The following is a 72,089-nucleotide window of genomic DNA, read 5'->3' on the forward strand; positions in this document are numbered from 1 at the left end:
ATCCTTCGGGCAACTCCTTGAAGCTAGAAAGTTTTCTGCAGACTCAGCGGCAGCCACACGTAGCCCATTTGGCAATTCGACAACTGCTGAAAAAGAAACTGGTTTCCCTTTTAAAGATCCACACGCAGTCACTGAATCTGAAGTTAAGTGACAACAAAAGGTTAGTGGTGATATTCTCTTACACACGATGGTATGCAGGAAGCTGCCCCTACAAGGTAAATCATCATGAATCATCAAACCACAATAGGCAAATATAAGTAAAAAAAAAAGCTACAGGCAAACGTATCTCTCTCTCTCTCTCTCTCTCTCTCTCTCTCTCTCTCTCTCTTTCTCTCTCTCTCTCTCTCCATTATTCGAGTTTCATCCTTTTCCATAGTGAGTATCTGCTAGCTCCAGAAATTTCCCATATGACATGTTTAGAACTTTTCCAACCGAATCATGATAAAATCCTTCGATCAAATGGCAAACTAATGGTAATTTAAACAACATTCATACTAGCTTCGGCGTGATGGATCTGGTGCCCATAGACATGATTGTCCGAGTTATATTTTGCCGGATCTTACGGCTCCAGACAAAATTGTAACAAAGGTGGTAGAGATGAAGCAAATTACAGAAATAATGAAGAAGAAAGGAGGAAAAAAATAGGGAAAAATAATGCTGAAAAGAATCATTGATGCTCAGCTATTTGGATTTGAATCCCAATGCTAATGCCATGTTCTGTTGGATTGATATCAACAGGATCAACTGTCCTAAAAAAAAAGAAAGAGAAACGAAAGTATTTATGAAACAAACATGAAACCGACGATGAATGAGGGAAAAATTGCTGAAAGTTTGGCTACATATTCATCCAAAATAATGACTACTGTAAATCACGAAAATACAATGGTGTATCTGTAGCCAAAGAACGAGAACGATCATCAAGCCTTATCAAAACAGGAAACTTAGATATAGACAGGTTGTCATAATAAACAGGAAACTAAAACTAAAAAAAGAAAAAAAAATCAAAATACAGCAACACTAAAGGTTTAAACAAACTGAAGAAAATGAAACTCGTAGCAAAGAAAAGAGAAAAAAAAAGTGTTGGAATCGAAGATTCCATTTATTATAGCAATGAGGGGTCGATCCTGCTACAGGCAGGTCGATCCCACCGTTTATGCTATCGGATAAAAAAAAGAGAGGAGTAATAAAATCGGAATCAATAAATGATCTCGTAAAAAAAAATGGAAAGATTAAAGAAAATTTTGCAGAAAAATTAAAAAGGGGACGAAAGATGGCTACCTACCTGATTGCTGCAGGGGGGTCAGCCTCTTCCAACGGATGGAGAGGAGGACCAAGGAGGAGGAAGCCGGTTTGGCAGGAGAGGATTCGATGTTCAACTGCTTGGTTGATGCTTCATGATCGAAGATCTTTGACTGCTGCCGTTAAGGTTGAAGCTCCTTCGGCCTTGATTCTGTTATCTGGAGGATTTCTGGGCTTTAACTTGAGAATGAAGGGTTACTTCCTTTGAAATGCTGATTATTGCAGAGATCGGTTGGCTTCCTTTGATTGAAATGGGGAACATCAAGGAAATAGGAGGAAGAAGAAGGAGGATCGGAGGGAGGAGAAAAGGGAGAAAGTGTGAAGAAGAAGATGGTGGGGTGAAGGCGATGGATTGAAGGAGAAGAAGATGGAGAGGCAGAAGCTGGATGCCGGTTGGGAGCCCTGCATGCTCTTTTTAAAGGGGAAAAGCGGAAGATTCGAGAGGGTGGTCGGTTAGAGATCGACGGGAGAGGTAAGAGAAGGCGGGTGGTTCCGCGATGGGTGGTTCGGAGGGGTACAATGGAGAAGAGGCACGCGATATAGGGGATGAGAGAGCTTGGTGGGGAAGCTTCTGGAGGGTTTTTGAGAATGGAGGCCGAGAGTGCGTGAGAAAGGTAGAGGGGTTTGGCAAAAAAAAAAAAAAGGGGCTTAGGGTTTTCTCTCCTTTTTTTCCTTTTTTTCCTTTTTTCCTTTTTCAGGGATACCCTTCAATTTTATCGAGTATTTCCAAAATGAGGCTTTTTCAAAATGGATTTTACCAAAATAAGAAAAGGTGGTTTTTAAGAACTTTTGTATTTTCTTTTTTTTTTATTATTTTCCTATCTTCTTGAGATTTTGATTCTTTTTCTTTGAAATTTTTTTTATTTATTTTTTTTGTATTTTTTTAGAATAAAGTCCTAAGATTTACGATAAATAAAGATTTAAAACTAATTTCTTGTATTTTTGCAAAAAATATTTACAAAAGAGAGTTTTCTGAGAATTTGGGTTTTTATTTTTGAAATTTTTCTCAAAGAGGGGATCGGATTCGATTTGGATCAAAATTGGGTCAGAGCTAAGACATTGGGTCCGAATTCTAACGAATCCAAGGGATGAATGAATTTTTTGGTTAAAAATTTACCCGATTATTCAGAGGACGGAGGTCAGGGGCAAAAAGGTCATTTTTGGATTTTTTGGAAAATTTGGGGTGTTCACATTAATATAAAAGAAAAATAGAAGGAAATTGCATATATCGCATGGATATCTAAAAAAAAATGTTCATGTATCAAGATGTAAATGATGGAAAGATAGAAAACATGGTATATATGATTATGTATATATATATATATATATGTACATGCATATATCATATATATGGGTGTATATATATGTATATATAGACATATATGTCATAAAGGGGAGGTGAGCCAAAGTGGCTGTAGTGATGACATAACAGAAGGTGGTAAAATATGAGAAGAAGATAGTATAATATGGGAAGTGAAATACAAATTTTAAGGTAAATATCAACATGTGGGCGCAATGAACAGGCATACTGAAGCCAATGAGCATATGGTAGAAGCATCATATGCTGCTGGAGGACTAATCAACAGTTACTGGACCCATAGTTTTTGTGGGCTACCTTCAGCAGCCACAGGCTGGTTTACATGGGTCTCAATGGCATTTAACAAATAGACTCCCAGCAGCATCCATTTACTAATTTTAACACGTCAACCAATAGGGCTGGATGACAACCTAATCAGATGGGCATAGGTGGGAATGTAGTTGGAGATTATATGCTGGCAGTTGGAATGTGTGAAAACAGAGGCTAGGTAGCAGTGAGTATTTCAGCAGTAAGATGGAATGATAGTGAACCAATATATTATAAAAGATTAGGTGTCATAGTGAGAAGGGTGTCATAAGTGTACATGCAGTGTGGACACCAAGAACATGTTAACACGATATGTAATGAAATACAACAGCCATTCAATTCAACTAAAATTTGTGGATGATGAATATGCAGGGCTTATCAATCTTGATGCAAATTCTGTATGATGCCCTGCACTGCTATGATGAGGTGGAAGGCTGTGGAAGTGAAAGTGATGTTGAACAATGGATAACCAGTAGTGTGAAGTGCCTATGGTGTAGTGAATATACACAGATATGGTGGGAAATAAAGGTGACTATCACATGGATGTTATGGTGCACACAACAAGTGACACCCAAGTTGCAGTTGAGGGCTGCCATAGTGAAGGTAAATGTTGAAATGGGTGTCAACAGATAAGTATGGATATGTCAATAGGTCTTGGTACAAGCAGCAACACACAAGGAATGGATGGAGTGTTTACTACATGGATGATTATTAACATACAGGTGACACTTATATCCGGTAAAAAAAAAAAGAACGCTATGAACATGGTGCTGATATTACTGTATGTTACTTAATTTCTGTGGCTCCCTTTCCAATATCTTCTGCTCTAGGTATCGCACAAATGGAACCGTGTATTCCAATTATCGCCCCAATGGCCTGCTCTCGAGGCTTCACATGAGACACCATTTACTCAGAAATTATATCTTGCTATGTATTGGGCTCTTCTCAGCTGATGATGGATGCAATGGGTGCTAGCGAGATGAATGGATAACATGCCCCTCCGAGGGATTGTTTAGCGACAAAATAATTGTTCTGCTAACCACCTATGATAGCAGTTTACTCTCCTTAAATCGCACAGATGACTCTTACTGTGAGTTGATCACACAGGAAATTGATATTCCAGATTCATATTCAAACCATAAATAGAGATTAGCAGGTTCATTCATTATTGAGGTTTCAACAGGATGAAACTGGTGTATTGATAACGTGTAGAAAACCCAAAAGAAGAAGAAACACATCCCTGGGTAAACTTTGCATAGAGCATCTAAAACTGATGAGTAAAACCTGCACAGTCATCCTGCCAACATAAACACATAACCTAGCAAAAAAGAAAAAGAAATGGAGATCAAGATATCTCGATCATTAATTTAGCAGAGAAGATTCATTTAACACCACTTTGGCAAGAAGCAATAAGTTAGATATGATATGGCCTTCAGAATCATAGATTGAAGAAACTAAGTAGAGATTCTACCATCAATATATGCTACCAGACATATTAACGCACTCGTATTTAACCAACTAATATCATTAATAAGATTCAGAACTTACAATGATACAGATGTGGCAAAAAAAAAGTGATGAGAATGTAAGTAGCTCAGAATATGATCTTCAAGGCTTGATCAAACCTATATATATATATATATATATATATATATATATATATATATATATATATATATATATATATATATATATATATATTTACTAGTTTACTGAAGACCTCATCATTTCAAAAGCATCAAACAACAATAATCTTTTAACTTCAGAAAGTTTTTTTTTTTAGATAAACAGCAATGAGCATTGGCAAACCAAATCAATCGACGATGCCATTACAAGGCATCGTCGATCCTTAGCACATAGGGGAAAAAAATGATCAAAACAGATTATCAGAGGGATGCTTCTGAAACCAGCAAAAGAAATTGCAAACGAAATGACAAGGAGAAAATGTAAACCGAAATCCAATAAAGAAAAGAAAAAAAATTTACAGTAAGAATGGGAAAATCAGGATGTCAAAACATGATGGTTCCGTTAATTTTGCAATGAGTGGGTCAAATCTGCCATATACAGATCAGTCCCTACTCTAATGCCGAAAATTTTAAAGCAGAAAATACGATGATATTAAGTTTCTACGAGAACCAAAGTAAAGAACGGAGAGGAAACTTACAAAAGGAATGAGAGAGAAAAGGAATGGGTTGCTCACCTTCCTTCAGACGACTGTAGAGGAGATGCCCTGAGGGAATCTCTCTCTGCTCTTGCAAAAGGGAAGAATAAAAAAAAAATTGATCGAAAAGGGGAAAGGGGGTCTTTCCTTCAAGTGAACCCAGGGGAAAGTCTGTTGCCGGCTTCTATAGGGATTCCAACCGACGAAGGAGGAGAGGCAATGGCCCTTTAATGGAACTGGCAGAGATCCTCTTGCTTACAGGAACTGTAGTGATCACTGAAGTTTTGATCTCCTTCGTCCAGTCGATGATCGAAGAGATGAAATACTGGCTGCCGAAGGGAAAAATTGGAGGCTCGATATGAAGAAATGCCGATTGAAAACCTGATGCGTGAAAGTAGGTGATCGACACCAGAGGAGAAAAGTAGATCCTCCTCCACAGAGGATCGATGTCTCTTCTTAAAGAGATCACCGAAGCTTCGGGAGAGGAAATGGTTGGAGATTAAGGGTGGAGAGAAGGAAGGTTCGTTCAGGATCAACGATGGAGAGAGGAGGAGAGGGAAGCGCGGGAGGAGTTCGTTAGGAATTCTCTCTTTTTCCAAAAAGAGGTTTTCTTTTTAGGGAATTTTTGAAAAATGGTTGAGAGTGAGGTTTTTTGGAAAAAGGGCTTCAAAAAGCTTAAACATCCTTCGTTTTTCTTGTAGCTTTTCCCAATCTCTTTTTTTTTTATGCTATTTTTCTATTTTTTTGCAGTTTTTAGAATAAAATCCTAAAGTTTTACGAGAAATCAAAGGTTAAAACTAATTTTTTGGTGTTTTTGTAAAAATATTTACAAAAAGCTATTTTGAGAAAATTTCTTCAGAAAATGCATTAGGATCCGAGTTTTGAGAGAATACGGATTTAAAACACTGGATTCGGATCCAGAATTGAATTTGAATACATCAATATGGAATTTAATTCAGAAAATATGAAGAATGACTGAAATTTATCTTTGAAATCGCTTTGATTTTCTCAGAAGATGGAGTTAGGGGCAAAAGAGTCATTTTTACAAAACTTTGGAAAATTTGGGATGTTCACACAGCTCCTCTGAGAAGATGTCTGGAAAATCTTAAACCACCTCCAAGTCTTCGATCAGGACCCATGTCGGCTCAGACTGAATGACACTGACCAAGAAGGAAGTGCATCCCTGCCTTAGGCAGTTTTGCTCCTTTAGAGACGATATCAACTTGCTCGCTCGAATGGGTTTCACGATCTTGAATTCCACCTTAGGCATTCCTGGTGGAGATAAGACAATCCTGCTATCTTGGCATGATACTTGTGCAGCTAATCCATGCCTAGGATGATGTTAAATTTTGTCATATCTAGCAGGATAGAAGTTATGGTTGTCGCCTTTGCTCTCTTTTTTCTCTTAGCGGTAAGCTGCTGCAAGTTTTCGATGAGATCTTTGGGCCTACCTGCCCACACAAGCTGGTAAATGTTGATCTACCAAGACTACGTCCAACTCTGGTACGTAGGCTGCACAAATTATGTTTTTCCCAATCGGGTTATACACTTTAAGGGTATTATGCAAGGGTTTTACAGGTATGTGCAAAAACTCAGCAAAATTTACCGAAATAAAAAAGTGTGTGGCACCACAATAAAAAAACACAAAGGTCACTTGGTTAGCGACCAAAAGGGTACCTTGCACTAGGTCGCCCTTGGTCAACTGCTCGACCAAGGTGGTGTAGACGCATCCCAGTGCCTTTTCTGACCGCTTGACTTCGGCTGCGGTGATAGATGCTGCTGCTGTGGTCACCGAGGGAGCAGAGGTGCTCTGCTATTCTGCCTGAGGTTATCAATCGCCTTTTTGCGACATTTGTAGAGGTAGTAGCCCATTTTGCTATAATATAGGCATCCGCCTGTCTCGAGTAGGCACACTTGCCCAAAGTGAGATCATTGGCATTTGGGGCATATATTGCCAGCCTGCTGCCTGGCTGGAGGGTTGCCCTGAGGTCGCTGACGCTTCGAAGGAGGAACATGTTTTTTTACTCCTTTGATCTTTATGGGAAAGGACGATCGTTTGCCCGGGCCGCCAAATGGAGTCTTCGGCTCACCACCCGCAGCGGGTGGCTGAAATTCCACTAGAGGAGAGGTGAATAGTGAAATTCGTTGCAGATCGATAATATAAAAAATATGACAATTAGGCACAACACAATAAACACAGAATTTATACTGGTTCAGCCGAGTTACTGACCTACATCCAGTCCCCAAGTAAAACACTTGAGCCTTTCAGTATAAAATCTGTGTTACGGGATAAATAGTATAACACCCTCTTCCTCAGAGGTCTACTTCTCTCAACAGAGAAGGGAAACACCCTCTTCCTCCGAGGTCTACTTCTCTCAACACAGAAGGGAAACATCCTCTTTCTCAGAGGTCTACTTCTCTCAACAGAGAAGGGAAACACCCTCTTTCACAGAGGTCTACTTCTCTCAACAGAGAAGGGATACAGTAGATAACAGAAAGTTACAACACTTTCTTAAAGAACCTTCAGAATGATATGCAGAGTATGAATGCACGTATAAAGATTTTCAGAATGTTCTCTCTTTTGAAAATAGGCAGAATAATCTTTTTTCTTTTTCTTCACACACACTTGATTCTTTTGTCAAAGAGCTTTTCTTGTCTTTTTCTCTTTTCCTTTTTTTTTCTAAGCTCTTTTTCAGTGTGTCGAGTAGGAATTTTTTTCTTTGAAAGCTCACTTGTGTTTTGATATTATTTTGTTTGTATATATATAGGTCTTCAAAAATAGTCGTTGTTTTTTGAAATAATTGTCCTTTTGTGATGTGAGGTGTCAGGTCATCTCAAAACAACTTTCTATGAGAAAATGTGTGAAATGATATGTGTACTATATTGCTTTTTCAAAAACTCATCATTTCATAATTTAAAGAATTGTTAAATAAATGTTTGGTGTATTTAAATAGTGATAGTTTCTTCAAGTCGTCATTTATACATTAAATATTTGAGGTACACTATACGTTGTTGTAATTAAAAATGAGATTTGATTTGTAATGGGTCTTTTCTCAAAATAAATGTTTTGTAGTACATTGAACGTTGAAGTATTTAGAAATGTAATTTATAATGTAATTTATAATGTAATTTGTCTTTACTCAATTAAATGATTTGTAGTACATTAATTGTTTTCTTACAAATTGTCACTTCTTTGTTTTAAATGTATGTAAGTACAATAAATGCTTGTTAAGTACTTTATTTTATAAATGGTCATTTCTTGAGTAAATGCTTTTGAAGTGTCATTTATTGTTTACAAAAAGAATGATGACTTTAAATATAAGTCGACATTTTGAGTGTGGATTTTAGTATTAAATAAATAAATGGTCATTTCCTAAATTAATTGTTTTGTTTAAACAATAAGTAGTTGTGTATAAAATAATATTTATTTTCTCAAATCGTTAATTCAAAATGAACGATTATGTATTATGAATCAATGTATTTTGTCTTTTTCTTTCATAAATGCTTTTGAAATCATGAGCTTTTATATCTTTTCAAGTTGTCTTTTTCATAAATGCTTGTAGGAAGTACAATGATTTGTTTCAAAAAGGTGTTTTTGAAATGCTACAATATACATAACGTATTCTTCTATGAAAGCTTAACTTTTTGTAAATAAATGGCTTGTATGATTTCAAAGCATATAGTCTAATATGAAATATGTATGCTTCTGAAGGTTCTGTTACATATGACTCTAAAGAATAAAAAATCTTCATCTTGAAGTAGCCGATCTTCTTAGATAATCTTTATGAATGTATGGCCCATCAAGCTTTTTCTTCAGAGTAGTATGATTGCATCAAATAGTTGCACTTGATCAGGTTGTCTCCATTCTTCTTAGGTGAAATAACCTTGCATCAAATACTCGTTAAATATATGACACATCATATCCAGTCATAATATAACATATTCAGTTTCATATGTGAAAGCATATCATATTTATCATATCGCATGAAAGCATATCATGTATCATATATATGCATCATGACAACATATCATATTTATCATGTATCATCAAAACATAGTTTCTCAACAGTGGCTTCCTGCTCTGAGTACTCTTAGAGTGCTCCCAGGCTTCACTCAGGAGGGTGGTGGCAGCAACTTCCACATAGAAGTCAAGGGCATACTAGTTAGGACCTGATACATGAGCCCCTCCTTTAGCCCCTGAATAAATTTTCATGCCCGCTCGCGATCATCTTCGAACAGGTTGGGGCAGTAGAGATCTAATCTCTGGAATTTGGCAATATAATCCGTCAAACTCGAATTGCCTTAGCTGAGCTCTAAGAACTCTACCTTCTTCTTCTCTCTCACATGAGGAGAGAAGTAGTTCTCTAAGAAAGCTTTTCTGAATGCTTCTCAAGGAATTGTTGAAATTCCTAGAAACTGCACACCCCGGGCCATGTCCCACCAGTTGAAGGCATCATCCTTTAGACTGAAGGTCCCGTATAACGTCTTCTTGTCATCAGGGACTGACAAGACCTCAAACACTCTTTCCACCTCCTTCACTTAGTTCTCGGCCATGTCTAGGCTTGCCGGTGAATGTAGGTGGGTCAAGCTTCAAAAAATTCTCATACATCATTGCGGTATGTTGGCTCAGCTCAGGAAAGGGCGCTTGATCCATTTGGGAATGAACTTGGTCTCGTATAGCCTCTGGTAGGGTGCTTAGAGAATCCATCACAAAACCCCGTTGTTCTGACCATTCATCAGCAGAATCTTTGTTCGAGTTTCTTACCATCCTTGAAGTAAACAAGGGATACCAAAGATCAAAAATTTCAGAAAAACATTTATACTATTCATTTATAACATGAGTAGTTTACAAAAACCTAGCAATGTTGGTACATCAGCAGAACGTGTCAAGCCACTTAGCTTAACAATGCAAAATAGAGCTATAAAGCAAGAGATATTGTATACTCACAGCGTGATGCGGATGCTCAATGGTCATGAATCCTTGCTTCCCTTAGCTTTAATACCAATCTGTAACGTCCCAAAATTTCAAACTTGAAAACCTTTCAGAAAACAGGCAAGAGACTAGAAGAAAATCTCTTTCCTTTCAGAGTGTGTTTATGTAATCAACAAAAGATAATTCTTTTGTTGAATTTAGAAAGGTAAGCTGACAACTTTGAGCATGTTAGCTAAAAGAACCAAAATTCACTACACATGTTACTTGCAAAACCCTTGAAAAAGCCACTTTCATTTACAGAAGTTTTCAAATAGTATAAAATTCAGATATCAAAAGGAAAATCTGTAATAAAACCCAAAAACGTCCAGGACACAAGCTAAGAGCAGTAAAAAGAAATCTTGAAGACATCTTGTAATCACGCCATCGCCCGTGGTGTACCCAATCATCACTTGTACCCATAGAATGAGTTAGTTTCACGAAGAACTAGTAGGTGCATAAGAGAGACGACAGAAAACTGAATTAAGAGCATTTAATTCAGCATGCTAAGCAGTTTATAGCATATCAACAGTTAAATCGGTAAGCAGGTAAGCAGTTCAAAGCAAGTAAGCAGTGCAACTGTCAAACGCAACATGATGATTCATTTGATCGTAAGTTGTGAACTACCATGCAACTAGCAAGTCTTATGACCCATCAACTAGTGTGAACAAACTTATGTTTCGATGTTACTAGTCTGCAGGTACATGCAGACGAATCGTAGAAACAACTGAGACTAGTTTGGGCGTCTGTTATTCTATGTATCTTCAATAACCAGAATAGCTAGTTGACTCCACTCCTAAGGGGACGACTTTCAACCGAGAGAGGATTCTTCAAAGGTAGTTACTTGGCAACAGATGCATCCAACTTCTGTAGAAGTCCATGAGATCTACAACCTAGGATAATGTCTGGTAGTCTCTTCTCCTAACTTCAATGATTAGGGAGGTCAGATCTTTGCCCGTGGGGTGGTTGTTAACAACCTGTCTATTGAAGTTTTTATACCGATCCATCCTCTCCCTTGATAGAAACCAAAGGGCAAATGGGTGTGTTAGGTGTTGCTTAACTAACAACCCATTCTACATGTTGTGGTCTTTCAGCCACTCAAGCATCTTTCCTGTGAAGGCGATCACATTTTTATGTGTTTACAGTATTGTGCATTTAGCATTGTTCGAGGTCGCACGACCGTCTCATTCGATCATCACAGTACTAGTGTGCAGTGCATGACTACAAGTACTCTAGGATGAAAGGGATATAGTTCTTCAATAGGAGCCTCAACATAAGTGTTTCACAAAGATGTAATGCTTATTAAACTTTACTTTTGACATTATTTATCTTTTGAAACAGCCAACAACTTGTGCCAACATTTGGCATGTGATTTTCTAGAATCTCATTCGCTATCATAGTATCTACATGCCTCGCATGACTTGATATTGGCCTCAATAAATGAGATACAGGTTTCTCAATAGAACCCCCGCTAAGAAGTTCGCTTAAGCCCCAATTCGGAGTTACCCGAGATATGTCAGATAGACAAACAGAACCAGTCAATGGCATCTTTCTAAATACTTTGATTTAGGCACTCTTTGATGCTTTTGTGTAGCTCCCTAAATTCTCAAGTCTACTTTGCATGGCTGCTCACTCGAAAAGCCAGGATCCTTGCTAGGGATCCCTCTCCTTAGACAAGGATGTATCATTAAGCCCCCAACTCAACTCTAATTGCAAGAGGGTGAGCGGTAAATGCTCCTTGCATCTTCTATGAGGATGCGTTTATAGAACATACAATGAGTGAAAACTAGAGCGTCATCTGTAATGGCAAGGCAGTAACAAAACATTTGCAAAAGCAGAAGCCTGGAAGCAAAGTGTGATGGCAAAGGAAAGACATGTTAGAAAGTAAAGGACAATGATCGTGAAATTGCATCCTTAAGTTAAATGTGTACTCGTATAAATAAATAATTAATTAAATATATATATATATATATATATATATATTTATCTTTTCTAGTTAATTAAACTCAATTCAATTGTCCAAGAACTTCGTGCAATCTTCTCCTACCTTGGGAAGTTGCGAGATTGTTGGCATCTTTCGGTGTCAGCGATTGACGGCTCGGGTCGCAAGTAGCATCTATCGTACGAGCTGCAAAAATGAGACGTCAACATGTTATCTCAATCAGAAAGGTAGAGTGGACAGGGGCGTTGCAGCTGTCCTGACGTGAAAAAAGCAAAGGCAGAGGCATTGTGCCCCTACGAACCTGCTGAACCCGAAAAATAAGGAGGCATGGTGGTTGCACCCTTGCCTAACGATGGTTCATACAGAGGCAGGGGTTGCACCCCTGCCTTCCAAAAAATTGAACAGAGGTAGGAGTTGTGCCTCTGCCTTCCGAAAGCAAGAGTAGGCAGGAGTTGTGCCGCTGCCTGACAAGGTGGAAGAGTGGCAAGGGTAACACCCCTACCTAACAAAAATAAGGGAGGCAGAAGGCTTCACCCCTGCCTGCCAAAGGAGCAAAAAGGCAGGGGCGAGGCCCCTGCCCGTCAATTACAAAGGGGGAGGCATGGAGCTTCACCTATGCTTGCCGAAGTTAATGGAGGTAGGGGCGATGCCCCTGCCTACTAGAAGAAGAAGGTGCAGGCAGGGGGCTCGGCCCCTTCCCTACAAAATGAGTGCACAAAGAGGGGCTTGGCCCCATCCCTGCCAATGGGTATGCAGGGAAGGAGCTCAGCCCCTCCCTTGCATACAGGGGGTACAGGGAGGGGGGATCTGCCCCCTCCTTGTCGCTGGAGGGTGCAGAGAGCAAGGAGGGGGCTCAACCCCTCCCCCGCCATCAAAGGGAGCAGGGAGGAGGCTCGACTCCTCCCCTGCTAAAGGTGGTACAAGGAGCACAGGGAGGGCTCGACCCCTCCCCTGCCGAAAGGAGATATAGGGAGGGGGCTCGGCCCCTCCCTTGCCTACAAGGGTGTAGGGAGGGGCTCAACCCCTCCTTTGCAAACAGAGGCCACCGTGAGGGGGCTCGACCCCTCCCTCACTTTTAAAATACGGCACAGGGAGGGGCTCGACCCCTCCCTCGCTAAAAGGAGTCACAGGGAGGGGGCTATGCCCCTCCCCTGCGATTTAGGGTAGCAGGGAGGCGGCTCCGCCCCCCTCCCTGTGCAACAGAGAAGTGAGGAAGCAAAAATGAATGAAGGAGAGGAGGAGGCGATGACACATACCTGGAGGGTTGCTGAAGGGAAGGTCGCTGCTCGGCAAATGCATGGAGAGTAGGAGAGGGGGTTGGGTACCAAGAGATACAAGAGAGAGAGAGAGAGAGAGAGAGAGAGAGAGAGAGAGAGAGAGAGAGAGAATGGGAGAACAGAGGGGAAGGAGGTTTCAAGAAACCTCCCCCATTTACCTCGCTGCCTTTAATAGGCAGAGAGAGGCAGTGGCCTCGGGTCGGGTCTGGATCTGAACCGAATAAAAGTTTTTTTTTTCTTAAGGTCTTATAGAGCTTCTCAAAGATTATTATTTTTCTATCTCTTACCACCCAGGGAAAGCTAATGTCATCACAGATGTCTTGATAAAAAAGGCAGAAAGTTTATCTTATGCCATAAGTAATGAGTGAAAGCTTTTTGTAGATCTTATTGTATGGAAACCTTTCAATTCCAATTACAGCAGAATAAGAATAGCCAGCATGGCTATTCAGACATATATCATGGATCAGATCACAACTCAACAGAAGGATGATCCAAACTTCTGTAAGATACTAGCAACTTGCCAATAAGTTAAAACGACTTTGCACTTAGAAGATGGCAGTATATGGTTTGGCCAATGATTATGGGTACCTAAGGATCCACAATTGAGGAAGGATTTGCTTGATGATGCTCATAGATCCAAGGTAGCCCTCCACCCTGGTAGTACTAAGATGTACAAGGACTTGCAACACAACTTATGGTGGAATGGGATGAAACATGAGATTGTTGAATATGATTTGAAGTGTTTGATTTATCAACAGTTCAAGATTGAACATCAGAGACTAGGTAGTACGATACAAGCTATAGAGATATCCCAATGGAAATGAGAAGGCATTACCATGGACTTTGTGGTAGGTCCGCCCAAGACTAGGTGTAAGTATTATGCTATTTGGGTCATTGTAGACCGCCTGATGAAGTAGACATACTTTTGGCCGATTCGTACAAATCAAACTCTGGAGAGTTACTTATTTGTATATAGATGGGATTGTTAGACTTTACAGAGTCCTATTATCGATCATCTCATACAGAGATATGAGGTTTACTTACAAGTTTTGGGGATAACTAGAGAAGGCTTTGGGAACAAAGCTCAAGTTTAGTTAATCTTTTTACCCTCAGACAGACAGACAATTCAAAAGGACAATTCATTCTTTAGAGGACATGTTACGTGCATGTATACTGAAATAAAAGGGTGATTGGAGCAAGCATCTGAAGTTGGTAGAGTTTGCTTATAATAATAGCTATCATTTGAGTATTAGTATGGCTCCATATGAGGCCTTGTATGGGTGACCTTGCATATCTCTTATTTGTTGGAGTCAAGTTTGGTGATCGAATGATGAAATCATCGATGGTGCTCCAGCACTACACCGATTAGGTACAACTAATTTAAAAGAGACTCTTGACAACTTAGAGTCGTCAGAAGAATTATGCTAATCAGAGACGTCGAGAACTCACCTTTACTATGGGTGATTATGTGTTTGTTAAGGTCTTATCGATGAAAAATGTATTTCATTTTGGCAAGAAGGGCAAGCTCAGCCCGAGATATGTTGGACCCTTCAAAGTCCTCAAGAAAAATCAGAGAAGTAGCATATCAGATAACACTTCCTCCCAAGTTTTCAAGCATTTATAATGTATTTCATGTTTCTCTGCTGAAGAAATATGTGTCAAACACGACTCATGTCATACAATATGAGGATCTTGAGATTTAGAAATACCTTATATTTACAGAACGTCCTGAAGTGATTCTTGATTGACGAGAGCATTCATAATGTATCTCTTTGGTAAAAGTACGGTGGCAACACCACGAAATTGGGAGATGCACTTGGGAATCATAGGAAGAAAATAAATGAATTATTTAGTGTGTAAATGTAATTGAATTTTACAGACAATTTTTTTTTAGTGAGGGTAGGATGTAAAGTCTGCAAATTTCTTAGAATTTTTAAATAAATAAAAGTGAAATTTTGTGAACGGTCCCGATATGTATCTTTGATTGAATACCTTTTTTCTGGCAAATTATCGGTTAATTAATCAATAAATTCATTATTGATAATATTTTGGCATTTATTCAAGATTATTAGATGTTTAATCAAGAAAATTTATGAAGTTTTTACAAGGTATTTTATCCTTCAGATCAACCCAAATGGATTTGAAAAGAGTTTAGACCCATATTGGGGTTTGGACCAGACCTAGAAGGGATTTAGATTCATTTGAGACCAAAATGGATCTCCTCTAATGTAAAAAGTGTTTTGGATTCATTTGGAGATCAAAATGGATCCCACTAAGCAAAGTGCTTTTCTGATCCATTTAGAGACACAAATGGATCCCTCTAAGTAAAAAGTATTTTTTGATCCATTTGAAGACCCAAATGAATCTCACTATGAAAATAAGATATTGGGTCTACTTGAATACTCAATAAGATCCTACTAAAAAAATTATTTTAGATCTATTTGGAGACCCAATTGCATCCTAATATATAAATAAGGCTTTCAGATCTATTTGAGACCCAAATGGATCTCATGAAAGTAAAATAAATTTATTTGGATCTGGATCCAATTGAGAACCCAAATAGATCCTACTTAAAAAAGTAAGATTTGGATTCACTTAAGATCCAAATGGATCTTTCTAGTATACTATGAAATTTGTTTGGATATATTTAAGGCCCAAACCGATCTTGCTTGAATGGATATGATTTGGGTCCACACGATTTTCAAATGAATCTAATTAAAATAATATATATACATATACATAATATTAGTAGGGTTGATTTGGATTTTATGAGACTCAAATGGGTATCACCAAAATCCAAATCTAAGTTCATTGGATTTCTCCCTAAAACCAAAATGAATTCAAGCCTTGGATGTGTAGAACACACCTATATTTTTATTTGAATTTATTGGCTTTGTTTTCATTGAGATATCGATTTTTTCTCAAAATAGGTTAGGATAAAAAATGAGGACATGAAAAGCAAGATTTAAATTCATGCAAAATTCATCAAGAAAGAACAAGATTCAAGGTACAAACTCATACTATCACGAATTTGGATGCTTTAAACATGATAACATCATCCTATAATGCATACTTGAACAAATTCATGATAAACTTTGCTAAAATGAGCGAATACTATTCAAAAATAAAAAATCCATCAAAAATATATCATACATGCTTACATCTATGCAAGAATCATACAAAACACTAAATAATTATGAAGCACAAAATATTTATGCAATGACAAACTATTCAATCATGTTAAACCTAAAATAATCTTCTCTAGATGCTTAGATCACATTTCTTTAGTAAGAACATCTAAAACCCTACATTCGGGGATTGGTTCTTAAACCAATATCGAATTTGTAAAAATCCTAACTATGTTTGACTGTTACAAAAGCTATAAAAAAATTTGTATAGTGGACAGATCTGAATTTTTTTTAGTTTATAGAAAAATTTGACAACTTTTGGATGCCACAAACTGTTCGTAAAAACTCATCTGTATGAGGGAGTTATGAACGTTTTGGTGCATACCTGCACTTTTTTATTCTAACTATCATAGATCCATTCTCATTCCATGAACAGAGCTCAAAATTTTACAGTAGATGCAAAATTTTGTTAGCTTTTCGACGCAATAAACCACTAATTAAAACTCCTCTAGATGAAGGAGATACGAGCAATTTATCAATTGGGTGTCAGGCTAGAAATACGATACTGAAAATTGTTCTGAGAAACCTGCATTGCAAAACATGTATTTTCTTATGAAAATGACCATATAAATCATTCAATTTTTTACAGAACATCAATATGAGTATAATCTACTAACCCAAATCAAAATATCCAGAAAAATAACCAAGTAACATGTGTATTTTGCAGTTTTTATGATTTTATTTTATAAGAAAATCGATTTTGAGAGGGGTTTTCTTTTGAAAACCCCTTGCAATCAAATGAATAGACAACCCAAACCCAAGCCCAAACCCACGTGTGGGAGGCATGGTTTAGAGTTTGTACTTATGAAAAATTGAAAGAATTCATACCCACGAATTTTGGATTACATGTAGATTAGTGAACTTCCTACCTTAATTAGGTTCTCAAATGTAGATCGACCTTCGTCTCCTGTCTTCAAACCTTAGAGGAGCTTTAATGATTGTTGGCAAAGCTCCAAGAAAGAAGAAAGAAAGACTAGGAAGAAGAAGAAAATAAAGAATTCTAATAAGAAGGAGAGAGAACTAATATTGTTAATCCTCCTTATGAGGGTCTTTATTTATAGATGAGCTTAGACAAGAGTCTCATCTCTAATATAAGAGGTTAATATCTATTAATATATTTTATTAATAAAATAACTAAATAAATTATAGTTCTTAACTTATTAGATTTCGAAATTAACTGAGCTAGAGAATAAAAGTAGGGACTTCTTATCCTGGTTGGGGTGTAGTGACATGGTAGCCTTTCAGGAGGCCTACAGACCCAAAGACTTATCAGAATTTGATGTTTAAATAATTGATTCGATAGCCCTCGAAACATAGATCATCGTGGCGGTCTTAGATTTAATCATACGCACACATATCGGTAAAAAAATTTAGTCGACATTAAATAATATTAATTTTCAACCTACAATTAGGCAAGAACTTCAGTCGATGATAAAATGCTCAAATCAACACCAATTTAGGTGTGTAAATAGTTACTTTTGATGCCCTCAAAATGAGAAACGTCAAGGTCAACTCCAATTTAATAGATAAGCCACTTATCAGCCAAAATTTCTGTTGAAACAATAATAACATTTTTTAGAGCGTTTGACCCTATAGGTCCAATCCAATGATATATGATTTAAAATATCCTGAGTTATATCCAATCAAATATGTCTCTAAATTGATCTAAATGTTATGAATTATATCCAACTTAACTGAGTTTGATCCAAATATCATTAGTTAAATCCATTATCAAATTTAAGGTCCAAATCTATATAAAATTGTTTATTTATGATTACATTCTAATTTCATGCATAATTAAATTAAAATTCAATTCTTTACAAATTCAAATATAAAATTAGTTGAAATGACATTGAATGACTCTGAATTAGGCTTAAATGTAAATAGATTTCAGCTGTAAAATTTTAAATTTTCATGTATTTAAATTATTTATTTTAAATATTCCTTAAGAGTTTAATTTAAAATTTTCAAAAATAATTTCTGAAAAATTGAAACTCAATAAGGTCAATGAGACCTTTGGGAGTGTGGGGGTGTTTCTTACACTTAGAAAATTTTATCTAAATCCTACGTACTCTATACTCAATATAAATTATCATTATCTAGACTATTTAATTTATTTTTTTAAAATGATGTTTTCTTATAAACAAACTTCAAAAGCGATCTCTACCAGGGTTGGCAAGACCCATTGTCGTTTTGAGTGTTTTATTTTTTAATTTTTTGTAGATTAGATTTCAAACTCATGAAACTAAATTCAAATTTATTGAATTTACATTATATACATATCGAGTTATCCTAAATTCGTCTGAAATCATATTCAACTTTATTTCAGTGAAATTTACTAGTTATTTTATTAAATTATGATCTTTTTCATAAATTTGATTTTGAATGTGAATTTTATAAAAATCAACTCGAATCAACTTTAAGTTTTCATATGATATCTCTTATAATTTCTCTTAGGCTAATTTATATTTTTATACTTCTTTATCATAAAATTTATTATTTATTTATTAGAAATACCCTAAAGAATCACATACATTACTTCTTATTTAAATTTAAAATCATAGATTTAATTTCAACAAAAATATAATTTATTATATTTTTAAAACTTAAATTAATATTTGAATAAGTCTTAATTTAGATTTAAATCACTCAAATTTAATTATAATATTTGAGTCATATTTATTAAATCCAAATTCAAATTCAAACCCAATTAAAAATCGAAACCCTGATTCAGAATAAATTTTTCACTGAAAATTTATTCTGAATCCTAATAAATGTTTGAATTATAATTTAATTCTCGTCTTAATCTCAAATAATATTTTAGCCTTAATTAAATATTACTTATCATAAAATATAAAAAATTTGAAGGTTTTACGCCTAATGGTTTCTATAATATGTCTATGTTTTCTTTCGGCGAATCTATTTTTTGAAAAGTTACATGGCATGACTTTTTGTGACAAATCTCATTTTGTTTTAGATAATTTTGAAACTCATTTGATAAGTATTCACCACCTGAATCATAATAAAAATGTTGCTTTGAAATTAATTTTTGACAAATGTGCTTCAAAGTATTCTAAAACCCATTCTCATTTATCTCATTTCCTGCATGCAAACAAATGTGAAAAATTAAGGCCATGAGATTCAAATTCCTTCGTCAATTTACTCACTTTTCATGTGATTCCAAATCAGGTTGTGCACCTTTTGTTTTGGAATCACACGATTTCATATCACATCGGTTGAAATCATATGTGATTGAGATGCAAGCAAATATAACCTGATTTACATTTGAAAAACACTAGGCTAATTGGATCTGAATTCTATAATAACATTGTTCATTCGGATCTGAACCTGACTTTGAGACTCCGGAATTAGCAAGATCTATATCCGAACCGAATGTGATCTTAGGTTTGAAACTCACCAACATGGGCCGGACCGGTTGGATTTCTGATCTTGGTCTAGTGGATGATCTAGCTCTTCAAATTCGGATACAATCATGGAGTACGGGGTCCAACCCATATCCAAACTTTTGTTGCACCCTTGCCCTGCTGATGCTCTTCGGTTTTCTTCGGAAGAATGTTCTGGTGCTTCTTCAGAGTGTTGTTCACGTGATCATCTTCAGTGGTGAAGATTCCTAGTGTCTCTTCTTCTTTTCTCCTGAGTTCCTGCTTGGTGTCTCTTAAATTCAGAGATTCATTGCTTTCTTCTACATACATGCTAGGGCAAATTTCAGAGTCCAGAAGATGTATTTCCTAAGTTCCAAGATACCCACCAAGTGGTTATCGATGCTTCCTGGTAAAACTTCATTTTTTCATGCAAATGTTCACTTTGGTAACACTTATTCTCATAGAAGGTCATCATCATATGAAAAGATTTGTAGAAAAGCAAAGAGAAAACCCAACTCAGGTAAGCTCCATTTTCCCATAAATTTCCCTTTCTTTTACTTTATTGTGAATCTAATTCATTCGGTTTGATATGTGTTTTTCTTTGTTTTGGGTTTTTCTACTTTGTTGGTATGTGTAAAACTACTGATAAAAAGACCAAGAGGTTGAAAGCAGCATCTATACTATACTCACTATTCATAGATGGGAGTCCCTCAGCCAAATGAAGTATATTTTGAAACCACTCAGGGTTGTTCATGGTATGCTTGCACTTAGATTCCTGAATTGGGTCTGCAAACAAGATGGTTTTGGTGGCATGAGCTCCTTTTGCTTCTGCACTACCGTCCATGTCTTGGTGAAGGCCAGATTGTATGACTCTGCTAAGGGGGCCTTGAAGCAGTTGGTAAAGATGGACGCCGAGTCTCGATCGGTTTTTGTTGGTTTAATGCACACTTATCGGCTATGTAATTCGAACCCTTCTGTTTTTGATCTCCTTATCAGGGTGTATGTGCGGGAAGGATTGGTTAGAGATGCTGTAGAGGTATTTAGGATGATGAGAAAAAGAAAGTTTAAGGCATCTGTTTACTCTTGTAATGACATTCTCTCAGGGATTATGAAGAAAGGGAAAATGGTATCCGTGTGGTTGTTTTTCAAGGAAATTTTGGCATCTGGGGTCTGTCCCAATGTCGGGACCTTGAATATCGTTCTTAATGCACTTTGTGCCAAGGGAAAACTTGGAAAGGCGGGGTATTTTATTAGGAAAATGGAAGAATTTGGTTATGTTCCAACAGTTGTTACATACAATACATTGATTGGCTGGCACTGCAAGAAGGAGAAATTTAAAAAGGCAATGAAGCTCTTGGATGAAATGATAAGCCGAGGTGTTAAGCCAGATTCTTGTATGTATAATATATTTATCAACAGTTTGTGTAGAAGTAATCGAAGTGTAGAAGCTTATTTAGTGTTGAAGAGAATGAGGAGGAAGCGCATCGCTCCTAATCATGTAAGTTATAACACTATGATTAATGGGTTCTGCAAAGAAGGTAAAATCAATTATGCAATTCGAGTTTTAAATGAAATGTTGAGTTTTGGTCTAATCCCAAATCACGTCACCTACAACACATTGATTGATGGGTTTTGTCGCAGTGGGGACCTAAGAAAAGCCCAGAATCTTTTGGATAAAATGGAACAGGTTGGTCTTGGTGCTAATGAGATAAGTTATGGTGCTGTCATCAATGGGTTTTGCAAAGCTGGCAGCTTGGAAGCTGCCACCTTTGTGCTTGATAAACTGGAAAGAAAAGGTCCATCTGCTCAGCGTGTAATATACACGATTCTGATTGATGGTTTTTGCAAGAGAGGCCAGTTGCATGAAGCTTTGCAGTTCCTTTATAGGATGCTGAATCGTGGTGCCAAGCCTGATGTAGTCACCTATTCTGCTATGATAAATGGATGTCGTGGGTTAGGCAGGGCTCGCTCTGCAGAGGAAATTCTTTGCAAGATGCAAAAAGATGGAATTGCCCCAAATGGAATTGTGTATGCAACCTTAATTTCCACATACTGTAAACTGGAAAAAGTAAATGAAGCATTGAATGTTTATGTTGAAATGAATCGAATGGGTCATGTTGCTGATTTGATCACATGTAATATGTTGATAGGTGCACTTTATAGAAGTGGAAGGTTGCAAGAAGCTGAAGAATTTGTGCAACACATGATCAGAATTGGCTCGAGTCCTAATGCTGTTACATTTGACTGTATGATAAATGGTTATTGCAGCAAAGGTGATGGACTGAGTGCATTTGCTGTTTATGATGAAATGGTGAAGCAGGGGAATTTTCCGAGCATTTTCACATATGGGATTCTACTGAAGGGCCTCTGCAGAGGTGGAAATCTAAAGGAGGCTAATGTTTTCTTTCATAAATTTAATGGCACTCCTATTGCAGTCGATAACATTATCTACAACACATTACTGCACTCTACATGTAAGGCAGGAAAATTGAAGGAAGCTGTAAGTTTATACAAACAGATGATTGAGCATGGTATTTTTCCTGATATATATACATACAACATTCTTATTAGTGCTTTTTGCAGTTGTGGCAAGATACTTCCAGCTATTATGCTGTTTCAACATTTGCAGGAAAGAGGACTATCTCCAAACAGCATCACCTACACTTGTTTGATTCATTGTTTCTTCAAGGAAGGGCAACAAAAAGGAGCTTTATATTTGTATGAGGAGATGTTGGAGAAAGGAATGTGCCCCGATACAGTTTTGTTCAATGTGCTGATTGATGGATTCTCTAGGGTTGGAAAAATACGGAAGATAGATAAATTATTAATGTGGATGCTAAATATGGATTTGCATCCCACTATGGTTACCAACAACATTCTTATGCATGGGTATGCCAAGCAGAATCTAATAAGTGGATCCTTCAATCTTTACAGTAGAATTATCCGTTCTGGTTTTCTTCCTGACCTTTTAACATACAATGCACTCATTCTTGGTCTTTGTGAATGTAGCATGATTGACATTGGTCTAAAGTTCTTTTACAAGATGATTCATGTAGGCATTACCCCTGATCGACCGATATTTCACATGCTCATTAGTAAGTTCTGTGAGAAGTGTGACATGAAGAATGCCATAATCCTGGTGAACTGTATGACTTTATTAGGGGTGTTGCCTGACACTGAGATCTACAGCTCTCTAATCGATGGATTTAATAGGAAGGGAAATTTGAAGGAATCTTGTAAGATTTTGCATGCTATGTTGGAGAGAGGAATTGTTCCAAAGCATACTCATTATATTACGCTGATTAATGGGAAGTGCAGGACAGGCGACATACAGGGTGCTTTCAGACTGAGAGATGAGATGGTGGCAGTAGGAATAGTCCCTCAGGAGGTAGCGGAAAGTGCTATGGTTAGAGGCCTTTGCAAGAGTGGAAAACTCGAAGAAGCAATGATTGTTTTCTGTAATATGCTTCAAAATGGACTAGTTCCCACAATTGCCACTTTTACTACTCTTGCTGATCGACTCTGTAAAGAAGCTAAACTTCTTGACGCTCTGAGGTTATATGAGATGATAGCACAATATGGCATGAAACTCGATGTTGTGACATATAATGTTCTTATCTCTGGATTCTGTAAGAACGGGCAAGTTTCTGTGGCTTTTGATCTGTATGATGAGATGAAGCAGAAGAACCTTTGGCCTAATATCACAACATATACTTCACTTATTGATGCTATTTCAAAGGAAGATGGTCATGATAAGGGAGAACTGCTTTTGATGGATATGGAAAACAGAGGCCTGATTTCTCGTGAAGAAAGAACTAACGATTTACATAAGGATTTGGTGTATGCATGGACAATATTAAATGATTTGAGAAAATGCAAGAAAGAGAATCTAGTCAAGAGTTGCGTTGATTGATTTAGCTATTTTTCTCATTATGAAGGGTGAAACTAGCTATTTTGATTTATCTGGTGTGATGCATTTGGAAAGGAAGGTAAGTTGGTATACCTTATCCTGCTTTTCTTCATTTATTTCCTCTACACATTCCTAAATGTTGCACTTGTGCCACCCCTGTAGGCTGCAGAAACAGCTGATCTGATATTTGCGAATGGGAAAACACTGGATGCCTGATGGTTGTTGGTATGCTGTCTGTTAGATTTTCACAGGAGTTCAAGGTTTTGCAATACATAATTTATCAGAAATTACATTCTATAGGATAGCATGACTTAAGTGTGTTTCACTTGCAATCAACAGGAGTAAGCCTTTTCCATCAGTCAGCTTCTTCAGTGAACCAAGTGCTCTACATGGGAAGGTCATGTCAACATGTACAAGTGATTTTTTCCCCCAATAACCTATCATTAGAGTTAATTCTATCTTGTCTGCAGAATAGGTGTAGATTTTTTTAGCTCTGGTTGCTTGCAGCATGCTTAGAGAGGGACAGGCTTTCGGTAGCAATCTGGATTCTGCTGCTAAGGTGTGTTCAAAAGTTTCTAAAGCTAACCTTTGAGAGTTATCAAGCTTTACACAGTTGGTGGTTTGAACTTGATCGGCTGCTTCGTCCAGTGATAGCCGTGAAAGGATCCACTTTCCACACTTCAAGTTTCATGTAACCTAGCATGATATGGCAACCAATGTTTAAAGGGATTGACCTCCTTGGGTTTCACTTCCTATTCTCTCATTGATTCAGGTGACTTGGTGCCTCTGGACCAACCAAAGGCTAGGTTTATTTTACAATTCACTGCTGCTTCAGCTTGTCTAAAGTTAGTAGTTACTTGGGATTCGACCATCCATATACTATGAGTTGCAGGAATTCCGTGCTTTTATTCGTCATTAATGATTAGTGACAGGTAAGACTCAAAAAGTGGAAAACAATCCTAACATGTTTTTGGCCTTTCTGTGCAGCTTCAACCAGTTCGACACTGGAATCTCTCTGAAGGGCACCTCCAAGATCGATTGATGCTTTCTGTTTGTGAAGCCAGTGAAGGCTTTCATTAACACATAGCAATTACATGGTCTGGATCAGATATAAATCCCTTTTCAGTTGCATAAAGTGAAATAAGTCTCAAGTTGCTTAAAGGTGACTATTTTCTTGAACTGTGCTCTTCCTTCATGTTTGTTTTCTATTTCGTTCAGCTGTAACTGATAAGTTGGCAACTTGTAGTGCAAATACAAAGAGAGCTGTTGGTGATATCATTTGAAGCGATTTATTAGTCTGAAAACCTGTCCCTCTAGTGCAATCGGATGTTTTCACAAAACATCAATAATTAATTGCATGAACCTGGAGATTCCTAATTGGAAAAAGCTTGAGCCCCCTTGAAAGCTCTAATTGGTCGCAGGGTGATATTCATACATATGTATATAATTGGTACATCCAATCAACTTTTTGGTGGCAACTACTCGGGAACGCTCTATTTTTTGTTTCTGCAAATCAAATGTATATACATGGTTAATCCATGTGTTTTTTGAAATCCACCCAGCCCAGTTCTTTATTCTATTAAGCTTTATCAGTTGATGTATAGTTTTTATCATCTTTTTTCCCCCTTTTGAATGCCTAAAATTCTGGTGTCAGTACTAGCCTCTCTGTCAACATGAGGTTTTTATGAATGCTAGTAATTTATGGTTGTTATCAGCTGTTAAAAATGAATAAATTAGTGTTATTTATCCCATTTTTATGGAGTTAACAAGTGAATTACCTCTGAAGAAATGTAGCATTGTTCTTTGTGTTTTACTGGACTGGGACATGGTTGTGTGTGTGTGAACATGCTCTAATATTCTTTGTAAAAAAGCGTAATGGTTTCCAAATGGTGGTTTTGGTTACTCCTTATTTAAGCATGGTGTTAAGCATGACCATGATAACGAGTCCTTACTGTGAGTAATCTTAAAAAATAGTTCAATCCAAATGCTTCCCCCGCCTCTCTCTCTCTTGCAAGTGCGAGCGTGCACACACAGTTTTGCATGATTGCGTTCACACATTTTAAACTGGATTCTACTGATATGGCGGTGTGCTACTAACAAACGGTAAAGCTTCTATACTTAATGATGCACATCTTGGCCCAAGAGATGCAAATTGAGACGATTCCAATTTGGTCTGTAAAGCCAGTCTCACCCCTACAATCGGGTAAGCTCTTACGGTTGGGCTGGAAGAGATTCAAACCCCACTACCAGAGTAAACCCTACCAGGCAAATGCTGCTGCAAGAAAAGAAAAAGGAAAAGGGTCTTCATTACACAGTTTCTTGAGCTCCAAAAAGAAAAAGAAAATACTTCTACGGCTTGTCCGACTCCCAAACTATGCCTCCATCCTCTGTCAAAAATAAGCAAATGTGGTGTTAGATGAGAGGATCAACGACACTAACAAGCAAAGCAAAAAATCAAAGTAGGACTGAATAAAAAATTTATCTCCATTCTGGTGGCACAAGATCATGCAATATTTCTCTGATATCAATCTATTAAGAAGATCCACTTCACGACTTTTTACTGGGACAGTATCAGTATCACAAGGTCGATGACTAAAAATATAAAAAACAAAACTCGGGTGTTTTAAATTCGAAACTTACATGTTTCTAATTAACAATGCAGAAGATAAGACACATCAAATGAATCTCTTTAGGCATTTCATCGAATAGTTGGTACTCATAGCTAACCTGTTCTTGACACTGAATTTTCTCGCTAACGCATGATTCAATCCAATTTTTTTGTGAAACCACTGATGGATTGAGGGGTCTAATTCCCAATCTTTCAACCATATCTCGAAAACCATTATGCCTGCCCGAGTTCTAGTCTGGATTCTAGAGAGAGAGAGAGAGAGAGAGAGAGAGTACCCTTGATCTTGTTGTTGATCCAGACCTCGACCAACATGCCGGCGCCAATGCCGGCGGCAGTGATGGCTCCATAGAGGGCGATAGTGGAGGGGATGGATCGTCGAGGCAGGAAGTAGTAGTCGGGCACTCCCCTCACCTTCCTCGGCAGCCTCTTCTTCGTCCCTGCTACGGCTTGCTGCTGCTGCTGCCTCGGCTGGCCTCCCTCTCCCTCCGACACGACGACGCTCCCCACCGTCTTCCAATCCACGCCTTTCAGCACATCCCTGCCCTCTTCTTTGGACGCCATCCCGTCTTCCCTCACCACCACCAGCGCTTACACAAACACAAGCCTTTGCAAAGTCTCTCTCTTTATTTTCTTTTCTTTAAGTTGAGGGCACGTTTGGAAGGAAAGACTCATTTTCCACACATATGAAAATGAATCTATTATTTACTCGGCCCATTTACTCACACCAAGCCTGGACTTGTGTTCAAGCTCGGCTCATTTATGTTCATAGATGAGCTTGAGCCAAGCCTGAGCCGAGCTCAAGCTAGCTCCCCTCGTTGTGCACGTCTGTCAGCTAGGCAGGCCCATTAAGTGACCTGGTTCTTGGTGAGGGTTTCTCGTTGTAGGAAGAAAAAAAAAGTATGATTGGAGGTAAAGTATCACCATGGAAGCACCCTCTGCTGAACTCGGTTAAGCTCACCTAAAGTGTATATATATAGTCACTAAATTATGAGAACTAATGTGTGAATCGTGATTTTCATGGTTTTTTTGTTACTTTTTCTTGAATCTAACCGTACGGTGGTTTTACGAGAACACGCTCTTGAATCATCCGATTTTGATGCATAAATGAGATTTTTAAGGCTTTAAAATCAATGACTTATAATCTTCATAAATATTCAAGCATTCAAAAATCACATTTTTTCATTGAAAATACACTATCCAATGATTGATTTCTATCAAATTCACCATGCTAAGCACATCCACATGGTTGGATTTGAAAAAAAAGTGTTGGAAATGCCCATATTTCTAGTCTTCATATTTTAGTGATTATATATATATATAATAGGTTTGTAAAATAAAAGTAAAAAGTAATTGTTACCGGGTAGGGCATTACTCTTCTTCAATAGGTGCTGAGGTCAAATCTGCGCCTTTTACTTTTTTAGCTATATGAAAATCTCAGAGAAATTTTTAGTATTTGTAACTTTTTCTAGGTCACAATAAACAAAAAGCATGAAGCACGATCTGGCATAGTGGTGGGTCATTTGTGTCATCTGTGCAGCATTTAGTGAGGTTGGGGTTTGAATCCCACTTTCTCAAAACTCTACCTTTTTGGAATGCCATTCAAGCTTGGCTCAGCTTGAGCTCGGAACCGATCTGAGTCTAGACATTCCTGCTCAAGCTCGGTTTCAAGTTCGAGCCGAGCTTGGACATGGGTATTTTGAAGCAAACCAAGTTCGAACAGCTCAAGCTCAGCTAGTGTGCACCCCTACTCCCTGCAAGGGATGGGGTCACTGACACCCAAACCCATAAGCAGTCCACCAGTTAAAAGCAGTGAGAGTTGAACTTGGAGAAGCAGTCAGGGCCTTCTTCCCATACAAAGATTAAACCATTCTCATGCCTCATCTGTCTTTAGTAAATAAGATAAAGAGATTGAAATTGTTAAAGATTGTAAAAGCATAATTGACAACAAATACTACATTAAAGTAGCTTTTTGACGTAAGAAAAGCATTGAAACTAACAGTCGAGTCAAACCACTAGAGAAGTTGGACAAGTTGACGTTTTGATAAAAAGATGAGAGAGAAGGGAGTCAAGGTCTAGGATAACATATTAAATTAGATTTTTCAATTTCGTAAAGTTGGTTTTACTTAAACAAAAATAATCAACAAGATTAAGTTTACAACCAAGAAAAAACTTTGAAAAAGTTTACGAGAAAATGCACAATATGGTAGGCCAAATTAGAGACAACTTGAAAAGAAATGAAGACACGAGATGATTCACACATTTTTATCAAATAGATCGGAAAAGGTGAATGTTAAACTTCGTTCACTAGCATATATGTTTGTTCCAAAATATTAGTCACATTGTATGTTTGATGACCATAATTATTTAACATTCGTTTTTTATTTTAATAAATATATTGATCTACATATTCTAATTTCTGCTTTTTCCTTTTTTTTGGTAGACAAAGCACCCCAAGTAAAGGAATAAGAAGTAAAGAATAAGAGATAAGGTGATAGAGTTCCTTTCCTATTTTACAGCAACGTGAAGAGAAAACACTAGTTAGTATTAGATTGGTAGAGTTTCTGTGAAGATGTTACAAAACTTAAATCAAAGTGCTATCTCAGCCTATTAGCATAAGTTCAGCCAAAAAGGCATGGAGTCATATAGTTATATACATATTGGTCTGGTTGCCATTATGTACAAATAAGTTTTTTTTTTCATTATTTTCATCAAACTAGCTTTTTTTTAAGAACCAGACATGCATTAAAAGTAAGAAAAAGACAGGGTGACGAGAGGTTACCCAGGTGTAACACAATTCCGATACGGTCCTAAGCGAGGATGTGGCACCCCTAACCCCGACCTTGGAAAAACCTCAGATTTTCTATAATTTTTTTTTTTGAAATGGTTCTACTGAAAACAGCGGAAACAAAGGGTAAATGTGGTAACTAAGTAGCAAAGCCACGAGTCTGGGCGGCCACAGGTAAGTAAAACATACATGACTATTTTTGGTTAGTAGATCATGTTAGTATAGACGCTCTGTAAAAAAATGAAGGATTTCTATGGTCAAATTATTTAGATACTACGTATTTGGTTTTATCGAGTTTCTTAAAAAAAAATCAATAATTTTAATAAAAACCATGATATGCCTAACTAAGTTCATGCAAATTTTAATTTTAAATTATAGTGTGTGCATGATGATATTATGAAATTATTGCATGATTTTTTTATTTTTATTTGTAGGAAAATTGCATGATTTACTTATTATATTATGAGATTTACCGAAATTATTTTTGAGGAATTAAGCCCTATGTGAGACATGTATGTTTTTCCGGCCAAACAAAAAAAAAAATAGATTTGTCCAATGTAGATTATTCTAGTATAGTGTAGTTGAAATTTTATAAATTTTTTTGCTTAGTTTATACAAAAAAAATCAAAAATATGGATTCGGGTGACCCGTTCTGGCCCCACCTGAATGCATATACCCGATATTACATATTTCTGGTTTGATATCTAACCGGTAAATCGCTCGTATCTCCTTCGTCTTGAGGAGTTTTGATGAGCAATTTATTGAGTTAGAAAGCTAATAAAATTTTACATCTACTGTGAATTTTTGGGCTCTAGTTTCGGACTGAGTACTATTCTGTGATAGTTGGAACATAAAAGTATGAGTCTTTAGTAAAACGTTCATAACTTTCTCCTACGGATGAATTTTTTTGAACGGTTTGTGACTTTGGAAAGCTAACAAAATTTTATACAGCTATAAAAAATTTAGCTCTGATGATCGAGTGAATTTTTTTTATAACTTCTATAACAGTCGAACAAAAATAGTTTTTTCAAGTTGGGAATCAGTTTAAGAACTGAACCCCAAATACTTGTGTAATATATTCATTGATATGCATGCTATTATGAATAATCTGCAGACTGTATATATATATATATATATATATATATATATATATATATATATATATATATATATATATATATATATATGCTGCAAAAGTCTGATTTTATGCAGGGAGTGATATTCTTGATATTGAGTTATGATAAAATGTTTAATTAATGAATGTGTTCGCCTATATGGCTACACACAAAGTAAGGAACCAAAAGGTCTGACTTGCGAATTTATTGACAATGTTTTAATGCTATCATTGTTGTATGTTTACGCATGTTTCTACGATGATGATGTGAATATGTGGATGCATGCAAGTTTTAAAAGTTTATCACATTGCTTTTGTATATGCACGTGTGTTTGAAAAGCATGAAAATGAACATGTTATCGAATGCATTGCTCTAATATACACATCCATAGCCAAACTGGCTAAATCCTCTTTGAGGGATTCAGTCATGGTGTTGCACGTAAGACACTTAAATTAAATAAGTAAAACATGCGATACAAAAGCAAGGGCTTGTAAAGAGAGGGTGAGCAGTGCAACTGGCTTTGTTGAAATAAGTTTTGAGTATGGAAGGTCGTTCCTCCCCACTCATGGAGAAACTCTGTGCAATAGACTGTAGTGTAGGAGAAAGAAACTCATGAGTAAAATTCTGATGCATCGAGTTAGTGGTGTTGAGAGTCTCTCTCACTTTTGTCGTCTCTCACCCAGGATTGGTGAAAGGTGCCTAGCCAGGCCAAAGCCACCCCTGCATGATAACATCGTCTGCGCTATGCCCCTGATCCAAGTGTCTGACTGTATTTGTACCCACGGGGCTAAGAAGTGAAACTTAAATGTATGCACATTAGCTAGGCATATCATGCATTATGTAATAAAGAAAATGTAATTAAAAATAAGAATTGGTTCATGCATATGAATGACTTATGCACTGGTAAGTACATGCATTTTTAGCTATTCATGCATTTTAATTACTTAAGTTGAAATGAATGATGCATATTTGATATTTTTGCAAATAGTATGCTTACTTAAATTATTGAAATGCATATTGAATTATTTTTAGATTTAATTTGATTTAGTGTATGAAAAGTTAGATGCAATTTTTGCTTTCGTATTTTCACTTTACTTATTTAGTATAGCTCTACCTTACTGAGACATTGTATGTCCGACCCTTTAATTTTAATATTTTTCAGGAAGTGAGTATACTTACATGCGATGGCGGGAGGTTGTAATGGGGACCTAGCCATACCTTTTCCACACCTTCGATATTTTAGATTGAGGCACTGATATTTTAATTAGATTTATTTATGGATTGGATAATTGTAATTAATTTTGGACGATTATGGACTTTTAAATTTAATTATTGAATGTTTGAATTTTTAATTCCATTATTGTGTGGTTATGAATGTATACGAGAAGCAACACACCAAGTTTTGTTTCCGATAGATTTTTTCGCTGTTATTTTGTTAAAGTATTTTAAAAAAAGTTCTGCCATTTTTTTGGATTTAAAAATTTGGGTGTTACAACTTGGTATCAGAGCATGGATTAGATTATCTTGAGATATCAATTTGTCTTTTGGTAAAGACAACTTGGTATCAGAGCAGAGAGAAAGTTTGACTCAAAACTCGTTCAGCCAACCGACATCGCTGTAAGTATGTTTTACTTTTTTTTTTATTGTGTTGTCGAAATTATATTCCTTAATTGCTTATATTCTATTAATTATTGTAAATTTAGAACATAGATACCTACTAGAGATATTAGTAGATAAATTAGGTTATGCTAACATAAAAAAACTTATGTGTGTTTATGAACCGAAAATGCTTCATATTATATAATACACATTTTAAACTATGACATATAATTGATTTAATGAATCTAATATGTATGATGAGTTGTATTTTGTATTTATCAAGCTCGATTATTAGATATTGAATTTTTAGGATGATTTTTTTTTTTGGATAATAATGTAATACCCATAATTTTTCTATAGTTATTAAACAAGTAAATCCAGAACTGTATCGATAAATAACCCTAGTTAAATTTCGATGATGAAATTTCTTTAAGGAGAGAAGGATATAAAACTCATAATTTTTTGATATTTTACTAGAAACAACAATAAACTTAAGACTAGAATACTATTCAAGATTAAGCTAAAAATATAATTATAATTTAAATATTAATTGAGATTCAGAATAAATTTTAAGTTGAGAATTTATTATGAATCAAGGTTTTGATTTTTATTGGATTTAATCTGAGTTGAAGATAAACTTAACTGAAACTTAATTTGAGTTTTAATATTAGTTAGGATTCGAACTAAGTGTATATTTCAATTTGGAGTCTTATTATATTTTGATTTCAATTTTTAAAGTTTTATCAATTTGAATTTTAATTTAAAAATTTGAATTCGGATCAGAATTGGATTTAAATTTGGATTTTATAAATATGTCTCGAATATTGCAATTAGATTTGAGTTTGATTCATATCTAAATCAAGGACTTAATTGAATGTTAATTCGAGTTTCAAAAAAGATAATAAATTATTTTTTTGTTGTAATTGAATCTAAAATTTTAAATTTAATTTAGAAGTAATATATGTGATTCTTCAAAATATTTTTAATAAATAAAATAATAACTTTTATGAGAAAGAAGTGTAAAAATATAAATTAGCCTAAAATAAAATATAAGAAATATCTTATGAAAAATTAAAGTTGATTTAAGTGAAATTTGCATTCAGAATTGAATTTCTGAAAAAGATAAAATTTAATAAAATAACTAATAAATTTCATCAAAATAAAGTCGAATGAGATTTCCATATAATAAAATAACTGATAAATATGTATCCGACCTTTATACATCTCACATCTCCATATAATGCAATCCGGAAAAGGTTATCATAAAATGTGAATGAGAAAATATGGATGTAACTAGTCCAATGTAAAGTCAGATTTGGATCATAACCAAGCGCCCAATCCTTGTTCAACCATTAGCTCTTGGCTCAGCTCATCCCGTTTCACAAAATATCACCAATATCGCCATTTTATCGAAATAGTTTTGACACTAATACCTCCCAAATTATTGCAACATTTTCAAAATAATGCCCGCTTTGATATTATTGGCACATGTTAACCTAATAATTATCCAATAAAAACTTTTAACTTTTCATATTATTTATATATTATTCACATCTTGTCTTTGCTGATATTTTCCTAATCTTCCATCTACGTACCGAGATTCGTTCCATTGGATCAAATCCAGCAGGTTCCATACATTCATATCCGATGCGTTTGCCAGTGGAAGTTGTTCCCCACGGTAAGCGAGGGAGAGGCTCACGGTATCGTTGCCGTTTGAGATTTCTTATTTTTAGACAGTGGTTAATGCTGGCTGACTCGGACGGCCACCCGCTAAAGGGTCGACATGTATAAACATACGCACTCTCTCTCCTCCTCCGTTTCGTTGGAGGGGAGAGGAAGCCGACCCGTTCCGATCGTCCTCATCTCTCTCTCTCTCTCTCTCTCTCTCGGGGAATCCATGTCGGTAAGAATTTCTTGATTTTCGCTGCAGATTGTTATCTTCTTGATACTGTGGAAGGATTTCTTTCTGATTGATTGAATCGGTTGTTGATGATAGCCGTTAAAATCGGTCGAAAGTTCGGTGCATTTTGCCCTAACATTGCTTGGATTCTCTATCGTGTTTTTTGCCCGTCGATGATGCAGCTTTTTTGGTAGAATTGATCGTAATCCGTTGTCGCGATTTGTGCTCTTTTTTTTTCTCATTGTTTGGTTTGGATTATGGGATTCAAACTTTTTTTTTTTACTTTGATTGCTAATGGAGAATCTGCAAATGAAGATTTTCTTGTGGTTGATTGTGGATGCTTCATTTATCAGCTTCTGTTTATGTTGGGTTTTGGCATCATGGGATTGAACGTCATTGGGAATCAATCATCTTTTTGTTTTTCATTGGTTTTAATCTCTTTGTATTTCTTTTCTAAGTCACGATGAATAGGTTAGAATTTTGTGCTTTTCTACTTTGGTTGATGGAATGTAAATTTATTACGGCGGGCAGACTTCTTTCTTGTTAATCGTTTTTGTGTTGTATTATTCAGTACACGTTTTAGAACATTTTTCGTATAGTTATTGTATGTTGACTTCATTTGGCGCCCTCTGTCAATTTATTGAGATGTCTGTTCTATTCGGATGAATATTCCCTTTTTGATGTATTTCTATCTTGTGATGTAATGGACACAAGCAATGCAGCCTCAACTAAATTAATATTGGTAGCTTAAAACAATAGATTTTGAACGGTGAGATGCCTGTTCTAATGCTCTTAGGTAGTTATTTGAGAGGCTGATGATGTGGAAGTTTTTCTTCTTTTCTTTTTGTTCTTCTCCTAATATCTTTACTTTGACTAATTTTATTGCATATAGTGAATGAAGATTTTTTCAGCTGCCCATGCAGTGTTGTTTTTTCTTTTGTTGAATTTTTCATTCTACATTGTGTTCAACACTTCAATTTGTTAGGAAGGTGTTGTTGGATCCTGTCTTGCTTCCTTTTTATGTTTACCTTGGTTATGTTATTTTCTCTGAAAAAAATGGATTCTTCTGTTGATATAAGACATTCATATTTTAAATGAATATGTCTTACCAAGTTTATTGATCTTGTTTTGGACCATAAAATGCTCTGTGTTGTCACCAGGAGTAAGCAAGGTCAGCAGCAGGAGTGCCAGGTTAAAAGTGAACATGTAGAGAATATGTACACTTGGCAGTTCATAAGTACTAAAATTAACTAATGTGAAGGATGCATGTCTATGCATCTATATTAGTAGATGAATGTAGGTCTGTTATATGTACTAGTTTATATTGCTTATATAAAAATTATGTGCATTTATAGGTTGGACACTTTTATTTTGTATAGAAGCTTATGTGAATCTTTACATGAAACTCTTTCTTTTTGGAAAAGTCTGATCTAGAGTTATGGGGATGATTTTTTATTTTTAATCTTTGTGAATGAGACGAACTGCCTGAATGTAAATCACATTTTCCCATTCTCAGGGGTGTCAGTTGAAAGTGGGAAATGAACTAAATATAAGTATCTGGTGGCTATGCCATAAAGAAAACAGTCAATATAAAGGTCTATATGGGCTTCTAAAGGTGATATATCTAGCAAGAATACATTCTTTGCACCTACTAGACATAATTCCTAGGAAAATATGAACATTGATAGAATAATGTTACCTTAGAGAAGAATGGTGCATAGGAGGGGATTTTAGCTCAACATGTTTGACTTAGAGAGGTACCCATGGTGCCAGTTTAACAGACAGGGTAAGGTTTTCCCTGTTTTCTGTCAACAAAGAGGAACCTACCAAGTTTGCAGCTCCCTTTATTGCTTCAAATTAGACAATCAAATTGTGTGCACCTTATCGTGATAGTTTGAGAACAATCAAATTTTGTGCACCTTATAGACATAGTTCGAGTCACTCTGTTTCATGAACAAAATTCTTTGAGTATCATTTTGATTTGGCATTTGAAATGATTGTTCTTATAGTTCTCTTTTTGCTTTTTTTCTTCAGTTAAGAAATTGAAAATCCTATTTCATGGTATTATGTAGCTACAAAAGGTTAGTCTATTGTTATTTTTGTCCATCCAGGCAACACAAACCATGGAAAAGTTAGTGGATTTTGTCAAGCCTTAAATTTCTTTCTCCTTGTGTCAAACCTTATTTCTGTTACTTTTCATTGCCAACAAGGGTAATCATCCCATAGAGTCACCACTAAACAGCTTTCTTTGTCCCCCCATCAAAAAGCCATCTAGCAATTATCAGGAACCTAATTATGGTGGGTGAATCTACCAACCTTTTTGAACTCAGGCCAAGCTGGTTATAAGAGGAACTTGAGACATTGAAGTAGGAATAACTGGATGTTAGCATCCATCTTCTTAGGCATGGCACAACTGTTAAGATAAATGTATCTTTGTGTTGTATACTTATCGGTACTTTCTTTGTATTTGTAACTCTTTGTATTCTTTTTTGTATTTTACGTATATGCTCGGTATACTTATTGGGTATTTAGTTTTTAGATTAAGTATACTCAAATGTATACTTCTAGGGATAGAATATGTATTTTCATTTATATTTTTGTTTTTATTATAAGTCATTATTTAATGACTAATATTAGTATTTTTTGTATTTTGTTTTTTGGTCAAGCTGTTTTAACCAACTAGCTGGCTAGTCCTCTCCTTTTCTCCCTCTCACTCTCTTATATAAGTGTGTGTGTGTGTGGGTTTAGGTGAGAGAGGATGTATGTATGTAGAGTGTGTGCATGAGTGTTCTAGTGAGGTGTTCTTGTATATTTTTTGTACATCTTTCATTAATAAAATATTAAAAAAAATTATGTATTTTTTTCTTCATGGCTATGCATGGTTTATTGTATCCAGTCAAAAACATTTTAATAATGCATTTGGACTTCATTTATGTTGTCTTTTTTTGTGTTTCTTGTGCCTTGGGTTCCATAACATTTCATGACAACAACATGGATGTTGCTATCTTTTTTGTTGTAATCATATATTATCTGCTGCAGTGCTATCAAGCTACCTGCCATGTGGAACTTTTGGTTTAGAATCAGAGTTTAGAATCAGAAGTCAACCTGCTTAAATTCTTTAGGGGGAAGTACAAGATTTTTGTGCTTGGAGGAATCTGCAGCAACAATGAATCATACTTATTCTAGGTCTTGAGGTTGGAGACAAATCAATCAGAATTCAAAAACTGCAATGTTATTTCAAATGATTTTCTGTAACTTTTTGGATAGAGGCTATTCTTGGTACTCCATACTACCCAAGCCTTTAGAAAATCACATTTTCCCATGCAGCTTATATGAGCACATTCACAATACAACACAGTGTTTTACCACATTTCCTTCCCAAGTATAACCAATGCTTTTGCTTCTTTATTTCCAGATGGTGATTAATTCAGCAATTTTAAATTTCTGATCTCCACTGACCCATTGTTTTATGTGTGAGTTGATCAAATGATCACTCAATTTTCATGCCCTTTCTGAACTGCTGATATGCTTTTCATTTGTATTGGCTAGAATGTGTGATGATAAGGCAAGAGATTTACCTTGACTTCCGTCCGTGCCTCTCTCACAATTAAAGTGATTTAAGTACAGTTTGTACCGCAATTAGCAATATGATTTGTTAAAGTTGCACTATTTTTATGGTGCTTGATAATCCAGCTAGTTCTATCCTTGTGACTCAACTCATGTTTCCATCAGATTGGGACAAGTCCCACGTTGCTTTAGCAGATTTTTTTACAGTTCATCCTTCACTGTAGAATTAACAAAAGGGAAAGTCCATTCTATTTATGGAAAAATGGATCTTAATTTGGTCCTGATAGCTGAACAAGATTTTTTTCATGTAAAACTTGTTCGATATGATGGCACATTACACACATGTTTACATGCACATGTAGGTAGGTATGTATAGAGAGTGTGTGTGTGTGTGTGAGATCAGCTCAAAGCACAGTTTTCTGCATAGATTATTTCCTGGAAAAGTTCATTCTTGCTTGTTTGTTCATTGTATCAGGACCAAGGTCGGCCCTTACCCAGGTTTGGGGAATGGGATGTCAATGACCCTGCATCAGCTGAGGGATTCACTGTAATCTTCAACAAGGCAAGAGATGAGAAGAAGACAGGTGGAAATATTCGTGGGAACAACTCTCCTGCAAAGGATGATCTTGCCTTTAAACAAGGAGGTTATGCTAGCAAGCCAAATGCTGTAAGTTATTCAGCCTTGTTTAGCATACACACATACCCATAAGCACACATGCACTTTATATATATATATATATATATATATATATATATATATATATATATATATATATATATATATAATGGTATTAATGAAGGTGTGGAACTATTGAGCTGTAAATCATAGGTTCAAGCTGTATCGACTCATCTGACTACATAGATCATGTTTTTTTTATGGAAAAATATTATTCTTTTGAATCATAAAATTTTGGTATATTATGATGGGCCATTGATTTTTGAAGCCCTTAAAAAAGCTGCTTACGTGGCATATTTACATGATTCAAACCCCATTTTCTACTAAACAAACCTTGAATTCTATAAGGTCCAATCTACACAAAAAAATCTAAAAAATATGAAAAGCAGGTGATTGTTGCTCAATAGCTCCATAGCTTCATTAGTACCAAATATTAGCACGCACATACACATAATATATATATATATATATATAGAGAGAGAGAGAGAGAGAGAGAGAGAGAGAGAGAGAGAGAGAGAGAGAGAGGATTTTTCTGAAAATATCCATGCTACAAATCACGCGAACTGGATTTGGATAGGAAATTTTTGGCACTTTTTCTGCAAATCCAACCCCAAAGATGTGTTCAGCATGGTCCATGTGTTATAAATCAACACTCGGATTGTGCTTTTCAGATGAAAAAATACAACTTTTTGAGGCTTTGATGTTTATGAAAATTTTGGGTCATTGATTTTGAGACCCGATAAAAACTCCCTAGGTCTTGTATCAAACAATCCAAGAGCCGATTCCTCATGAAATCAAGCATGTACATTACATCCATACAATGAAAACTCTCAAAAAAACCCAGTTTATGCAAAAGTTCGCATACTCTCTCTCTCTCTCTCTATATATATATATGTATATTTGCTACAGTTGATCTGATGTCGAAGATGTGTTCAGCATGCTCAATTTAGTGGGAAATGACTTGGATCAAGTTCTTTCGATGAAAAACCATGTTTTCTTGAGCTGGAAAATTTTGATGCATTTATGTTTGTTGAGTTTTTTTATAACTGGAAAACATTCTCTGATGGTGGAATTTAGCAATCCAAGTGCCTATATATATATATATATATATATATATATATATATATATATATATATATATATATATATATATAAAGTGGTAGCTGCTTACCACCAGCTAATAGGTGTTTTTGGGTTGTTTTCACAAATCTGACCCTGCAGATGTGTTCGGCATGGTAGATTTGCTAGGAAATGACACTTGGATCATGTACATGCTTGATTTTATAGGAATCGACTCTTGGATCATTTGATTCCAACATGCAGGTTGGCTTTTATAAGGTTTAAAAATCAACAGTCTAAGATTTTCACAAATATTCAAGGCTTAAAAAATCATGTTTTTTTTATTAAAATAACATGCTCCCAGTGTGGTTTCCTAGCAAATCAACCATGCTGAACACATCTGTAGGGTCAGATTTGTGAAAACCCACTTCAAAACACCTATTTGCTTGTGGTAAGCTCGCGGTAGGCTAAAAAAATGGTATGCAGCTACCACGTTTCCTCTCTATATATATAGTGCCACTAGAATATGAGAAATGGAAATATGAGGGGTCAAATTGAATAGATAAAACTTGCACCTACGACTTCCAAGTAGATGGTGTAGTGTCTTCAACAGTATGAACCATATGGATGGAGATTGGACAAACCACATCCATCCAACAGCCATGAACCAACAACCCCCTTCTCTCTCTCTCTGTGTGTGTGTGTGTGTGTCCAAAGCCAAATCCCCCTCTTGGTCAGATTGAGTCATGACAACCTGCGCCTATTGGTCAGATTGAGTCATGACAACTTGCGCCTATGATTTTTAGCTCAATGGTTATATACCTTTCATTAGTAGCAAATGTTATATATATATATATAGTGTCACTAGAATATGTTTGCTAGAAATATGTTTACCGGAGTATGAACCAATATTTTTGTGGGATTTTTTGTTTTTTTTAACCTCACTGTATGGATGTGATCTACATGCTTGGTTTTATGGGGACCATTCCTTGGATCGGCTGGTTACAACGCATAAACAAGATCTTTTAAGGCTTGAAAATCGATGACTAAAATTCTTGTAAGTATTTGAGCATCCAAAAATCATATTTTTTTTATCGAAAATACATGATTCGACAGTCGATTTCTAGCAAAAAGACCGTGACGAACGCATCTACAGGGTCAGATTCACTAAAAAAAGTGTCAGAAATACCTAATTTTCACTCCTGTAAACATATTCTAATGACTATATATATAGAGAGAGATGTGAACTTGGCCTTTCCAACATGTTTTTTGCAAATCCAACCATGTAGATGTGTTTGGCTTGATGAATTTGTTGGGAATCAACCGTTGGATCGTGTATTTTCAATGAAAAATACAATTTTTGAATGCTTGAATGTTTATTAAAAGATTATGAGCCATTGATTTTAAAGCCTTAAAAAATCTTGTTTATGCATCATAATCGGATGATTCAAGAGTTGGTCTTTATAAAACCAAGCATGTAAATCACAAATCACATCTATATTGTTAGATTTGAGAGAAAAAAACCCCATGAAAATCACGGTTCACACTGTGGTTCTCATATTTCTAGTTCTCACATTCTAGTGGCTATATATATGGGACCGTCCAACCAAAGGAAGGTCTAAAAACTACAATGGATGATAATCAACGACATTCCTTCTCTAATGATCTAGTTTTTCATCTATCAGACTTTACATATTGAATTTTTATAATTCATTTAGTAAGTGACATGTTTCGGATTATGAATTTTCGATGTTTAGATGTGTTTTTGAAAGCCCTAAAAATCAAGGCCCCACAATGCTTTGTATTGTAAAGTTTTAAATGTATTGTGAGCCATCCATTTTTCGTGTTTTGAAAACATGCCCATATGTTGTGTAGTCTTAGTTTAAAGCACAAATATATGAGGTGTGATCATCCTTGGTTGTAGATTTTGGACCTTCCTTTGTTTGGACGGTCCCCTTCCCTATATATATAGGAGAGAGCACACAATTTATTGTGTTGATAAGGAACAAAAGGCTCAGAAAGGGTAATAAAGTAGGTTCATTTAGCAAGTCTAGTCGCATGAAATGAAACAAAGTAGTGCTAAGTTCCTGAAGTCTGATACAATTTCTTGTCCTAAAACTTCCATGAGATTGTTGGGTAGCACAAAGTAAAGTAGGTTGATTTAGCGGGTCTGGTCGCATGAAATGAAACATAAGTAGTGTTAAGTTCCTGAAGTCTGATACAATTTCTTGTCCTAAAACTTTCATTAGATTGTTGGGTATCACAAAGTAGTTAATGTTAGAAAGTCCCATTGTCTTCAATGCATCATACTCAAATATTTTCTCTAAAAGTTTCTATAATATTCCTCTAAGCCGATTAATCTTGATATTTTGTCACAAGGAGATCATTCTAGCAAATGACACAGTTTTGCTTCAAGCTGAAAAAGGAATAAAGTGGGTCTATTTGTAGATTATTTGATGAAATAAAATATCTTAATTATTTACCATTAGTGCCACAAGTCACGTGGCTTCTTGTCCTAGAACTTTTACAAGATGTTGATACTTGCGAAGGCCAACTAATGCAAGTCCGGTTGCCTTGGTGGGCCACCAAAAATTGACTGGAAGTCTTGCAGATCAACTATCTTGTCTTTGTTATGAAGATACGCCTATTGTTATTGCCCTTAACTGGGAACCCAGATATCTTGTGATTCATGATTAACTTTTCTTCTGATGGAATGCAGAAAAAATGGTTTTGCTGCGTGCAACCAAGATCTGCTGAGTCGTGAAAAGATGCTCATAAACATAAAGCAGCAAAGAGTTTTGTGTGTAGTTGGATCTTCTGAATCTCTGGGAAAAAAGTGAAGAGTAAAAAAGAATAGTCTGCATTCTGTTTCCTTTTATTTTTTAAGAGAGAGAGAGAGAGTGAGAGGTTGGAGAAGATGAATGGATAAAATCTCTATATTTGTTATGTATATGTGAAGAAAATAGACTTTAGGATAAACAGGCTCAATGTTTTCTTTTCTTTCATTTCCTCTCAAATCAGCATCGTGGCATCTGTCCATACACTCTGATAATTGGATTGGCGTGGTTTTCTTTATTTTTGTTGAAAAGGGAGAAACGTGTTCCCATAGCTTTCCCGGGAAATTAGCAAATGTTGATCCGCAACTGTCCAACATGATGTAGCCTCCGTCTGCTGATCTTATGGATGGCACCTAGGCATGAATCCATTTTTTACATGCAAAAATAATCAGCATCCTTGATACGCCTAATGTTTTTGAACAATAATTAGCACATTATGGAATTGCTCAAAATAAGCATATTAGTATCTTCATTTATGTTCTTCCAGTTGACCACAATTGGTCTTGAAGATTATGATGTGGTTTTGGTTGTTTTAATCGTGGTTGGTGCTGTCAAGAGAGAAGTTCTGTGATTTTGTCTGGCTAGGAATGAAACATTTTGGAACTTCTTGTTCAAGACTCTTAAAGCTCTGTCTGGGAGCCAGAAGGTGAGAGGTTGAGATGGGGATTCCCTAAACTCCTGCTGTTTGGGATTCCGTAGTTGGGAGATGGGAGTGGAGACGGGAGCAGACTTGGCCTCCCATCTCTTGTTTTCAACCAATCCTTAAAAGAATGTAGTTGACAAATCCACTTTCATCTCCCATTTCCATCTGTCCTCCCTTCGTCTCATCTCCTGCTCTCAAACAGAGTTGAATTTTCACCTGTTGCCAACACTGGTCTTTCCATGCTGGGATGGGAGTAGGTTTAAAGAAATGTATTCTTCATAGTTTGAGTAGGTTTAAAGATTTACAGCTTCGACATTCACCAAACTGATCCAATTCTTACCTGTTATATCAGTTTTTTCCCTTTACGGTGGGGTCGGGTACCTGACTTAAGATGGGCTGGATTTGGGCTGCCTGCCTGTGAAGTCTGAAACCTGATAAGACCCAAGCTTGCCCTGGTCCGGAAAATAAGCCAGGCTGGGATGGGAGCTGGATGAAAAGAATTTCAATAGGCCCCATCCCGATCGAGCCCTGCTGGGTTCTATAGGGCCCAACCACACTCAAAGTGATAAGAATTGAACAGATTGAGGGCCTAGTCCATCAGGCTCTAATGGCCATTGCGTCAGGTATGGCTGGCCTAACGTCCACCCCTAGTTTACACCATAGTCAACAGATCCAGGTTAATTTTCAAAATCTCACGATTTTATTAAAAACGATATGATTCCAAAAGAATGATGTTTTCAAAATATCGCCCTTTTTTTTAAACAATCATGCTTTTATAGTGATATTGTCGCATTATACATTGTTTTTCCAATATCTCCTGAGAAAGAAAAAAGTTACAACTGTCCTTTTACGATAAAATCATGATAACGAGATTTGTGACTGGTTTACGCATAGTAGGCAATTGCTTAACTGCTCACAGCTGTGGAAGTTTTTTTTTTTCGAGGGAGAAAAAAAAACAGCATGAAGTCTGACCAACTGAAGAAAACTGGATTCACTCAACCACGTTAGATGCAGGCTGATTCCGAGTGTTTATTTCAATTGCAAATTTTGCTGATGCTGATGTATATCTTGGAAGCACTCTTATTTTGAGTGAGGCAGCCGACGATAAGGTGGCAGCAGGCGGCAATAGACTTGACCTCCGGAAGGCTCAGAGAAACAATTAATCCTGATAGATCTCAAAGCTTGAATTCGGTCAACACTGACCATCAAGGTCCATTGAAGCTTTCGTTGAAAGAAAACCCAAACAAACTGACACTAACTCTAGTTGCTTTCATTGAAAGAAAGGCCAAACAAACCGAAAGTAGCTACAGCTGCTTGGCATGCCACTCAGAGTCATGCTTAGGAAGTTCACAATTCATTCCCAATGCAGATATGGATTTCTACAGATTCAGATTGACATCTTTAGGCCAAGTCAATAGTCCACAAATTCATCAAATAACTGAAACAAAACAGCACTGTGACAATCCAGAGTCCCAACCAAGTTCTTGTGTGTTTAAGCTATACCATTAACCTATGGTTTACATAAAAACATTTAAATATGATGTCAAAATTGCTTGCAAATGATAATAAAGCGACAATCTCTGTATCAGTTAAATTATGCTGCCAACTATTTGACTTCCCGCTGTTCAGTGGCAACTCGCACGTTGAATAATCTTACCAGTCTTTCATCATCAATTTTTAGGAGGCATAAAGAATTCTGCCAGACAGTCCAACAAAATCTCCACCGCAAGCAAATATTCAAACCCTCGAGGTGCTAAGCTTGCGTTCAAAAAGTTTCACTGCAACCAAAGAGCAGGTTCCATCAACCATGTCTCCATTGTATAAGGAATATGGACAAGAAAACAATAATCAGTAAACATATGCTCCTGAATGAAAGCAACCTAGTTAATCCTTTTCCATTGTACGTATTTAGCGAAAGTCATTCCAATATCAGTTCTCAGAAAGTGCATGCAATTTTAGTAGCACAACAATACAGAAAAGTGTCACACCAATTGCACGACTCTCATAGGAAAGTTTCATCAAGTTATTTTTTTGGGAAATGAGAAAACCATATCTATCACTATGGCATCTATTTTTCAGGCAAGCCAAAATACTCAAGTTCTGAGACTGACAATTATTCAATGGTAGGAGATGAGAAACTATGGGAATCTGAGAGAACAGACTAGCAGTTTTATTCATTTCATTAGGGTTATTTACAACCTTTATGGGGGCTCACCCATCTTTATGCACTTCTTTCATCCCCAAATGCCCTAACAATAATAATAATGTACATAAGAATGATGCTGGACAGAATCATCCTCTATATAAGAAATAAATGACTGTGCGCCCATAATTAATGATAACAAACGATCTCATCCTGGAGTTTAATGAGAAATGTTTGAAATAAAGTAGTACACTATGTCACAGGGACTCGGCCAACTGGGTGCCGCGGGTGCGCGTGTGGGTGCAGCACCCGGTGCGGTCAAAACACCCAGGGTCATATATATATATATATTTGCCGCACCCAAGTTTTTTGAAAGTGCCGCACCCACACCCATGTGACACAGGTTAGTACACAAGATTTTTGTAAAGAAAACGAAAAATTGCTGAGATTAACAGATATATGACAATAAGATGACATCTTTGTGTCTCTTCTTGTGAAATGACAATTTATCTCAATATGCTTTGTGTGCTCATGGAATTCTAGATTCTTGGCAATATGATCCAATATGACCTATCCAGGACTTGACTATGAATAAGAGGTAATCTGTCTCTTCCAAGTTAAAAATTTGTGGTGGTCAATTTTTCAAAGACTAGTTGAGGTAAAAAAGTAGAAGGTAGGGCAGGCTGCCAATTTGAATCCGTGATAAACTACGAAGGAAGAGTGACATTAATGGGCATCAAACCGAAACAGAAGAATAATATAAAGAGGACTGCTTCATGACACCAAAGAATTATCTGAAACCCCACATCACAGCAACTACAGTTAAGAAATAAAGAAGGCAATGACTCCCGAATCAAAGGTCTTGTAACAGAAAGCCAACATCAGCAATTGAGGATCTCAGGCCAGTAAAAGCATATTTATGTTTTCTTTTTGTTGGCAGATTGATATAGCAGTGGTATTAGACCAGACTAGGAGATCTAATCCTCCTGTTCAATCTTATATGGATTATCCAAAATAACGTGGACTACAAAGTTACAAAGGATGTAATGTAGCCATGAAAGACTAGCATGCCATGAAATAGGAAGAACCAAAGAGACCTTGTTTTCTTGAATGAAAAACTGCAGAAGAGAATGTAGAATGATGTGGCTATGAGAACGACCTTTTGAAACAATCCAAACCAAAGTATGCTAAGGAAGGAATCAAAGGAAACATATACAGCACATAAATATATACTAGGGTATATGTATTGCTGCACAAAAGGAGGAAACATTTTAGATCTGAAACAGCCTTGATTGAGAATCAAAAAGAATATTAGGGTTTCAAAAAGAGAACCAAAGAGGAAAGGAATAGAGATAACTTGAAAGAGAAGATTATGGGTCAAGATTTCTAGACATTATTGGAAGAAGTCACATCTTTTACTCAATGCTTTGATACTGTCACAGTTTTTGGTATCGATTGATTCAATCCAAATCACCCTAAAGATGAACAAAGAGAGAATAGAGGGAGATCTTGGAGCTGTTTCAAGGGCATAGTTCCCAATGTGGGGTGTGAACTCTCTGATGTCCTTTTATATTATACACCAGTGGCTAAAATTACAATTCTTCCCCCAATCATAAGACCCAACAAGAAAAGGAGAAAGGGTCAATTCCCATCTTCATAAAAATCGGTTGGTACAGTTCAAGGAAAAAAATGGTAAATTCCATAAGGTAGCATATGTCACAAAGATAAATGCATCACTAAGTACTATTATAAATGGACAACCCATTACATATGTATTTCCTGTATACAGTAATACACCGAAGCAGGTTATATGTTACCCCCCCCCCCCCCCCAACAGGGCATCTCATGCTCGGGGGTCCCAAAAAGCACCACATATTTAAGCATGTGCGTCTCGTATCCCCATGTTTGTCAGCATTAATTAGCATTGGAGTTTGATGCGATTGCAAAAACTTAAGTACCCTCTTCTCCATTGGTGCAAAAAAAATGACGATTCTAGAAAAGGAGTGGTTGTAAAGACTTAAGTGCCCCGAAGATGATTATTTAAGACCCAGTCTCTGCACGATGGTTTATCCGAGAAAGAAATCTCCCCTGGAGGAGGCTATGAACATCAACCCTCTCACTCTCTCTCTCCCTTCTCTTTCTGCTTCTGTGCACATCCAACAGAAGATCCTACATTGCTCCATCAAGCACCGACTGACCTGCACATTGACTATTGTGGAGCTTGATTCAGAGTTTTTACCCTTACAGAAGGAGGGTTTGGGGGCTCCTCCCAGCGTGTGTAGCATCATTCAACTAAATGAGTTGTGGATCCTGATTCAGAGTTTTTACCCTTACAGGAGAGGGGTCTGAGCGCTCCTCCCAGCGTGGGTAGCATTATTCAACTTGAAGAGTTGTGGAGTCTGATTCAGAGTTTTTATCCTTACAGAAGAGGGGTCTGAGGGCTTCTTCCAGCGTGGGTAGAATCATTCAACTTGATGAGTTGTGGAGCTTGATTCAGAGTTTTTACCCTTACAGGAGGAGGGTTTGGGGGCTCCTCTCAGCGTGGATAGCATCATTCAACTTGATGTGTTGTGGAGCCTTTATAGGAGGGAGGTTTGGGGGCTCCTCCCAGCATGGGTAGCATCGTTCAACTTGATGAATTGTGGAGCCTGATTCATAGTTTTCGCCCTTACAAGAGGGAGTTTGGGGGGCTCCTCCCAGCGTGGGTAGCATCATTCAACTTGATGAGTTGTGGAGCCTGATTTAGAGTTTTTTCCCTTACAGAAGAGGGGTCCGGGGGCTCCCTTCGGCGCAGGTCCCGCTGCGCGGTCAGCGAGCGGGGGTCCATGGGGGGGTCACCTCTGGCGAGGGGCTCGAGGGGCAGCGCCCTCCGGACCAACTTTTTTTGGGGCCTTGTATAAATTTTTTATTTTCTTTCCCTCTTTTAACTATAAAAAAAGAGCAATAAGCATTTTGTTTAATCGTGGGGCTTCTGTTTCCTTCGGTTGTTTCTTGCTTGAGGTTTTCGTAACACCCCTTCCCACAAATTTTCTATTTTTCTTTTTCTGTTTCTTTCCCATGATTTTTTCAATGACTCCTCTACAACGATTGTTAGTGTTGTCAGGTCTCCAACGAGCCCCACAATGATTTATAGTATTGTCCGGTCTTTTAACAATGATTTGTAGTATTGTCGGGCCTTCCTATAATGATTTGTAGTGCTTTCGGATCTCTAATGAGCCCCACAATGATTTATAGTGTTATCCGGCCTTCCAACAATGATTTGTAGTATTGTCGGACCTTCCTACAACGATTTGTAGTGTTTTTTGGTCTCCAACAAGCCACACATCGATTTATAGTGTTATTCGGTCTTTCTACAACGATTTGTAGTATTGTCAGACCTTTCTACAACGATTTATAGTATTTTCGGGTCTCCAACGAGCCCAATAATGATTTATAGTGTTATTTGGTCTTCCAACAACAATTTATAGTATTGACGAGCCTTTCTACAACGATTTATAGTGTTTTCGGGTCTCCAACAAGCTCCACAACGATTTATAGTGTTATCTAGTCTTTCAACAATGATTTGTAGTGTTTTTCGCAAATCACTATAGCGATTTGTAGTGTTTTTGGGTTGCACAACACAGAATAATAGGGGTCTGATTTTTAGTTAAAATGGAGAACAAAATGACCATAGAAATCACTGAAAATTTACAGGAATAAACTAGACTCAATAACGAAGATACCACTTTTTACGGATTTAGTATATGACATCCAGTTAGGGAGATATGACCCTGACAAGTTAGTCCTAATTCGGGTAGCGATTTACAACGATTTACTTACTAAATAACACTATAAATCGCGATAGTGATTTGCGGAAGACACTACAAATCGTTATAGTGAGATCCAACAACACTATAAATTACTGTGGGGCTCGATGGAGACCCCAAAACACTACAAATCGCTATAGTGATTTGCGGAAGACACTACAAATCGCTGTTGGAAGACTGGATAACACTATAAATCACTGTGGGGCTTGTTGAAGACCCAAAAACACTACAAATCGCTGTAGGAAGGCCCGACAATACTACAAATCATTACTGGAAGGCCGGATAACACTATAAATTGTTGTCGGGCTCCTTGGAGACCCGAAAACACTACAAATCACTGTAGGAAGGCCCGACAATACTACAAATCGCTGTTGGAAGACCGGACAACACTATAAATCGCTGTGGGGCTCGTTGGAGACCCGACAACACTAAAAATCATTGTAGGGGAGTCATTAAAAAAATTGCGGGACCCGCGCCGGGGGGAGCTCCCGGATTCCCCTCCTGTAAGGGCAAAAACTCTAAATCAGGCTCCATAACTCATCAAGTTGAATGATGCTACCCACGCTGGGAGGAACCCCCAAACCCCCTCCTGTAAGGGCAAAAACTATGAATCAGGCTCCACAACTCATCAAATTGAACGATGCTACAGTCAGTGTGCAGGTCAGTCGGTGTTTGATGGAGCAATATAGGATCGTCTGCTGGATGTGCACAGAAGTAGAAAGATAAGGGAGAGAGAGTGAGAGGGTTGATGTTCATGACCTTCTCCAGGGGGAACTCTTTGCCTCCCTTGATTTCTTCTCTAGAGAGAAAGAGGGTTTTATAGTGTTTTACAGAGAAGGAAAAATAAGAAGATGACGATGAAAAGTTCAAACAAACATTTTTGATGGCTCAGGTTCGTTTTGTCGGATGACCATCGGATCACTGGCTCACCATTGGATCGTCGGCTCACCATCGTTTCGCCGGATCACCATCGACGAAACGATTAAGGTTCGTTTTGCTGTGTAGACTTTGAAGAGTCAACATCATCCTCGACTTTCTGGATGGAGGACATGTTTGTCCTTTTTTTGAACTGTTTGGTTTTTCTTTTTTGAATGAAGGGCATTTTTGTCATTTTCTCAAACCATCGTTTTATGAGAAGAATAGCAAGAAAGGGTACTTAAGTCTTTGCAACCACACCAGACTTCAATGCTAAGTGATGTCAACATACACGGGAATACGAGCCCCATGTGCTTGTATACGTGGTGCTCATTCAGACCCCCGAACACAGACGTGGGATTCAGTGAATCATCGGGGGAGAACATACACCACCCTCACTGTCACAGAACATAGCTTGCCCCTGTCTAATGATGAATGTGGATGTAAAGCATTTCATAGAAAAAACCTGAATCTCAGCCATCGCCAGAATGATGGAAAAAAATGAGTTGTATGCTGCAAGCCAGATATGTTATCTCACTAAAGGGTACTCTAATAGTTGTTCTCTTATCCCTATACTATGTAAGCGAGCATGCACACACACACACACATGAGAGAGAGAGAGAGCAAACCAAGGGCTTGACGTTCAGTCTGAGCCTCCAACCAATGCTGCTCAAACTGCACATTATAAAGAGCTTCCTCGAACTTGGCAATCTGTTCCAACAAAGGCTTCAAGTGCTCTGCACACAATTCAAATGACTTGACATCATTGTTCAGAACTTAAGAAAATAAAAGAAAAGGTGAATGACCTACCATCTTTTGCGTGCTGCTCAAAGAATGCAAAATGGCCAACATGTACATCAAAATCAATGGTTTCATGATAAGGAGACTTGTTCTTGAAACAGAAGCGGTGGATACCCTTGTGGTGTACTAAAAACTCAAACATATCGCTTGTTTTGTCACGTGAATCATGAAGTTGTTCGCCTGCAGGACCACTCACCTAAGAATGGCACAGCCAAAACACTATGTACAATAAAGAAAAACCACTTGTCAAAGAAACAAAGAATAGAGTAGCTTTACCAAAAGACTTCCATCCTAATTTTGCAATTAGTCTAGATGCATGCTTTCAGAGAAGGAAGCCAGAAAAAGAAAGGAAAAGAACCTGTTTTAATTATTATAATAATAAAAAATGGCAGTGGAGTACAAGGAGCAGTTCCACCCAAGAAAATCAAGGTGTTAGAAACTTTTGTGCAATTAAATGATATTGGGTTAATAAGACTGTCTCAGAGACTTGTTTCAAGCTAGCATAAATTTAGCATGAATAATATACTACTATATCGCACACGATGAGAAAGCATGAAGTGCCTCAGTAAATCGTTATGCTCTCATTATATTTTGAGGGGAACATGACAAGTAATAAGCTTGTGGAAACAAATCAGATCCTTCTATGTAGTTTGTAAATGAGAAGGAAGGCTGTAGCTTGTTGGGTATATCTGATAGCTTGAAGACCTTGTACCATCCATGTATAGAGGTACATGGCATATGTGTCTGAAATACCCAGCCTCTCTAATATAAACTAATTCCTGAAAAGCTTTTTAGTTTCAATGAAAAAGAAGCTATTACATGTAAAACATTGATATATGAATACAAGACTCCAAAGTTGGCAATTATTGAGCATGGACATTCAATTGAGACTTCCATATCATGCAATAAAGTTATTAAAACTAAAACAGAATAGCAAAATTTTATGGTGATCTAATATCTTCATAGTTCATACAGATAACCGGTTTCCAGAAGCAGCAGTAGAAAAACTTACAACAAGGTCCACACCCTCATTTCCATTATGCCAAGAAGATTCATATTTGAGAACCACAAAAGAAACATGGACAGTATCGCCTTCATACGACACCATATGGGAGAAGCATTCTTCCCTGTCAATGACAAATCTAATCCCGAGAGCAGATTGTAGATTTGATAAAAAGAGGCTCGCAATCACAACAAACAGACCCAGCTTTAAAGAGGATGGTCCCATCTGTAAATGACGGTACTATCAACCAGTAATTCAGGCAGGAGGAGTTTGATCTTTCATGATCTTCCAGATTCACGTATACAAAAGAAATTCATAACTTTAATAAATAATATTTTCAAAGTAACACTTCTGCTCTTTTGATTCAGAAATAGATAACTGACACTCACCATGACGTAAACAGATTCCAGAACAATTGAGGTTGATGGTTCACTTTTAAAAATTAATAAAACCAACTTACTATCCCTAGGGGTGCACACGAGCCGGGCTCGAGCTGAGCTCAGGCCCAAAAAGTCTGATGTCCCTCATGCTTTATAAATTTTAAAAATATTGTGGCTATTTCCTCTAATTAAGAAGTCCGTTGTCCTCTCATGCTTTATAAATTTTAAAATATTGTGGAAAAACAACTTAGTATCCAAGTCAAGATATTCCACAGTGACGATTAGGGGTGGCAATCGGGTCAGGTTGGCGGGTCAGCATACCTCAACCCGAACCCGACCCGTTTATTAAACGGGTCGGCTGTAGCAAACACTAACCCAACCCATTTAATAAACGGGTAACCCGACATGACCCGCCAACCCATTTAATAAATGGGTTGGGTCGGAAAAACGGGTTGGCAGGGCGGGTTGGCGGGTCGTGTCAGGTTTTGCCACCCATAGTGACGATGGAGGAGAATTTGTTAGTGAGAGCTTCACACGGTTTTTATATGAGTGTGGTATTAAACGTTGGTTGTTTTGTCCTCATACTCCCGAGCAAAATGGTGTAGTAAAGAGAAAACATAGACATGTTGAAACTGGGCTGACTTTGTTGTATCATGCGTCCCTTGACCATAAATTTTGGGTAGATGCCTTTCGAACTGTCGTGTATTTCACTAATCGGCTTCTTACACAAAAGCTTGACAAAAAATCACCATATGAAGTTCTCTTAAAATGCGTGCCTCTGTATGACCATCTAATTTTTTTTTGATGTGTGTGTTACTCGTATTTGGTTCCTTATGCCAAGTCCAAGCTAGATCCAAAGTCCAAACCCGACATCTTTTTGGGATATTCTTTATGCTGGAAAGAAAGAGCCTGTTACTATCCAAGAAGTGTCGAAGTGGATACAAAGTCAAAAATCTAGTCCTAGTAAGAATCTCACTTCCAGTGGGACTGCTCAAGAGAGTCCATCTATGAATCCAATATTGTTACCCAACCACGTTGATGTTAAAATATATTATATATACAGGCTTAGATGTATATATAATATACATATGTACCTTGTTATAAACCAAAATACTCACCAAGGGTATTTTGGTCATTTCACTTCTTTATATAGCTCATGCCCACTAGGGGCATATTTTTCTTTGTTACTCTTTATTTTTTCTTTTTTATTATTATAATATTAGAATGTAATAGTGGGGTTGGTATGGCAAATAGGCCAATAGAGCCCTTGGGACCTCCTCAACGACTCTATTTCTAGCCGTTGTAGAGGCCCAACAACCATATTGACCTCCCCACTTCTCTATAAATAGGCCTTTTAGCCATCTTGTAACTAAATCATCCTTTTTTGGAAGTGCTCTTCTAAATAAAAGTGTATATTTTTCATGTGGTATTGCCCTTTGTGGCTCTTGTGTTAGCACTTTAAGTGCATTTGGGGTATTATCTTTTCATCCCTTTGTGGATTTGAAGTTTGTGTTTACTTTATTGCTCTTGTAATATCTATCATTTTTCTCATCGGTTCGTGACATGGTATCAAAGATTTGGTAAGATTAAAGGAGTACTGTGGATCATGAGAGCTTCGATTTGTGCATTGGAAAGTGTGCCATCACTCTTCATCTTCAAGTTCTTCATTGTCTTCTTGGCAACTTGGTCACACATTTGGGTTCGTTGGAAAGGATTTGGAGGACTCGTAGCTTGTGTCCTCTCTTGAGGTTGGTGGTTCTTCTTACATTGATTTCTCTTGTTTCAATATGGGTGAAAAAGAGACTATGACGGTCATTGCGTTCAAATTAAATGATTCAAACTACCTTATGTGGGTGGCCGCCATGAAAAACCATCTAAAAGGAAAGAAATTATGGGGGTTATGTGAGTGGTACGCTTTGTGAACCCCAACTTATACTCACCAAAAGAGATGGGGATCAAATAAAAGTGTTAATGTGTCACATAGTTGCAGGTGCGGATGCGGTTACGGGTGCGACACTTTAAAAGCGGGGAGGGTATATATATATATATATATATATATATATATATATATATAAATTTTTTAACAGTTTTAAGTTAACACCAGTGTTGTGAAAAGCGTTGAGGCGTAGCGAGTCGCTCCACCAAAAACCGAGGCGAGGCGTAAAGCGTAAGCCTCAATTTTTTTTTTTGAAAACTTTTAAAAAATTATAAAAAATATCTAAAAATACAAATAAATAAAAATAGGAATCGGTGTTATCAAAGAATTTCCTGTGATTATTCCTAGTATGGAGTGAGTCAATCATCCACTTTGGTATCTTATTCAACAAAAATGCTGATATTGTTCCTCCACTGATCAAGAATTTCAATCTTTATGCACCCAAATTTTTTTGTTTAAATTCTAGCCAATATAAACCGTCACATGTAATCGATAATTTTTTCACTGCAATCACATCAAAATAGAAAGTGAAAAAGTAAAAGCATAGTCATAGTTTTTATTCCTAATTTAAGTTCTATTAGCATCAAGTATGCTTCTTCACTTACGAGAAATAAGTTGCATGCACTCAGAAAACTTATCACCTCAAGACATCTGCCACAGAAAGCTTGTCCCCTTCAAATTGAGCCATTTTGTCTGCTAGTGAGCCATCATAAAACTTCATAATAATGCAAATCTGCTCATACAAGTATTTATATCAAACACCAATTTGTCAAACTTGTGGCAGAAAAAAGTGATAACGTTGCAATTTGTGGAATTATCTGAACTAGCACTCCATCAAGCAAAACTCACCTTTCCACTTTTGACTGAGACACCATGCAGAAAACAAACATCTTTCAGTACTTGGCATTTCGAGAACACGTCTTCAAATCTAAGCAAGAAAGCCTGCATTTGATCTTCTTTAATGGAATTCAACATTTTCACAGCCACTTCATGATACTTATCATAATCTTCTGTAGACTGATGAAGTGTTGCTATCCATACATCACCAAGAGGACCTCTCCCAATCCTGTGAGTGAGCTTTAACACTCCAGGATCAATCCAAGGGCTAGCGTGGTTTGAGGTAGATACAACAGTTCTCATGTTGTTTGTCAGGATCTCCCTCAAAATTATTATAATATTATAATGTAATAGTGGAAGCAGTATGGTAAATAGGCCAATAGGGATGTTGGGACCTCCCCAATAGCTCTATTTCTAGCCGATGGGGAGGCCCAACAGCCATATTGGCCTCCTCACTTCTCTATAAATAGGGTTTTCAGCCGATCTTGTAAATCATCCTTTTTGGAAGTGCTATTCTTAATAAAAGTGTATATTTTTCATGTGGTGTTTTCCCTCTGTGGCTCTTGGTTAGCACTTTAAGTGCATTTGGTGTATTATCTCTTCATCCCTTTGTGGATTTGAAGTGTGTGTTTACTTTGTTGCTCTTGTAACACATTATTTGTAATATCTATCATCTTTCCCACCGGTTCGTGATAGTTGAAAGTGTGTTACCAGCTGGACCGTCCCATATGTCCAATCCAGAATACATGTTGCCTCTTGAACCGCCTAACCAACCTAGTCCTGCAAGCAAGTCACCAAGCAATGAACCTTTAGTTGTCCTCCTAAGTCCTGCGCCACCTAGATCTCATCATATGGTTACAAGGTCTTAGGATGGTACGTTGAAACCTAGGTTATTTTTTAGTTTCAAATATCACATTGTTGTCTTAAGTGAATTGAGTCAAGGTGATTAAGAACCGTCTCCCGCTAGTCAAGTTATTTCTGAACCTAAATGGTGTCATGCAATGGAAGAAATTAAATCTCTACACCAAAACAAAACCTAAACCCTTGTCCCTTCTTATCAAGTCACGAATCTTGTTAAGTGTAAGTGGATCTACAAGGTTAAGAATCAGGCAGATGGAACTAAGGTTGTCTGTATCATACCGTACTGTATTGTATGATACATATTGTTACTATGGAAAATAAGGATATGATACACACTCGTATCACAATACGAGTGTGTATCATATGTATCGTACGATACAACCCTATATCATATCGCATTGTAGGATACACACCTTCAGCTCACTTTAGAAAGGGTCGAATCATAATTTTTTCCTTTTTGGGTTTTAAATACCTCCTCAAGGCCGACTCCCTCAATTGTGTAGAGGCTATTAGAGGGGTATTTACACACCCTAGGAGTCATGAGTGTGATTTGGGGGCTGATCCATGCGCAAGGGAGAGGGCTTTTGCAATTTGCTTAAATAAGAGTGCATTTTCACCATTTTTTCACTCAAGTAGGTTAAGATAACAAATCTTCGTTCTTTCTTTCATTTGTGCATGATTGAAGTCGAAGGAGGGTTAGCTCTTTTCTTTTTTTATGTTTTTAGAAGATATTACTTTACTTTTAGTTTTTTTTTACCCTTAATCTCATTTCATGTGTCCTTAGAACTCAAAATTTGTCCCTAAGTATGTTATTGAGCATTGTTTTACATCTTTATAGTGATTGGATTTAGTAATCCATGCTCGTGGAGGTCAATGGAGGGTAAAGGTCTTGGAGGATGCCTCTCAAAGGATTCTGCATTGAAATATTGTACACCAATTGACTTGGATATGTGTTTGAAATGAATAGTAAAGTATAACTTTTGTAGTTTTGTAATGCACAAAGGATTGTATAGATTTAAATGTCATGTGGTGTATATTCCTACTGATATTCGTGTTGAGTTTCTTACTAGTCTTATAGAAGATGATAAAAGAAAGGCACAAGTACGTGCAACATTTGCCAGAGAGAAATTACCATAGGTGGTCCCTGATTCAGAAGATAAAGATGACCCATCATCAGCTCAAGCCACTGAACGATGTAATAAACGAAGAAAATCATTAAGATGAAGTTTGACACTGAAGATAATTTTTATGATATGTTTATGAACTCTAGCTTATATACCTTTCCCCTTAGCATGGCATTTTATAACTGAAAAGTGTAACTTTAACTTTATAATGAGTTATGAAAACTTTTTGGCTTTTGAATGTATCATTATTTTGTCTTAACCGATTGTATTTGTAATGATTAAATGTGTGGTTGTTTAATGTTTAAGAACATATCAATGTTTAGTTAATCTTATTACATAAATAAATTGTGTTTTTGTGTTCTTATTACATCTATGTTTAGTTAATCTTATTTTATAAATGCTTTATATGTCATTGTATTTTGTGCAATTCATTATTGTTTTGTGTGATGATTTTTTTAGATTTTTTGTTAATTTTTTATTAAAAAATTATGTTTTTTAATGATATGATACGATATAATGTGTATCTTATTTTGGACCTGATCGATACGGGTAACAATACGATACTTACAACCTTGGATGGAACCATAGCTCGGTATAAGGGCACGCCTAGTAGCCAAGGGATACAATCAACAAGAAGGGGTCGACTACTTTGAAACCTTCAGTCCTGTTATTAAACCCACATCGGTCTGGATAGTTTTATATGTTGTTAGCTTAGGATGGCACATTCATCAAATTAGATATTAATAATGTTTCATAAGAGGTACCTTGTTTTGAAGATAAGAGGCATCCTAATTTTGTATGCAAGTTGAATCGTGTCATCTATGATTTAAAACAAGCTCCTCGAACTTGGTTTGAAAGACTTCGTGTGTACTTAGAGAAGCTGAGTTTCATTGAGACCAAAGTCGATGCATCACTATTTATCTGTCATAAGAATGATTTTCATATGTTTGTTCTTATATATGTTGATGATACTATTATTACAGAGAACTCGTATGAGAATGTTAGACAGGTCATCCACAATTTTTGCAGTGAATTTTCTATCAAGGAATTTGTTCTCTTCATTACTTCCTTGGAATTGAGGACACAATCCGTCAGGTATAGTGTTCTGGCAGAGAAAATATATTATGGATCTTTTGGTTAAAATAGGCATGACAGACGACAAACATGTGGTTACCCCTACCGCCCTTAATGTGGTTCTTTCTAAGCATGATGGTACCCTATTAGAAGACGCAACCCAATACAGAAGCATCGTTGGGGTCTTGCAGTTTATCACCTTCACTAAACAGGTTATCCACCATTTTGGTAGTGAATTTTCTATTAAAAAATTGGGCTCTCTTCATTACTTCCTTGAGATTGAGGTGGTTCACGAGCCCTCAGGTATAGTGTTGTGCCAAAGAAAATATATTCTGAATCTTTTGGTTAAAATAGGCATGACAAAATGCAAACATGTAGTTACCCCTGTCGCCCCTAATGTGGTTATTTCTAAGCATGATGGTACCCTATCAGAAGACACAACCCAATACAGAAGCATCACTGGGGCCTTGTAGTACATCACCTTCATAAAGCCAAATATAGCCTAATCAGTCAATAAAGCTTGTCAGTTTATGCATGAACCAATTGAAGGCATTGAGCACATGTAAAACGTATTTTATGATGTCTTAAAGAGACCTTAAATTTGGGTATGCAAATTCAGAAGTCAGAATCTCTTTGTTTATTTGCATACTCTGATGTTGATTGGGCAGCCCAGATCATCGCAAATCTACTAGTGGTTACTTGACCTTCATGGGACCAAATTTACTATCTTGGAGCTCTAGCAAACGACGCATAATAGTCAGGTCCAGTACAAAAGTTGACTATAAGGTCATGACTGGATCAGTCTTTGAGCTCAGTTGGCTCAAGCAGTTGCTGGCAGAGCTAAACGTGACATCAAAAGAAACTCCTATTCTATGTTGCGATAATTTGGGTGCTACGTACCTTAATGATGATCAAACCAAGCATATTGAGATTGACTATCACTTTGTCCGTGAGAAGGTCTCTAGCGGTGACATTATTGTGAAGTTTATTTTCTTTCAAGATCAAGTGGTTGATATTCTCACCAAACCACTGCCAAGACCTAAGTTCAACCAGTTCAGAGACAAGCTCAATCTCAAAGAGATTGGCTTGAGGGGACGTGTTAAAGTAGTAGATCCTGGACTACGTCCAGATGTTCCAGGTTTATCACTAGTTGGTCCAGATCTAACGATGACTCCAAAGTCACATGTGAAGTCAACTACTCCAGAGTCCCATGTGAAGAATCCCAGTGAGACGAGGACTCCAAGTAAATCAAGGACTCTCATGGAGACTCCTCCCCAGAAGATGTCTCTCCCAGGTGGGATGCTCATCAGGACTCCTCTCTATCATGGTAACCAACACATTAAGGACTCCAAGAAGATCAATAGTTGTAGAGTCCTTGTATTTGATTGTACTCATGAAAGGTTCAATCACCTCCTCCCTCTATGCGTCAAGTAGAGAGAGAGATGTAGGTCACACACACTATAGACCTAACCACATAAAAACATGTTTCCCTGTGTGTGTATTCTCAGAATTGTATGTTTGATTCTTTACAATTAATGCCCTTGCATACAAGTTCATCAACTGTACTCATTCCCATCACATGTAAGTTAAACTCCTCGTCCTTTTTTCACTTGATCTAATATAGATCTGCAACTAAGTAATTAAGGCGAATGAACTCAGACCTCTGAATAAATATATCATATTGTTTTTCTTTCCTATTCTACAAAATTTACACATTGCAACACCCACCCTAAAGATCTTCCAGGAAACTCACAATACAATTATGGGAGTTTCATTTGATATAGTTTTCAAAGCAATTCCCCAAATCCGTTTCGTGGAACTAACAAGAGCACCAGTTTACATCTGATCCCACGTTTACCGCCATTGATGATTCAGATGGACCATGATGGCGGGCTGACTTTGACATGAACCTCAGGCGCTTTTGAGGATCAAGGTTTCATCAACTCCTTACTTGGTCTTAAAACTTCGCATTCGTTCTTATTTTTCTATACTGTCTCACACATTTAATCGTTTTTCATTGACAGACTGCAGAAAACCAATAGATCATACGGGCATAATATCTAAAGGCGCAAGAGCTTTATCTGTTTACTCCATTTCACGGTGAAAGGAACTTTTAGTTTCGTTGGTTGATTAAAAGTGACGATTTTTTTTGCATTCATAACGTTATAACAAAAGACAATCCCTTCACCGGCCATAATCAATGATTCGGCACAAAACTCATCACAATATTTCCCAAGAAAATAACAAAAATTTGAAACTCAAATCCACACGACCAAAATAATTCCATCTCAATCGATCACAACAGTTTCAGAAGGAGAATATCTCCCAAAAAAAAAGCAACCAAATCAGAACACCCACACGCGATTCCTTCCAAATCCCATCAACATATCTCAGAAATCAGAGAGAGAGAGAGAGAGAGTTGAAAAAAACGCCCACTCGGTTTTTCTATTGTCCTTGTAACTCGATCTGTCGGGTATCGAACCGGGATAAAGGGGTTGACCCGGATTTTGGCCTTCCCAAAACAGGCCTCAAAAACCAGATCTCCTCCCTTTCATTAAAAGGCTGTTTGGATGCACTCACTTTATCCAGAAAAGCGTAGTTATGGCTTAAGAACCCGAACAATGCAATTTCTCAACTTATCCCGTTTTCTCCATGCAAAGTGGGTGCACTTACCAATGTAATAGGTTGGACTCGGTTCAGATATAGTCGAATCTAAGGTAACCAGTGTTCGGGCTAGGTGATTCCGCTTATGTTCTGCTCATAAAGAGCTCTTTATAACTAGTAACTTGGGCTTGGCAAGCTAAAATATGAGCAATAGATACTTAGCTAGACTCGACTTATATAAGCTCATCAAGTAGTAAGAAATATATTTTAGATATATTTTGCATCATAGAGCATAATGTGCAATATGTTCAACCATTGATTTGCAAAACATAGTTTAGCAGTATTTTAAAAACAAAAAAAGTTTAGTGGTAGAGATGCAAACGGATCAGATGCGGATTGGCTAATTACATGGGAGAGTCAGATCTGGATTGGGTTGGAAGAGTCAAAAATCACAAAACCCCAATACTAGATCTAACCCTTAGTGGTAAAACTCTTATTGCTTCTAGCACCAAAACAATGTACTTTTTTACCAACCGGGGGTCGACTTGTCTGGTAGGAGCAGCTAGTGCATGTTACCTTGTGTTGGGACGTTGCCGGTTCAAAACCCAATGGTACAGTTGTGTAACTGGTAGGGGTCTGCCTAACTACAACTTGCCTTTAAAAAAAAATAATAATAATCTACCTTTTTGTAATCTCATTTCTTCCATATTCAAATATATTAAAATAAAATATATGCAAAATTATAATATGATAATTTTTATTTTTTTTGTAATTTCAAGATAATGGAATTTTTAAAGATTTATTCATGAATTTCAAGTTCGTGATTGCGTTCATATCAAAATTTTGAAGAGAACGGTCACTGTTTCATTGAAAACGGAGTTAGATTGAGTTTGGAGCAAGACCGACAAGTTTTTGGGGTAATTTGGTAATTTTGTAAGAGTTTCGAGGGTATTTTGCACCAAATAGACATAGTCATCCATTTCAAAGTTAATCGAGCCAGTCAATTGCATGAGGGTCATAGTTGACCACTTTTAGTTTGACCAAGTGGCATGTTAGTTAATTATGAGGTTGACTGAGGGTAAATTTGGGTATTTTAAACCATGATTAGCTTTGAAGAGCATTTTAGCATTTTGAGGTTGAGCGGCTGCCCAGCTCAACTAACACCAGCAGGTCAAACCTGCCAAGGTCCCCATAGACCAGCCAGGTGGTTGGGCTCTTTGTTGGTTCAGTTAGGGCAACTGGGCTTTGAACCTAGTTAGCTTAATAGAAGGATAACTAGGGCCCAAAGAGCCCATTCTAGTTGATTTTCATATTGGGTTTTAATGCATCCAATCTAGGATTTGACCCAACCCAACCCATCTCTTTTTTTTTAAGACCCAACGTTTCTATCTAAACCCCTTACATGTTATGTATATTTCTCCCTCTCCCTCTCACTCTTCCACTGTTTTTGTGTTGTTGGAGTGCTTCTTTCTCCACCCATCTTCTTCTCTGAGGAGTTGTGTGGTGGAGCTGTGAGGGACGTTGCAGCTAGTGGAGTGTTCTTACGTGGACGATTCCTTCTCCATTTTTGTCTTCTTCCACTCTTTTTTCTCATTCCTCTTACCTTTTTTCCTTTGTTTTTCCTCTTTTGGGCATCCCTATGGCGGAGGATGAGTTGCGACACGAGTGTTGCTGCAAAGGGACGAGTGTTGATTCTCATGTTTGCATTGTGGCCTTAGTCCTGTTGAATTGCATTCTAAGGTAGAAGCTTGATCCCCTTTTTTCGCGATAGTGGCATGCATAGGCATGAGCTAGGTTTTTGATGTGTGCATTTGATGTAAAATCATGAAAGGTGTATCATGTTGGATTTCTATTGTGTACTTGCATAAAGAATGTGAGAAAGCTCATGATTAAGCCATTGTTTCTTTGAATTTCAAACATTAAAATGTTTTAGAAATTATAAATTGTGATGTGTTAATTTATATGCTGAAATGATCCATTTTGTATGAATAAGCATGCTAGAAAATGTTATTTTTGTATGTTATGCATGTTGAGTGATGGCATGGGTGTTTTGTCAGTATGTTATGAAAGATTTTTGTATGAAAGGTTTGCCAAAAATCAGATTTCTGGGTGTTGTTGGGGGTTTTTGTGAACTCAGGAGTCAAGAGCATTCAATTAGAAGCTCAGATGAACACAGGAGTTGACCCCTATATGTTGAGGTTAAAGGCAACCCAAGGGTCGACCCTTGGTTTTGAAGAGTCGACTCTCAAGCTATGTTGTCTGACACTGAGTCAGCAAGTGTCGACTCTTGCTTTTGAAGAGTCAATACCTTGTTGTTTTGTGGTCCAAGTGTTGACTCTTGCTTTTGAAGAGTCGATGTCTTGTTGTGTTGTTTATGTTTTTGAGGCCCGAGTGTTGACTCTTGCTTTTGAAGAGTTGACACTTTGATGTTTCGCGAGTGTGTTTGTTGGACAGACTTGAGAGGGTCGACCCCTAGGTTTCAAGGGTTGACTTCTGTTGGGTTCTGTGTTGATCCTTGACCCACAAGGGTCGACCATTGGTTCCATGAATTGACTCTTTCCAAGTCTTGGGTTGATCCTAAAGTGTTTGGGTTGAACCTTAATGAACAAGAATTGATTCTTGCACTGTGTGAATGGATTTTCAGTGTTTTAAAGAGTATTTTCCCCATATTTTGACCAAGTTTTGATGAAATAAATCTTGGGTTTTCAATTGAGAATCTATGAACACATGATTTTAGAAAATTCTCAAAACTCTTGTTATTGAAAATTATTTCGGTTATCTTGAAAGCTAGGATTTCTGAATACTTTGGAAATGCTTATCTATACCACAAAAGGTTTCAGATCCACTTATGTTTTGAAAATATTCTCTAAAACCTAGCATACTTACAAATTCATAAGCTTTTGAGACAACCTCCAGATTTTTGGAAAATTTGCCAAGTTTGCCTACTTATAATGGTTTTTTTTGAACCTAGGAAACTTGCAAATTTATGTAAGCTTTTAGTTTTTTGTATTTTTCATTGTATAAAATTGATTGTATTCTGAAAATGCATATGTATTTCTGGTTAGAAGTAAGTTTTGTAAAATTTTGAATGATTGCACTATAAAGAGATTTTATTAGGTACACCGACTGTTATGGTGTTGTTCCTAGGGCTACCCATTGTTGTGAAGTATAGGAGTCGACTCTGTAACGCCCCAAACCCCAACTAAGGAAAAACCTTAGATTATTAGAGTTAATTTTTTTTGAAAGGTTTTAAATAAGCAACGGAAAACAAGGGAAAACAATGGTTGCAAGTTTGGACGAGTTACAAATGAATAATTACCAGAAGTCATTGTATCAAAGTCCTTTACAAAATGAGACTATGAATACATCATAAATACAAAGTATTCCAAAAAGTCAAAGAAAATCCCCTCAAAACCAAAAGCCAAGACCATGAGTCCAAGTGTGGGTCCCAAGCCTCCCGTCGTGCAGCCGTCGCATTGCAGCTCAAGCTAATCATCACCTGCATCCCCATAAGACGGGGTCAGTACTCTTACGAGTTGGTGAGATAAATCATTTACAATATATCATTTTCAGGAAAACATGAAGCATGAAAGCAGTTATGACATGAATCAAAAGTAAGTAGCAGAACTATGGCTAACATGATAGAACAATTAAAAATATGTAACCAAAGTGAATGTGCATGTGAGCTTACATGTGCAACGTGCTACAAGTGTAAGTACTAAGAGAAATAACCATACAAGCCATGTTTATCACGATGAGACAATTAGAAACATGTGACCAAAGTAAGGTATCTACAATACGTACAACAAGGAAAGCACAAGGAAGGAAACACATTATACAGTTCTAAGGTACGAAGCAAACACATCTAACAAGGCAAAGTCAACATGTAATTGATTAGTGATTATGTTTTTCTTGCTTACTCCTTCAGGTACGAGAAGAAACCTCACATTCTGTGAGACATGCACTCGGCGTCTGTTATTCAATTTCTAAAGTGGTAACCGGGGAAGCTACAGACCGAGTAAACCTCATGCGGCCCATGGCCGAGAGAAAACCATGCATAGGTAAAGGATTGCAATCCACACTACTGCAGTAGTCGAGGCACCTCAATATGTCACCTTGACCTCCCTAACTTCGAGTGACTGGATGTCAAAAGGATGCCTTTGCTCCTTATAACGTATCGTAGTAACGATCGGTCACACGAGGTTTGTACCATCCACCCTCTCCAAGGTGAACCATTTTGTGAATGGAGAAACAAACGATTTATCTTTCTTAAGCTGACTAAAAGACACACCTCCTTCTGAGGTATCTAGGCACACATGCCTCGTGTAACGCCCCAACTTTTTATAGTAAAAATTTTGGAGTAAATTTTTTTTTTTGAAATAGCGAAAGTGCGAAAAACACAAGTCGGGTGCATTACAGGGTAAAATAGAGAAGTAATCAAAGCATAACATTCATTAATTAAAGCATTAATGTCATTAATTACATCCCATGACCAAAAATGTGAATATACTAATCAGAGTTCAAACAGAAAACACTGAATAACTGAGATCTCTTGACTACTTCCATACGCGACGCCCACGATACTCTGATTTAGTTGCTTCCTGAAAAATATTTAAAGTAGAAGGGTCAGACTCCTCTGTCTGCGCAAGAAGCATTATATTCATATGTGGTGCTCAGTGTCGTGTGTACAAATATGTGCAACAACTGTAGATATAACTAGCATGGAGATTTATATCATTCTAAGAAAATGATTATGCTTTCTAACTCATGATACAATACAAAAGATAACTGAACTAAAGATACATTTATTCACATTAGCATAAGTTGAATATTCTACAAGTTTTACGAAAGTCATATCAACATTTCACGATTCTTCAAGAATGAGTATTTCATTTAACTTAAATTATTCAATGTTTATCTTACTCTTACTCTTACCCTGTGGGTACGCACAGGCATAGACCTCATAGCGGACCGAGACCATACGGGGGTCTATTAATTAATAACTCGTATGACTAGCCGTACGGATATCCAAAGGGAACGGTCCATGACCGAGAGAGAACTCCCCAGTGGCTAGAACAAGAATTAGGATGCACCCTTGACACTTCTGCAGAAGACTTGGATCTACCACCTAGGACATACTGGTAGTCCTGGTCCCCTAACTTCGTGGACTGGGGACCAGGTGAGACGCCTAGCTCTCACAAAAAAAACAAGAATGTTCACGAAGCTTGTACCACCTACCCTCTCCAAGGTAGACTATGAGTCCAGTAACATACACCATCTTTCAGGTGTACCCAGAGCCCTGGGAAACCAGTAACATATACCATTTTTAGGTATACCCAGAATCCAATATATTTAATTTATATATGTATAAATTTTCATTCTTTTTTGTTTGGGTCTAGTAACATACACAATCTTTTAAGTGTACCCAGAACCCAGGGAAACTAGTAACATATACCGTCTTTCAGGTATACCCAGTATCCCACATTTAAGTTATATAATGCATATTTTGCATTTTGTTAAATTCTTAGTGCGAGTCAATGCACCATAGAGTTTCCAAATTCCCAACCCACATTCGGGGTGATCTTAGTGTATGCTCATTACCCACTAGAAGCCCAATTAGGCGGCCACCAAAATTTGTCAAAATTCTTATTCAACTTTGTGTCCAGTATTTATACAATCAACATTTTAAGTTTTGTTTATGAGCTCGAGTGTACGTTTCGTACCCCCACTGGTTATGCCGCAACATGGCATTATCCAACTTTATCATTTCTTAAGTACTTGTTTGGCACTCCCAACATTTAGCGAAACCACATGTTCATTTTTGAACTCTTATATTGTTCTGAACAAGAAATGATCTTCGTTGTGCAAGTATCTGTACCATGTGTGTTCCATGTATTGGACATAATCCTAAAGTCCATATGTGAATCACATATTTAGTTTACCATCAAAACTATTCCCTTCATAGATATTTCAATTGCATTTCACCTAAAAAGTCTTTAGGAGAACTTTTCTAAAAGAATCCTTCATGAAAATCATTTTAGAAAACTCTTTACTTAATTTTTCAGGTTTATTAGTCGACCAATAGATTCACCGGTCAACCAACCTTTTTGCTTCAAATCTTCTAAGCTAAACATTATTTTTTATAAAATTAGTCGACCGAAAGTTTTATCAGTCGATCGGACAAAATGTTTGTTTTCTGGAAAACTTAGCAGCAGTCGACTGAAGGTTTTATCAGTCGACTGAACAGAATATCAGTTTTCTGGAAAATTTAGCAGCATTCGACTGAAGGTTTTATCAGTCGACAGAACATAATATCAGTTTTTTGGAAAATTTAGCAGCAGTCGTCTGAAGGTTTTATCAGTCAACTGAACAGAATATCAGTTTTCTGGAAAATTTAGCAGCAGTCGACTGAAGGTTTTATCAGTCGACTGAACAGAATATCAGTTCTCTGGAAAATTTAGCAGCAGTCAACTGAAGGTTTTATCAGTCGACTGAACAGAATATCAGTTTTCTGGAAAATTTAGCATCAGTCGACTGAAGGTTTTATCAGTCGACTGATCATATTATCAGTCGACTAACTATTGTTCCAGTCAACTAATTTTGTCATTTTTCTGTAACTTTTAAAAAGGGTGTGTCTTTTCATTTTTTAAACATTTTGATCATTCTAAATGGACTGTTTTTCCACCCTTTCATCCTTAATGTATGAAATCTTTCAACTAAAAATAGGAGTGCATTCCACACTCAAAAACATCAAATCCAATCGAATTACCCAATATGAATGATATATCTTTATTTTACCATGATGTGAAATAGCAAATCACGTATACATAACTTCAGACTTGATTACGACCATTCAATCTACAAAGTATGAAAGGTGTATTGAACAAGAAAATACAACCAAACAATAATTTCATGAATAATAATCCGAGATAATTAAGGTTCCACACCATTCGCCTACTTAAGATTGTTTCGATCTTGAATACGTCATGGCTAACGCCCACACAAAAAACATATGCATTTTTTTACATAGATTCGAACTGTAGGTTTTGATATGAGTACTACCTATCCCCAGGCATAGGAACATAATGCCCTTACAAAGAACACCACAGTGCCCCAACATTGGCCAAGGGTGAGAACCATTGGCTGAACCACTACATATTGACCTATTGGCGAGTAGGTGTTTCAGCTCGTGCCACCTCGGTCTTGAGGCCCTAAACGCACCTACATATAGGTGGTGCTTGTCGCGTAAACTCCATGATATTGCAACATAGATGTGCAACAAGGCATCAACCACTTACATACAAATAGCAATGCTCCTTACCTCTTTGGAGTCTCACGACGGCAAGGCTGCAACCCCTTCTCTTCGTTAGAGCGGCACCCCCCGTCGATAATGGATGTTCACGCATTCAGCAAGGGAGGTCCACCCAGTCCAACAATGGAGGTCGACCACCACCGTGTGAGAGAGAGAGAGAGAGAGAGAGAGAGAGAGAGAGAGAGAGAGAGAGAGAGAGAGAGAGAGAGAGAGAGAGAGAGAGAGAGAGAGAGAGAGAGAGAGAGTAGCCATCTCCTCCTTTTTATCCAATTTAATTTTCTTCCCTATTTAGGGGAATTTTTGATTTCCAAAAATATCTAACCTCCAGCCCCACGTTTTGTGTGGTTTGTTTAGAAACTTCCTAGATTGCCCCCCTTTTCCCCATTAGCAAAGTGTTTTTCCAAGGTTGCTTTATGGGTACCCCCACCACATTTGGGGGGATTTCCCATATTTCTTGGAAAAAGGGGAAACACAAAGGCCAACTCCCACACGTTTATTGTGGGAGAGGGTCTAGAGAGTAGGGTTTTAACTCCCCCCCCCCTACGATTTTCTTTTTTATATATATTTTTTTCAAGTAAAAATTCTAACTCTTGTGTGTAAAAAGAAAAATCTGTGCACATGGGGCTTTGAACTTGGGTTGTGGTATCACACACCGTGTGTCCTACCACAACACCACACCATCACTTGGTGTTTACTTTTGTAGAAAATTTTCTTTATGTCACAATGGGACATTTTTCCTTGTTGATGGATTTCTTTCGTTTTCACATGGATTTTTTCACCCGTTTGGTCTAAACTTGCACTCGCTTACTCTAATTGTGTTTCGGATCTCACGCTATCATTTTGAAACCATCAGGTTTCCCATTGGGCCCCGTAAGTCGGGTCGGATCATCGGATCGTGCCAAGATCTGGATCCAAAACCACTTGTGAGAGTTTGTTATCGGTTTCGTTCTAGAAACCACAAGTCATAAAAATTGTACTGCCTAACTTAAAATCTTACTATTTCACATAAATGCTCCCTTTTATTCATTTAGAATTTCATAAATTTCACGGGTTTTACATCCTTCCCCTCTAAAAGAAATTTCGTCCGCGAAGTTTGTAATACATATCAATCAAACAATTGTGGGTATTTGTCTTTCATTGCTGCTTTCAGTTCCCATGTGCATTCTTCTAAGTCATGATGCCTCCATCTCACTTTGACTAATGGGGTGATCCTGTTTCGTATCACCCGCTCACTGCGATCTACGATTTCAATCGGTCTCTTTTCTACGGTCAGATCTTCTTGCACACTGATGTCCTCAAACTGAATCACGTGTGACGGATCCTGAATGTATTTTCTCAACATCGATACATGAAATACATTATGAATCTTGGAAAGTTGAGATGGTAGCTCAACTCGATAAGCCATTTCACCGATCCGCTCCAATATCGGAAAAGGTCCGACATATCTAGGACTCAACTTTTCCTTCTTTCCGAATCTGAAAACGCTCTTGGTCGGCGATACCTTGACAAACACTGCATCTCCCACTTTGAAACTAAGCTCTCTGCGTCTCTGATCCGCATAACTTTTCTGTCGACTCTGTGCTGCTCTAAGTCGATCTCGTATCTTCTGTATTTGCTCTGTGTAATGCTGAAGTATCATTGGCGACTCAACTGTTCTTTCGCCCACTTAATCCCAATATACTAGTGACCTACAAGGCCGCCCATACAGTGCTTTGAAGGGCACCATGCCAATACTCGCATGGTAGCTATTATTGTAGGCGAACTCTGCTAGTACCACGTGAGCATCCCATTCTCCTTTCTAGTCCAGCATACAGGCACGTAACATGTCTTTCAGTGTCTGTATGGTCCTTTCTGACTGTCCGTCGGTTTGTGGATGAAAGGCAGTGCTGAACTTCAACTTAGTTCCCAATGCCTTTTGTAACTGCCCCCACAGTCGTGAGGTAAACCGAGGGTCTCTATCAGATATGATCGAGACAGGCACCCCATGTAGTCGTACTATTTCCTGGATATATAGGTCGGTCAAGCTCTCAAGTGACTGATTCTTCCTCATCGGTAGGAAATGTGATGACTTAGTGAGTCGGTCAGCCACTACCCAAATAGAGTCATGGTTTTTTCGGGTTCACGGTAACCCCATCACAAAATCCATCATGATATGTTCCCATTTCCATTGAGGAATTTCCATCAGCTGCATCGTTCCTCCTGGACTTTGATGCTCGATTTTGATTTGTTGACATGTCAAGCACTTTGCGACGTATCTAGAATGATAGCAAAAATGAGCATAATTCCGATCTTATATCATAGAAAGAACAACCTAATTAGAACACATAAAATTTTCTCGTGGATTGGTTACCTTGAAACATCGCGCTTCATACCATTCCACCAGTACCTATATTGAAGATCTTTGAACATCTTGGTACTGCCCGGGTGAATGGTATACTTGCTCTTATGTGCCTCTGCCAATAACTCTTCTCTAGTCTCTGGATCACTCGGTACCCATAGTCGATCCTTAAACCATATACTTCCATCCTCCTTGCGCTGGAAAGCAGTGTCTTCTTGGAACGCCAACGCCTCCATCTTTTCGTAATGCGAGTCTTCTTTTTGCTTAATCATGATCCGCTCTCGTAGTTCTGATCGTACTGTCAAGCTAGACAGCCTAAGTATGCCTTGATCATCGGAGAAAGGTCTCCATTCTGTGAACTCAGAAATCATCTTCCATCCAAGATTTACCAAGTTAAAAAGATTTCCCCTAGCCTTATGACTAAGGGCATCAACAACAACATTTGCTTTCCCTGGATGGTACGAGATTGTAAATTTGTAGTCCTTGATGAACTCAAGCCACCTTCTTTGTCGCATATTAAGTTCCCTCTGAGAAAACAGATACTTCAAGCTCTTGTGATCAGTGAAGACTTCGAACTGCTCTCCATATAGATAATGTCTCCAAACCTTTAAAGCAAAGACCACGGCCGCCAACTCCAGGTCGTGAGTGGGGTAGTTCCTCTCATGAATCTTCAGTTGTCGTGATGCATAGGCAATGACCTTGCCATGCTGCATCAGTACACACCCCAGTCCAGTACTACAAGCATCTGTGTACACCACGAATCCTCCGCTTCCAGACGGCAAGGCTAACACTGAAGCTGTGGTAAGTTTAGCTTTAAGAGTTTGAAAGCTTTCTTCACTTTTCTCATTCCATTCAAACTTTACCCCTTTTCGTAGAAGCTTGGTCATTGGCATAGCGATTCAGGAGAAGTCTTGGATGAATCGCCTATAGTAGCCAGCTAATCCTAAGAAGCTTCGGATTTCGCTGACATTCTTTGGTTGTGACCAATTCATCACAGCTTCAACTTTGGCAGGATCTACTGAAACTCCATCTTTCAAGATCACATGTCCAAGGAACATGACTTCTTCAAGTCAGAATTCGCATTTCGAGAACTTGGCGTATAACTGATGTGTCTGGAGGGTTTCTAAGACGATTTTCAAATGTCTTTTGTGTTCCTCCGCATTTTCTGAATATATCAGTATGTCATCGATGAAGATGATGACAAAAGAGTCTAAGTATGGTCTGAATACCCGATTCATCAGGTCCATGAATGCCGCTGGAGAATTCGTGAGTCCAAATGGCATCACCACAAACTCAAAATGCCCATATCTGGTTCGAAATGCTGACTTTGGGATATCTTCATCTTTTATTCTCAACTAGTGATAACCTGACCTCAAATCAATTTTAGAAAAGACTTTTGCTCTTTTCAGTTGATCAAATAGATCCTCAATATAGGGTAGAGGATATTTGTTCTTCACAGTTGCTTGGTTCAACATTCTATAGTCTATGCATAATCTCATAGACCCGTCTTTTTTTTTCACGAACAGTACCAGTGCTCCCCATGGAGACGTGCTCGGTCGTACAAAACCACGGTCCATCAGTTCTTGCAACTGCTTCTTCAATTCTTCCAACTCTGCTGGTGCCATCCGATAGGGTGCTCTTGATATTGGCTTCGTACCTGGCATCAGTTCAATCCCAAACTTGACTTCCCGCTGAGGAAGAAGTCCAGGAAGTTCTTCTGGGAATACATCAGCAAAATCGCGAACAATTTCCAAATCCTAAAGCGGTGTTAGTTTTGTTTCACCTCCGATCATACTGACTAGAAACACCATTTCTCCCCGACGGAGATACTTTTGGGCCTTGAGGGTCAAAATAACCCTTTTCTTGATTCCAGGCCTTGCTAATCGAAATTCAACTTCCGGCATATCCGGTCGAGACAGAATTACTTTTCCTTCTCTACAGAGGACTCTAGCATAGTGTTCAAAGAGCCAATCCATACCCAGTATGACATCATATTCGGTCATATCAAGTATGATTAGGTTGACAGGTAAGTTGTGTTCTCCTAAAATAACTTCTACTTCTGGCATATCGTTCACACAAATTTCATTGAATCCTATAGGGTTATATACTACTAGTTCTTGATTCAATGATTTTGTGGGGATTCTAAGTTGTTTTGTAAAATATAAAGAAATGAAGGAATGAGAAGCTCCACAGTCAAATAAGACAAGGGCAGCTTGGCCCGAAACAAGCACGGTACCTTGCACAAGGTCCCCCTTCTCCAGTTGGTCAGCTGTGGTAGCATACACGCGTCCTGCTACGCGTTGTGGAGCCGCCTGCGGCTGTGGTGGTGCACGATGTTGCTGAGGCTGCTGTCCTCCAGTGCCGCGCCGTGCATCATCGGCCTGCTTCTTCC

At 37.4% G+C, this 72,089-nt stretch overlaps 3 protein-coding genes and 1 long non-coding RNA gene across 4 annotated transcripts; 2 read left to right on the top strand and 2 right to left on the bottom strand.

Moving 5' to 3' along the window:
- The first annotated feature begins 1,796 nt into the window (after positions 1-1,796).
- Positions 1,797-23,969, top strand: LOC149849102 (PPR superfamily protein). Its single transcript, XM_090007088.1, has 6 exons — positions 1,797-1,913; positions 3,296-3,526; positions 3,646-3,661; positions 20,497-23,681; positions 23,782-23,832; positions 23,916-23,969. Exons 1-6 carry the CDS (start codon positions 1,797-1,799, stop codon positions 23,967-23,969), a joined length of 3,654 nt encoding a protein of 1,217 aa, XP_089863214.1.
- A 1,873-nt stretch (positions 23,970-25,842) lies between these two features.
- Positions 25,843-26,987, bottom strand: LOC149849103 (krueppel-like factor). The gene is made up of 2 exons (XM_090013342.1): positions 26,658-26,987; positions 25,843-26,140 (listed from the first exon to the last, which is right to left on the bottom strand). Exons 1-2 carry the CDS (start codon positions 26,941-26,943, stop codon positions 26,103-26,105), a joined length of 324 nt encoding a protein of 107 aa, XP_089869468.1. The 5' UTR covers positions 26,944-26,987; the 3' UTR covers positions 25,843-26,102.
- A 6,660-nt stretch (positions 26,988-33,647) lies between these two features.
- Positions 33,648-42,155, top strand: LOC149849104 (uncharacterized). Its single transcript, XR_016430713.1, has 3 exons — positions 33,648-33,784; positions 37,824-38,015; positions 41,803-42,155. It is a non-coding gene; the product is annotated as an uncharacterized LOC149849104 (long non-coding RNA).
- A 3,325-nt stretch (positions 42,156-45,480) lies between these two features.
- On the bottom strand, positions 45,481-51,456 carry LOC149849105 (transmembrane emp24 domain-containing protein p24beta2-like). The gene is made up of 4 exons (XM_090007098.1): positions 51,241-51,456; positions 50,238-50,424; positions 50,057-50,164; positions 45,481-45,500 (listed from the first exon to the last, which is right to left on the bottom strand). Exons 1-4 carry the CDS (start codon positions 51,454-51,456, stop codon positions 45,481-45,483), a joined length of 531 nt encoding a protein of 176 aa, XP_089863224.1.
- Positions 51,457-72,089: the final 20,633 nt, after the last annotated feature.

The sequence above is a fragment of the Nuphar pumila genome, chromosome 1 (assembly GCF_984573655.1).
Source record: "Nuphar pumila chromosome 1, dmNupPumi1.hap1.1, whole genome shotgun sequence".
Taxonomy (NCBI): Eukaryota; Viridiplantae; Streptophyta; class Magnoliopsida; order Nymphaeales; family Nymphaeaceae; genus Nuphar; species Nuphar pumila.

Bases quoted from the DNA above. Each gene is read 5' to 3' on its own strand.
- LOC149849102 (XM_090007088.1), top strand. From the start codon at position 1,797: ATGGGTGGTTCGGAGGGGTACAATGGAGAAGAGGCACGCGATATAGGG. The intron at 23,682-23,781 runs GTGTATGCATGG...CTCATTATGAAG, and splicing joins ACGATTTACATAAGGATTTG to GGTGAAACTAGCTATTTTGA. The intron at 23,833-23,915 runs GTAAGTTGGTAT...CCACCCCTGTAG, and splicing joins TGATGCATTTGGAAAGGAAG to GCTGCAGAAACAGCTGATCT.
- LOC149849103 (XM_090013342.1), bottom strand. From the start codon at position 26,943: ATGGCGTCCAAAGAAGAGGGCAGGGATGTGCTGAAAGGCGTGGATTGG. The intron at 26,141-26,657 runs GTACTCTCTCTC...TATTTTTGACAG, and splicing joins GATCAACAACAAGATCAAGG to AGGATGGAGGCATAGTTTGG.
- LOC149849105 (XM_090007098.1), bottom strand. From the start codon at position 51,456: ATGGGACCATCCTCTTTAAAGCTGGGTCTGTTTGTTGTGATTGCGAGC. The intron at 50,165-50,237 runs GTAGGTCATTCA...AATTGTGTGCAG, and splicing joins TGAGCAGCACGCAAAAGATG to AGCACTTGAAGCCTTTGTTG. The intron at 45,501-50,056 runs GTTTGCTCTCTC...GTGGGGTTTCAG, and splicing joins GACTGAACGTCAAGCCCTTG to ATAATTCTTTGGTGTCATGA.